The sequence below is a fragment of the Dipodomys merriami genome, unplaced genomic scaffold, assembly GCF_024711535.1.
Source record: "Dipodomys merriami isolate MVZ:Mamm:240054 unplaced genomic scaffold, mDipMer1.0.p SCAF_156, whole genome shotgun sequence".
Taxonomy (NCBI): Eukaryota; Metazoa; Chordata; class Mammalia; order Rodentia; family Heteromyidae; genus Dipodomys; species Dipodomys merriami.
In genome coordinates, this window is record NW_027202893.1 from 2205506 (window position 1) to 2273705 (window position 68200).

Genomic DNA, 68200 nt, shown 5'->3' on the forward strand with positions numbered 1-68200 from the left:
TTGGTAGTCCTACAGTTTGCATTTATGGCCTCAGGTTTGCACTTGAGAGACACTCTCAACCCTTTTTTTGCACTAGTTTTGTTTTGTTTTATTTTTTGTTTTGTCCATTGTGGGGCTTCAACTCTTTGCCAGGGCGCTGTCCCTCAGCTCTTCAGCTCAAGGCGAGTGCTCTACCACTTCAGTTACAGTGCCACTTCCGGTTTTCTGGTGGTTAATTGGAGATAAGAGTCTCATAGTCTTTTCTGCCTGGGCTGGCTTTGAACTGTGATCCTCAGATCTCAGCCTCCTGAGTAGCTAGGATTACAGGCGTGAGCCACCTGCTCAGCTTCACTACTGTTTTAGATATAAGATCTCAAAGCATTTGCCCTGGACAGTCAGAGATTAAGATCTTCCTAACTCTGCCTCCCAAGCAGCTGAGTTAACAGCTGTGCACTACTGTAAGATTCTTGATAGCAAATACTTTTGCTTCTTTCAAGAACTTCCCCTTTATGTTTGCTTCTCTGTAACTGCTACACCACTTTGTAGGGTTGATCCTCTAGTAATTCAGTGCACTCCTGACCCCTGCTGGTCACAGGTGGTTCAGCAGTCTGGCTCCAGTAACTTTCTTCAAGTGGGACAATCTGTACCATTACCTGCCAGGCAAAAGAAGATGCCTGCAGTTATGTTGCCTCTCTGAAAAACTCTTCAGGCTTCACAAATTTCCCCACTGGATCTGAATGCAGCCATTTGGACTTTGCTTCTTTCTCAGTATCTCAGAAATAGGATTTCAAGGGGAGGGAAGGGATGGTAGGGGAAAAATAAAGGAGGAGGTTAACAATGTTCATAGGAAATGTACTCATTACCTTAGTCATGTGACTGTAACTCCTCTGTACAGTATCTTTACAATAAGAAATATATACTGAAAAAAATTGGATTTCAAGGAGTTAAGGCAGCAAGGAAAAAAAAAAAGGTCAGCAGAAATTGAAGGAGGTGGGGATGTACAGCTCCTCCACCCCACCTCAAAGAGTCAAGTCCACTCCTCACAGAATTCTATTCCTTTTGACCTTTGTCAATCAAAAGGTTGTTCTTGGGCCATAGGCCTTCTTGGTGAGTGATGAACCGGAGGTTGGGTAGAACAGGTGGGCGGGGCTTGAGGGGTGGAGTTAGGCCAAAGTGCTTCTGAGGAGCTTCTCCATTCTGTCAGCTCTCCGGGAACATCCAAGGCAAGCAAGACTGGCACCCAGGACATACCAGGTGAGGGATTGGCAATGATTGACAGAAGGGTAAGCCTCCGGGTGACAGAGGCAGAAAGGTCCCCAGCTTTTTAAGCCTGAGATTTCTTTCCATATTGTGAAATGCTCACCTGTAGAAATCTTGGGTCTGCTCAAGCAAAAGTAGCCTCTGCAATAAAGATATGACTTGGGATAGAGGAGGGGGTAGGGCTGCAGGGACAGGGGTGGACATGAGCGTGTGACAGAGGCCTTGAGATACAAAAGAAGTCTTAAGAGACATGAAAGCGGATGAGTCAGGTCCAGGGAGAGAACACCACCATTGGAAAGTCCCAGACAAGAGAAAGGAGGCCATAACAAGGAGACTGAGAAGGGCCACAGGGCCAGTTTGAGAGGGCAGCAGGGCCAATGGAGAGCTGGGTAACAGGAAGGCCAGGGAGGAAGGAAGGCTTCACGGAGCAATGGCCTCTTCCGGCTGTGAAGCATGGCCCAGGTAAGCGGGAAACACATCAAAAATGTGGGTCCCCAGTAGAATGGTTCAACTGGGGAAGGATCCCCTCTGCCCCCCGTTCCCCACCTCCTCTGTTTCTTCAGACTCCTATTTTTCATTTAGGGGAGAGGGTGAGGCTGTTCCTCCCTGCGGTCACAGCCACATCCTGCAGAGCAGGGGAGGGGGAAGTAAGAAGCAAAACAAGCAGAACCACGGGGAGCGAACCCTGGACACACGCGGCAGATAGGCAGAGGGTCCCAGGCCAGCCAAGCAGACCTTAGACCTTAGTACGGTCTGTTTTCTGCACTTCTTCCCTGCTTCAACCCACTGGCTGCATTCCAGAAGGTTCTTTGAATTATTTGGTTGGAACCCTATTTTATCATTTACTAGTGATTTCAGCCAACTTGCTTGCTTTCTCTTAGCTTCAGTTTTCTCATTGCAAAACAAGGAATACACCTACCTTGTGGGAAGGCTGAGGTGGTTCACATAGAGCGCTTGGCATATAGGCTCTCAGGAAAGTTTCATTATTCTTACTAGGAGTACTGGGAGTACTCTATCCTCACTTCTTTCAAGACCATGAAGCATACCAGCTGACATGGGCTTTTGGAGTCAGAAAAGGTTGTGTTTGGTATTCATTAGGTAAATAATTTCACATAAGCCTCAGTTTGCTCAGCTGGAAACCAAAGAGAGTAATAGCTATAGCTCCTAGAGAATATAGTTCTCCAAAATGGCATCTGGAGGCTGAGAATATGGCTTAGGGGTAGAGTGCTCACCTAGCATGCATGAAGCCCTGGGTTTGATTCCTCAGTACCACATACACAGAAAATGCCAGAAATGGCACTGTGGCTCAAGTGGTAGAGTGCTAGCTAGCCTTGAGCAAAAGAGGCTTAGGGACAGTGCCCAGGCCCTGAGTTCAAGCCCCCTAGGACTGGCAAAAAAAAAAAGCATCTGTGAAGCCTGGGCTGGTGGCTCATGCAGTAATCCAAGCTATTCAGGAGGCTGGGAGCTGAGGATAGAGATTCAAAGCCAGTCCCAGCAGATAAGTCTGAGAGACTTTTATCTCTAATTAACCAGCAAAATGCCAGAAGTGGAGGTGCGGCTTAAGTGGTAGAATGTCGGCCTTGAGAAAAAGTCAAGTGAGAATGCAAGGGTCTGAATTCTGACCCCAGTCCTGGCATGCATTGGGCAGCTGTGAGAACTACCAGCCAAGGAAACATACCCTGTCCATTCTAGTGGCAATAAGGTACCTGGCCTAAGATTTAACTGGCTTGAACTTAGGGTCTGGGCCTGTCCCTGAGCTCTTTCACTCAAGGCTAGCCACTCTACTGCTCTGAGCCACAGCACCACTTCCGATTTTCTGGTGGTTAATTGGAAATAAGGGTCTCACAGGGACTTTCCTGCCCGGGCTGGCTTTGAAGGGCAATCCTCAGATCTCAGCCTCCTGAGTAGCTAGGATTACAGGCCTGAACTACTGGCACCCGGCTTCATTTCTCTTCCTAAGGAAGCCTGTGGCCTCTCTTCTAGTGACTGACCACACACCATCGGCCCAAGCACTATGGAGTCCTTCAGTTCAAGGAATCTGGCACTGCAAGCGGAGAAGAAACTACTGAGTAAGATGGCAGGCCGGTCTGTGGTGCATCTCTTCATCGACGAGACGAGTAGCGAGGTCCTGGACGAGCTGTACCGGGTGTCTAAGGAATACACGCACAGCCGGCCGCAGGCTCAGCGGGTCATCAAGGACCTGATCAAGGTAGCTGTCAAAGTGGCCGTGCTCCACCGCAACGACTGCTTCGCTCCCAGTGAGCTGGCCCTGGCTGAGCGCTTTCGCCAGAAGCTTCGGCAGGGTGCCATGACGGCGCTTAGCTTTGGGGAGGTGGACTTCACCTTCGAGGCTGCGGTGCTGGCCGGCCTGCTCACCGAATGCCGAGACGTGCTGCTGGAGCTGGTGGCGAACCACCTGACGGCCAAGTCCCACGGCCGCATCCGCCACGTGTTTGATCACTTCTCTGACCCGGGCCTGCTCACCGCCTTGTACGGGCCTGACTTCACCCAGCACCTGGGCAAGATCTGCGATGGGCTCCGGAAGCTGCTGGACGAGGGCAAGCTCTGAGCGCCGGCCCCAGCGCCGGATCTTGGCTAAAGGGCTGCGCTGGGATGACCACAGGCCGCGGGCTTTCTGACCCTGCTCCACCGGCCTCGCTTTGGGTCCTCAGGCTTCACCCTCACCCCGCCCCCCCTGGCTGCTGGGGCAGGAGCCACGCCGAGCGGGGCCAGGCTTCTCCTCCAGCCCCAGCACAGGAAATGGAGCTGCCTGAAAAAGGCGAAGTGAAACTTGGATCTCTCTCCGTCTCCCAGGAAGGATGCCTAAAACAGGAAATCCGTGTCCTTACAGCCCGAGAAAATGGGGGATAGCCCATATCAGTATCCCCTGTGGGGATACTGAAGACTGAAGGGGGGTGCTGGTGGCCCTTCGAGACAAGGTAGACTTCTAGTTCTAGGCAGAGTTTGGATAGCTACTGGAGGCTCTGTTTCAGAATGAAGGGAGAAGAGGCCAGGCAAGAGAGATTCTCACCAGGGAAATAAAGCTACTAAAACATGCATAGAGCTCAATGTTTAATCTCTCCAGCTTCTTGTACCTTAGGATCATTGCAACGGAAAGGAGGTATACAAACACCACCCATCAAACCTCTCACCATTTCCACACAGGACACTGAGGCATATTTCCAGTATTCTGAGGTTCTCTTGACTACTATTTCTGTTTAAGACACACACACACACACACACACACACACACACACACACACACACACACACACACACACACACACAACAAGCTGTACTGCAGATCAGTGCTACACATTGCAAATAAATATGCAGTGAGAAGCAAGGCCTAGACACGCTCTGATGGGAAGGGGGTGTTGTTACCAAGAGACTCCTACAACTATCCTCCTCTTCAAGCCCCAAGGCATTTATTTCCCATCCCTCAGCAACCCACAGGCTAGCAGGGGGAACTGGGGGAACAGAGCTCAGGTCCTTATGCGACTGCTTTTTCTCAGAGCAGGAATTGTGAAAAAGTGATTGGTGATTGGTTAGGATGGTCAAGACAGCCCAAATCTTTTACCTTGACACTGAGAAAAAGACGCAGTAGAGTTCACCATTCTGTGCAGCGAGGCTAGATCACTGATTCCTCCACCCTGGGTGACAACTAAGGATAAGGAGGCAGGGAGGTGAGGAGCTGGCAATCTCAGACTCAATGTTCCTGGGGTCCCCTCAGCCTGGAGCTCTAGAAGTCCCCAGTATTAGCTGAGTGGGAAGGAATTAGATACAGCAAATAAATAGTACTTCAAGATAGCACCAAATAAGTTAGGTAACTTAGTTGGAGATGGGGAGAAAGTTGAAGTTTCCTTGCTCTAAAGCCAGGAAATGGTAAGGAGGGGACAGGGATGGGGGTGGGGGGGGGGAGAGGGTGGTAAAAGAGCCTTCTGAATCTAAAAGACAACTCTAGATTCAGCTCCGGAAATGGGAAGGAGTCTAGTCCCCATCTCGTATTCCTACCAAAACAATAACAACAACAATAATAATTGCCCCAGATGGTGGAATTCTTGATGGACAAGAAAGCTGGGGAAGATGGCTGGAGTAGAGGGAGGCAGGCAGCGAGGCCGGGTTCCTGAGCCTCACCTCAGGCTCTTCTCCCCTCAAATTGTTTCTGTAATACCCTGCTTCTCTCAGTCTGCTCTGGGGACATCAGAGCTTGAAAATTTCATCTTCCTGCTCTCGTAGTGATTGGGTCCGAGAGGTCCGGGTCAGCGGCACCGGACCTAGGACTGCTCGCTGCTGCATCCGAGGGGAGTTCTGGTGGGCAGCTGCATGCTCCCCAGGCACCCTGTAAGGAAAGGGGGGAAAGGGTGACAGATCAAGGCAAGAATCTGAGAATGGGCCAAGGGAAGAGGTTCACAGAAGCCATCTTCCTCTCTTGATGCATGAACTGATTGCTCTAAGATGGAGTATCAATAGCTACATGCTGGTGGCTCACTCTTCCAATAATCTTAGCTGCTCTCCCAGCAGAGATCCAGAGGATTGCAGTTCAGCAATCCTGAGAAATCCTGGGGAAAAAAAAATCCATAGCGGCCTGGGAAGGTGGCTCAGTGGAAGAGCGCTTGCCTTGCATGCCTGAGGCCCTGGGTTCCATTCCTCAGCACCACATAAGCAAAAAAAAAGAAAAAAGCCAGAAGTGGCGCTGTGGCTCAAGTGGTAGAGCACTAGCCTTGAGCTGAAGAGCTGAGGGACAGCGCCCAGGCCCAGAGTTCAAGCCCCACGACCGACCAAAAAAAAAAAAAAGAGGTTGGGAAGGTGGCTCAGTGGTAAAGTGCTTGCCTTGCATGCACAAGGCCCTGGGTTCGATAACTCAGCACCACATAAGCAGAACACACCAGAAGTGGCATTGTGGCTCAAGTATAGGGTCCTCACCTTGAGCTGAAGAGCTTAGGGACAGCTCCCAGGCCCAGAGTTCAGGCCCTATGACCGACAAAAAAAAAAAAAAGAAAGAAAAATCCACAAAGTTACATTGCCAAAATAACCAGCAAAAAAGCTGGGCTCAGGGCATGGTTCAAGTGTTTGAGTGCCTATAGATGATCACAGCATGAAGAAGGGTGAACTGTTTTACTCCAGTAAGAACTGGAACCTAGTTTCCTACCACCTCAACCCATTCAAGCAGCCACTGTCTTGGAGCCATCTAGAGAAAATGTACCCCGCTTGCTTCTGCTGGCACTCTGTTCCTTACTTGTATTTAAGGTTTGGGTGAGATGGAGGAGACTATGGAGGAACTGTTAAGGAACCACTCAAGACTCACCCACTCTCCCCTTTTCTCAGCTTCTGGGCAGCAGCCTTCTTTGAAAGGCTGATCTGTAAATCAAGCTTCTTAAGGAAATCAGAGGCAGAGAGGTCATGGACAGGTGGGGGTGATTCGTGGCCAGGTGTAGAGGGCACTTCACCATTGGCACGTCCAGAACTTGTCTCTCGTTTCTTCCTCTCAGGTGAGTGTGAACGAGCTTCAGCCTTCCTTGAATGTACCTCTTCCTCTCCATCTTTCTCTTCCTCAGAATCCAAGCTGTTGAACAGGTCTCTGGGCTCTGTCAGTATGGGAATGTAGATGGTTTTCTTTAGGAAGATGGAGTCATTCGTATAAAGGCGGTTTGCACGTTTAATCTGTTCCATCTTAAAAAAAAAGTCACCAAAATTAATGACAGTAACAATGATCAATCTTATCTACCATCTTAAGCTTTTCAAAGTCCTTGTACAAGCCAAGTACCTGTGGCTCACGCCTGTAGTCTTAGCTTCTCAGGAGGGTGAGATCTGAGGAAAATTAAAGCCAGCCCAGGCAGTTAGGCCCATGAGATTCTTAGTTCCAATTAACTACCAAAAAGCCATAAATGGAACTGTGGATCAAGTGGTAGAGCACCAGCCTTGATTGAAAAGCTAAGACACAATGCCCAGTTTTGGGTTCAAGCCCCAGGACCAGCATAAAACAAATGACTAGGACTAGGCTAGAAGTAAGGCTCAAGTGACAAAGTAATTTCTAGCAAGCATGAGTCTGAGTTCAAATCTCAGTACAATAACAGCAAAAAAAGGATAACTCTATCTTACAAATAAAAAGCTATATTGCCTAGTCTTATGGCCCTTTTATGTTTTTCAAATTACTGAGACAAAAGCTTTTACTTAAAGCCTGAAATTTAAGGTCTTTAAAATGAAAGCTGAGGGGCTGGGAAGGTGGCTCAGTGGTAGAGCGCTTGCCTTGCATGCATGAGACCCTGGTTTTGATTCCCCAGCACCATATAAGAAAAAGAAAAAAAAGCCGGAAATGGCGTTGTGGCTCAAGAGGTAGAGCACTAGCCTTGAGCAAAAGAAGCTCAGGGACAGTGTCCAGGCCCTGAGTTCAAGCCCCAGGACTGGCAAAAAAAAAAATAGTATTACAATAATGAAAAGCAGGGGCCGGGAAAGTGGCTTAGTGGTAGAGCACTTGCCTTGCAAGCATGAGGCCCTGGGTTCGATTCCTCAGCACCACATAAGCAGAAAAGGCTGGAAGTGGTGCTGTGACTCTAGTGGTAGAGTGCTAGCCTTGAGCTGAAGAGCTGAGGGACAGCGCCCAGGCCCAGAGTTCAGGCACCAAGACCGGCAAAAAAAAAAAAAAGAAAAAAAAAAGAAAGCTGAGAAGCCAGGTTTAGTGGCTCACGCCTATAATCCTAGCTACTTAAGAGGTGATGTTTGGGAGGAATGTGGTTTAGGACAGCACAGGCAAAAAAGCTCCAGAGACACCCCCCCCCCCATCTCAATTAATAGAAGTTGGATATTTTGCTATGTATCTGTCATCCTACCTATGTGGAAAATGTAAGTAGAAGAACTGGGGTCTAGGCTGGCCAGCATAAATGAGAAACTCTATTTAGAAAGAACTAAAAGTGGGGCTGGGAAGGTGGCTCCGTGGTAGAGCGCTTGCCTTGCATACATGAGGCCCTGAGTTCGATTCCTCAGCACCACAGAAGCAAAACAAGCCAGAAGTGGCGCTGTGGCTCACGTGGTAGAGCTCTAGCCTTGAGCTGAAGAGCTGAGGGACAGTGCCCAGGCCCAGAGTTCAGGCTCCACAACCGACCAAAAAAAAAAAGAACTAAAGCAAAAAGGGCTGGGGATATTGATCACATGGTAGCTTATCTGTCTAGCAAGTGTAAGCCCCTGAGTTCAAACCTCCGTACTTCAAAAAAAATTATAATTAAAGCTGATAAAATTTTAGGAAAGTCAATTTATTGATTTATTTTTGTCAGTTGTGGGGCTTGAACTCTGGCCCTGGACACTGCCCCTGAGCTCTTCAGCTTAAGACAAGGTCTACCACTTGAGCCATAGAGCCACTTCCAGTTTTCTGTTGGTTAATTGGAGATAAGAATCTCATAGAGGGGCTGGGAAGGTGGCTCAGTGGTAGAGCGCTTGCCTTGCATGCCTGAGGCCCTGGGTTCAATTCCTCAGCACCACATAAGCAAAAAGAAAAAAAAAGCCGGAAGTGACGCTGTGGCTCAAGAGGTAGAGCACTAGCCTTGAGCTGAAGAGCTGAGGGACAGTGCCCAGGCCCAGAGTTCAGGCCTCATGACCGGACCCAAAAAAAAAAAAAAAAAAAAGAATCTCATAGACTTTCTTGCCCACCTGGCTTTGAACTGTGATCCTCAGATCTCAGCCTTCTGAGTAGCTAGGATTACAGGTGTGAGCCACCGACCACCCAGTGAATTTTTTTTTTTTTTTTTTTTTTTTTTTTTTGCCACTCCTGGAACTTGAACTCTGGGCATGGGCACTGTCCCTGAGCTTCTTTTGTTCAAGGCTAGTACTCTACCACTTGAGCCACCGCACCAGTTCCATCTTTTTCTGTGTATGTGGTACTGAGTAATCAAACACAGGGCTTATGCATGTGAGGCACTAAGCCACATTCCCAGCCTGTGAAATTATTATTATTATTTTTTTGTCAGTCATGGGGCCTGAACTCTGGGCCTGGGCGCTGTCCCTCAGCTCTTTAGCTCAAGGCTAACGCTCTACCACTTGAGCTACAGCGCCACTTCCGGGTTGTTTTGCTTATGTGGTGCTGAGGAATTGAACCCAGGGCCTCATGCATGAGAGGCAAGCACTCTACCACTGAGCCACCTTCCCAGTCCCGTGAAATTATTTTAATGGAGAAAAACCTCCTATTTTTCAAATCAAAATCAACAAAAACTAGGGAAAACACTTTAATTCTGACAACACAAAGCCACAAGATTGGCCTATTCAACCTGCTGCAATATCACACTTACAAGCTTCAGAGAACACAACGCATTCATGAGAAAATGAGAATGAAGAAAGAAAATAGCACCTTATTCACCTTATTATTACAGTAAAAATAGTTTCAACCCTGTAGACCTCTGAAGAGTCTCACTATGTAAAATAAGAAACTAAGGCTCAGGGAGATAAAGCTACTTGCTTCAGATTATTTAGCAAGTTAATAGTAAAAGTGAAATTAGAATCTCAGATCTTTTTACTTCTATAAATGCTATTTAGTTACTTATTTTGGTGCTGGGGAGAGAACTAAGGCCTCTTGACTGATGCCTGAAGAGTGTTCTATCAACTGAGCTACATCTTCAGTGCTTAGGAGTGCTTTTCATTATTTTTATTTATTTTTTGGGGGGTCCAGTCGTGGGGCCTGAACTCTGAGCCTGGGCACTGTCCCTCAGCTCTTCAGCTCAAGGCTAGCACTCTACCACTTGAGCCATAAGTGCCACTTCCGGCTTTTTTCTTTTTGCTTATGTGGTGCTGAGGAATTGAACCCAGGGCCTCATGCATGCAAAGCAAGCGCTCTACCACTAAGCCAACTTCCCAGCCCCTGCTTTTCATTATTGTAATACTATTTTTTTTTTGCCAGTCCTGGGGCTTGAACTCAGGGCCTGGGCACTGTCCCTGAGCTTCTTTTGTTCAAGGCTACCACTCTACTACTTGAGCCACTGTGCTTTTCCTGTTTATGTGGTTCTGAAGAATTGAACCCAGGGCTTCATGCATGCTAGGCAAACACTCTACCACTAAGCCATATTCCCAGTCCTGTAATACTAATAATTTTTCCACCAAATATTTACTTTGTATCTATATATTCATCACTGAACACACATGGCTAGCATCACCATTCATTTCCCTGGCTTTGCAAAGTAGAATTATCAATGTCTGTAGAACCTGTTTAGAAATATCAATGTCATACTTAAGTTGTATTTAACTTTTATCACCCATGTGAAATTAATCAACTACCGTGGGTTAGGTGGTGTAAGGAATGTCACCAGAAGCTATTGAACAATAGAGGCATAGGCGAATTGGCAAAGAGAGAGCAATAGAGGGGGTTATTCTGATTACAATATATGATATATGCATGTATAAAATACCATGGTGAAATCCCTTGGTAAAATTAATATACACACACAAAAAAATGAATGACAGCAAAATAAAACAGGCTCTGTTGGAGGACAGGTATCAGCAGGAGGATGAATGGAGGGGGTAAATGTGGATGAATATGGTTGAAGCACTTTCTATGCATATATAGAAGGAGAAAAATGAAACTGGTAAAAATTGTTTTAAGAAGTTGGAGAGAGGGGGCCTGGAAGGGTGGCCCAATGGTACAGTGCTTGCCTTGCACGCATGAGGCCCTGGGTTCGATTTCTCAGCACCACATAAACAGAAAAAGCTGGAACAGGAACTGTGGCTTAAGTGGTAGAGCACTCACCTTGAGCTGAAGAGTGGAGGGACAGCTCCTAGGCCCAGAGTTCAAGCCCCAGAACCGACAAAAAAAAAAAAAAAGTTGGAGGGAGCCGGGAGCCGGGAGCCCTTGGCTCACGCCTATAATTCTAGCTACTCAGGAGGTCCAGATCTGAGGATTGAGGTTCAAGCCAGCCTAGGCAGGAAAGGCAGAGAAACTCTTATCTCCAAAAATCCACCAGAAAACCAGAAGTGGCGCTGTGGCTCAAGTGGTAGAGCACTAGCCTTGAGCTAAAGAGCTGAGGGACAGCGCCCAGGCCCAGAGTTCAGGCCCCAGGACCAACCAAAAAAAAAAAAAAAAAAAAGAACTTAGAGGGAGAATAAGGGACAGTAAGAGGGAGTGAAGTTGATGAGGCAGATTATATTCATGTATAGAAATGACACAATGAAACCTATCTTCTTTTTTTTTCTTTTTTGCCCTGGGGCCTGAACTCTGGGCCTGGGTGCTGTCCCTCAGCTCTTCAGCTCAAGGCTAGCCCTCTACCACTTTGAGCCACAGTGCCACTTTCAGCTTTTTCTGCTTATGTGGTGCTGAGGAATCGAACCCAGGGCCTCATGCATGCAAGGCAAGCACTCTACCACTGAGCCACTTTCAGTGGTAGAGTAGTTCACATGTGCAATGCACTGGGTTTGACCCCCCAGGTACTATGGGTATGGCTTAAGTGGTAGAGCACTTGCAGAGCAATTATAAGTCTCTGAGTTCAAACACCAGTACTGACAAAATTTTTTTTTAAAGGTAGCATTATTTTATATCCTAAAGCCTCATTTTCTTTTCTTTTTTCTTTTTTTGGTGGTGGTTTGAACTCAGACCCTTAAACTTAGTAGGCCAGAATTCTACCACTTGAACCATAATCTAGTTCTTTTGTTTTTAGTTTATTTTTCAGGTAAGGTTCATGTTAACAGCTGCTAGTCTTAAACCAAGATTTTCCAAGAAATAATACTCCTTGAAATGAGTAGCTTCTTCATCGTGTATGTGTGTGTGTGTGTGTTGGTCCTAGGACTTGACTCAGGGCCTAGACCCTGTCTCTGAGTTTCTTTTGCTCAAGGCAAGTATTTTACCACTTAAGCCACAGCTGTACTTTATACTTTTTGGTGGTTAATTGGAGATAAGAGTCTCATAGAGGGGCTGGGAAGTTGGCTCAGTGGTAGAGCACTTGCCTTGCATGCCTGAGGCCTTGAGTTCGATTCCTCAGCACCACAAAAGAAAAAAGAAAAAAGCCGGAAGTGGCGCTGTGGCTCAAGTGGTAGAGCGCTAGCCTTGAGCTGAAGAGCTGAGGGACAGCGCCCAGGCCCAGAGTTCAGGCCCCACAACAGGACCCAAAAAAAAAAAAAAAAAAAAGAGTCTCATAGACTTTCTTGCCTGGGCTGGCTTCGAACCATGATCCTCAGATTTCAGCCTCCTGAGTAGCTAGGATTATAGGCATGAGCCATCATTGCCCAAGTTTATTTTTTTTTTCCCCTTTCTGTTACCTTGGTTTTGAACTCAGGGCCTCAGGCTTGTTTGGCTTGTTTGCTTGCTTGGCTAGTACCAAGCTCATTAGAGCCATGTCTCCAGCCTAGTTTTTTTGCTGCTTATTTTGGAGATGGAATCTCTCAGATATTTCTGCCTAGCCTAGCTTCAAACCTAGTACTCTGGATCTCAATCTGCTGAGTAGCTAGGATCACAGGCATAAGCCATGAGCACCCAGCTTTGTTCATTTTCTAACAGGAGTAGTTATATCTACCTGATAGGCTTTTGTTTTATTTTTTTGTTAGTTGTGGGGCTTGAACTTGGACTGAATGCTATCCCTCAGTTCTTCAGCTCAAGGCTAGTGTTCTACCACTTGAACCACAGCACTACTTCCAGCTTTTTTCTGTTTATGTGGTGCTGAAGAATCGAAGTCAGGGCCTCATGCATGTGAGGCAAGCGCTCTACCACTGAGCGACTTTCCCAGGCCCTTAAGTAACTTTTATTTGTTAATACACTTCCCTTATTTTATAAATGGTAGAGAAACAGGCCTCAATTAAGGGGAAATGACCAAGCTAGAATGGAGAATAGAACCAGAATCTAAAGCTCTTATTCACTAGATTGCAGGTTACTTGTAATGCTAGCTATTCAAGAGGCTTAATCAAGGGCCAAAACAAGCCAGGTGCTGGTGGTTCATGCCTGTAATCCTAAAATACTCAGGAGGCTGAGACTGAGGATCTCGGTTCAAAGCCAGCCTGGCCAGGAAAGTCAGAGAGATTCTTATCTCCAATTAACCACCAAAAACCAGAACTGGTATTGTGGCTCAAGTTGTAGAGTGCTGGTGTTGAGCTAAAGAACTCAAGGACAGCACCCAGTCCAGAGTTCAAGCCCCAGAACCAACCAAAAAAAAAAAAAAAAAAAAAGTTTTCCCAAACAGTTGAGTGCTGGTCGTTCATACCTATAATCCTACTACTCGGGAGGTTAAGATTTGAGGATCTTGGTGCATAGTCCAGGAAAGTCCATTAGAGAATTATCTCTAATAAACTACCAAAATGCCAGAAGTGGAGCTATGGCTCAAGTAATAGCCAAAAATCTCAGAGATAGTGCTTAGGCCCTGAGTTCAAGCCCCATGACCACCACCACCAACAACAAAAACAACAACAAAAAATAGAGTGGGAGGTTTGACTCAAATGGTTGGTTGAGTGCCCTACTTTATCAAGTAGGAGGCCCTGAGTTAAATGCCAGTACTGTCAAGAAAAAACATTAAAAAGAAAGGAAGGAACAAAGGAAGAAGAAACGAAGGAACGAAGGAGAAAGAAAAAAAAGAGAGAAAGAAAGAAAGAAGGATAGAAAGGGGGGCTGGGAAGGTGGCTCAGTGGTAGAGTGCTTGCCTTGCATGATGAGGCCCTGGGTTCGATTCCTCAGCACCACATAAGCAGAAAAAACTGGCAAAAAAAAAAAAAAAAAGAAAGAAAGAAAGAAAAGAAAGAAAGGAAAAAAAGAGCCGGATACCGGCTCACACCTGTAATCCTGTCTACTCAGGAGACTGAGATCTGAGGATCGCAGTTCAAACCCAGTCTTTCTGGCCAGGAAAGACCCTAAGACTCTTTTTTTTTTTTTTTTTGGGGGGGGGGGTCCAGTCGTAGGGCCTGAACTCTGGGCCTGGGTACTGTCCCTCAGCTCCTCAGCTCAAGGCTAGCACTCTACCGCTTGAGCCACAGCACCACTTCCGGCTTTTTTCTTTTTGCTTATGTGGTACTGAGAAATCGAACTCAGGGCCTCATGCATGCAAGGCAAGCGCTCTACCACTGAGCCACTTTCCCAGTCCATACCTTAAGGCTCTTATCTCCAATAAACCACCAGAAAACTGGAAGTAGTGCTGTGGCTCAAGTGATAGAGCGATTGCCTTGAGCTTTAGAGCTGAAGGATAGTGCCCAGGCCCAGAGTTCAAGCCCCAAGACTGACAAAAAGAAAGAGAGAGAGAGAGAGAGAGAGAGAGAGAGAGAGAGAGAGAGAGAGAGAGAGAGAGAGAGAGAGAGAGAGAGAGAAACTCTGGCTGGATGTGGAGCTTAGTGGTAGTATGAAAATTGCCTAGCATTGCAGAAACCTTATGTTTGATCCTTAGGATCACAGAAAAGAAAAGAAAAGAAAAGAAAGAAGGAAGGAAAGGAAGGAAGAAAAGAAAGAGAGAAAGAGAGAGAGAGAGAAAGAGAAAGAAAGAAAGAAAGAAAGAAAGAAAGGAAGGAAGGAAGGAAGGAAGGAAGGAAGGAAGGAAGGAAGGAAGGAAGGAAGGAAGAGAAGGAAGGATGGATAGCCGGGCGCCGGTGGCTCACGCCTGTAATCCTAGCTAATCAGGAGGCTGAGATTTGAGGATCGCGGTTAAAAGCCAACCTGGGCAGGAAAGACAGTGAGACTCCTATCTCCAATAAACCACCAGAAAACCAGAAGTGGCACTGTAGCTCAAGTGGTAGAGCGCTTGCCTTGAGCTGAAGAGCTGAGGGACAGCACCCAGGCCCAGAGTTCAAGCCCCATGACCCACAAAAAAAAAAAAAAAAAAGGAAGGAAGGAAGAAGGAAAGAAAAAAATAAATCTCAAGAAATTAATAATTGCTGAGTAGCCTAGTTCTTTCTTTTTTCCCTATTCTCTTCAGTACTAAGAATAATTGGCCATTTCTCTTATTTCTCTTTTTCCTCCCCCACCCCTCTCTCAGGTTGGTCGTGGGGCTGGAACTCTGGGCCTAGGCACAGTCCCTGAACTCTTTAGCTCAAAGTGAGCGCTCTACCACTTGAGCCACAGCACCACTTCCGGTTTTCTGGTGGTTTATTGGAGATAAGAGTCTCACAGATTTGCCTGCCCTGGTTGGCTTTCAACCCTGATCCTCGGATCTCAGCCTCCTGAGTAGCTGGGGTTACAGGGATCAGCCACCAGCACCGGGCCACCTCTCTTTTTAAAGACAGGGTAGCCCAGTTTGGCCTTGAACTTGACATATTCTTGCCTCAATCTCTGAAATGATGGAATTATAGCTATGTACTACCATGACTGGCTTAAAAAAAACATTTTAAAGCATGTATGTGCTGCGGACTATGCCAGAGTTTAGAGATAAAAAGTTGAAGGGGGCTGGGAATGGTGCTTAGTGGTGGAGTGCTTGCCCAGCATCACGAAGCCCCACATAGCTCAGGTGGTAGAGTGCTAGCCCTGAGCAAAAAGAAACTCAGGGACAGCACCCAGGCCCTGAGCTCAAGCCCCAAAAGTTAGGGGCAATAAAAACTTCTTTTTTTTTGCTGATACTGGGGTTGAACTTAGAGCCCTGAGCTTTCTCAGATTGTTTATATGGCTGGTGCTCTACCACTTGTATTGTACCTCTAGTCCTGCTGTTTGCTGGTTATTTTGGAGATGGGGTTTCACAAAGTTATCTCAGAGCTGGCTTCAAACCTCAACTCTCAGATCTCAGCCTCCAGATTACAGATGTGAGCTATCAGTGCCTGACAAATAGTTCCTATTTTTAAAAAGTATATAGACCGGGCTGGGAAGGTGGCTCAGTGGTAGAGCACTTGCCTTGCATGCATGAGGCCCTGGGTTCGATTCCTCAGCACCACATAAGCAAAAAGAAAAAAGCCGGAAGTGGCACTGTGGCTCAAGTGGTAGAGCATTAGCCTTGAGCTGAAGAGCTGAGGGACAGTGCCCAGGCCCAGAGTTCAGGCCCCACGACCGGACCCCCCCCCAAAAAAAAAAATATATATATAGACCATTGCAAAGAAAAAGATATAAACAATGGATTCCAGAGACTTATAGGAAAGAGCTTAGGAGAAAAAGTCTTTCAAGGCTAATAGTAAAGAAACCCTTAAGGCTCGAATTAATGCCACTCCTGTCTCCTTGCAAGTAAAAATATTGTTTTCTGGTTTTTTTGTTTTGTTTTGGTGCTGGTCCTGGGGCTTTAACTCTGGTCGTGAGCACTGTCCAGGAGCTTTTGTGCTCAAGGTCAGCACTCTACTACTTCAGCCACAGCTCCACTTCCGTTTTTCTGGTGGTTAATTGGAGATAAGAGTCTCACAGACTTTCTTGCCTGGGCTGGCTTTGAATAGAGATCCTAAGATTTCAGCCTCCTGAGTAGCTAGTATTTACAGGTGTGAGCCACCACCACCATACTTCTACCCTTTCTTTTATGAAAATATTTGTCAGGCTGGGAATGTGGTTTAGCGGTAGAGTGCTTGCCTAGCATGCATGAAGCCCTGGGTTTGACGGCTCAGTACCACATAAACAGAAAAAGTTGGGAGTGACACTGTGGCTCAAGTGATAGAGTGCTAGCCTTGAGCAAAAGAAGCTCAGGGACAGCACCCACGCTCTGAGTTCAAGCCCCAGAACTGGCAAAAAACAGAAAAATAAAAAACTAAAAACAAACAAAAAACTTGTCATATCATCACTCCTTCTTAGTACCCACAAACACCACATCCACATTCTGTCACCTATAACTATTATTTATATCCTCATTCATTTCTCACTACACTATTTATCTATTTATCTATTTATTTATTTATTTTGTCAGTCGAGGGACTTGAACTCTGGCCTGAGCCCTGTCCCTCAACTCCTCAGGTCAAGGCAAGTACTCTACCACTTGAGCCACAGCGCCACTTCTGGTTTTCTGAGTGGTTTGTTGGAGATAAGAGTCTCTTGGAGTTTCCCGCCCAGCCTGGCTTTGAACCATGATCCTCAGCTCTCAGTCTCCTGAGTAGCTAGGATTACAGACATGAGCCACGGATGCTGGGCTTCTCACTAAACTTTAAATAACATAAAAACAGTAAACAATGGCTAGGAATTTGGCTTAGTGGTAGAGTGCTTGCCTAGCATGCATAAAGCCCTGGGTTCAATTCCTCAGTACCACATAAGCAGAAAAAGCCAGAAGTAGAGCTGTGGTTCAAGTAGTAGAGTGCTAGCTAGCCTTGAACAAAAGAAGCTTGGGGACAATGCCTAGACCCTGAGTTCAAGGTCCAGGATTAGCAAAAACAAAACTCAAAACAGCAAAGATACATTTATGTTTCTATCTCTAAAAAGGGCTACCATAGTGTTTTAAATATAGCAAGCATAGAAATGTTGCGTAAATTCAACATCTATTTATGTAAGATGGAACAGAAAATGGGGGGAATCTCATCAATTTTAATGCAATATATTTTTTACCCCTAGCTCCTCTAAATAGAACCTGAAATACTTGGTATAGAAAATGTTGGTTTGGGACTGGGAAGGTGGCTCAGTGGTAGAGTGCTTGCCTTGCATGCATGAGGCCCTAGGTTCGATTTCTCAGCACCACATAAGCAGAAAGAGCTGGAAGTGGTGCTGTAGCTCAAGTGGTAGAGTGCTAGCCTTGAGCTGATGAGCTGAGGGACAGCGCCCAGGCCTTCCCCCAACCAACAAAAAAAAAGAAAGAAAGAAAGAAAAGAAAGAAAATGCCTGTTGGGCATTTTGTTGGAAAGAAAGCAGAATACCAAGGAGGCACTTTAGAATCTAGAACTAAAAACCCCCAGCTCTTCATTACTTGCTGTAAATGTTTAATCACTCTCAATTAAAATTATTCTATGTAGTTAATAGTTGGAGCCGTACAGTAAGACCTGTTTAAATTCCAGTTCTGGAACTCAGTTATCTGACCCCAGTCAAATTGTTTTACCAAAGTCTCAAGTTTCTTCATCCACATGAAAAACAATAGTCGTGTATTTGATAGGGGATGTGAGGCTCACATACGTTAATGACTGTAAAGCGCCTAGCCCAGGGTCTGGCATAATAAATAAAAGATGCTCCTCTCCATTGGGACAGTAGGTCCAGATCTATCCCCACCAGACAGGGCAACATGAAGATGGGAAAACAAATGTATAAAGACAGGAACCGACCACAGCACGATTAGGGGAAATATCAGGGGAGGTTGCCTGGGCCACCCAATTCTCCACAGGACTAAATCTCTCCTAAATGATTATCACACCCCCATCCTGGAAGACTCACCGTCACCCCGTATTTGAGTGCTAGGCCAGCCAGGGTATCTCCGGGCTCCAACTGATGCTCCAGGCGTCTCTCCCTCACTGGTGAGCAGGCTGATTGTACCAGGCTTCCATAAGAACGAGCCCGACTCCCTTGCAGCAGCCCTGACGCCCCAAGCGGGGGCTGTCTAGAGGGAGAGGCCATCGATCTCCTCACCCTGCCGGGGCAGGGTTGTAACCGTGGGAGGCCTGGCTAAGTGATGGACTGTGACGACCCGAAGGACCTCAGGGAATGGATATTCCTTTCCCCTCCTCTCTTCTTTCCTAAGTCTCTCGGCTTCCTCCGACACCACGCCTCCCGATTTTGCCTTTCTCCACACCCCCCTCACCCACACATCTGTCCACGGTGTATTGACTCCTCCGATTTCTCACCCCCCGACAACTCCTCGCCACCCTGACCTCTGACCTTTTAATTCTAGATATCCTCCTTTTCACAATCTCCTCAGATTATCCCAAAGCCCGCAGCTGGGTCTCGGGTGGTCCCTACATGCCGAACTCTGCCCCGTCCTGGGGCTTCGCCTGCTAGGGTTAGGAATAAATCAGGCCCATCTCAGGTAGGCTGTAGCTGCAGACGATGCGCGTGAGGTCTGCGTGAGTTTGTAGTACACTTTCCACTCTGAGATCCTCAAAGGCTCGCTCCGGACCAGACAGGTCACAGTCTTAAACTTGGCCACCACCCCTGGGGTCCCGTTCTCCAGACGCAGTGAATTCACCAAGAGGCAAAAGGCCGGGGGCCAGCCGAGCCGCAAGCTCTTTGAAAATGAGACTTCATTTCCCAGAAGGCTCCGCGGTCTCCGCGAGGTCGCGGAGCATCATAGGAAACGTAGTCCCTTCAGGGCCCTGGAGGAGGGCTTTCGCGAACGCGCAGTGCATGCTGGAAAAAAACCTCATCCTTCGGAAGTACGGAATCAACCGGAAGGAGGCCGGAAGGAGAGACGTAGAGGCTAGTCCACTCTACGGTGGCCTAGAGGAGTGGCGAAGTCACACCAGAGAATTGAGCATTTCTGTAACTCGGTGTCGTGATGTCTTTCAAGAGGGAAGGGGACGACTGGAGTCAGCTCAATGTGCTCAAAGTACGTCAGAGTGTGGAGGATCTGCGACGGCTTCAGCCCTCCTCCGAAGGCTGAGTAGGAGCTTCGTGTTGATGCTCTGGACACCTGGACAGGGGATGTCTGGGGACTGAAGTGGGGGTGGCTCCTTCTTAGCTCGGGTTACTGTTCTCTCCGTGGCCCTCACTCCATCTGATTTCTGGATCCTATTATTTCCCTTCCATTTGTTCCTCCCGTCTTTCTGATCCCGTCCGGACTTCTTTCTCTGTCCCCTGCAGAAACGAAGAGTTGGGGATTTGCTGGCTAGTTACATCCCCGAGGACGAGGCGCTGATGCTACGGGATGGACGGTGAGAGGGAGCAGTGATCAAGCCCGAGTGTTCTGCGGCTAAAGGCTCAACCTTTATTATTAAAGAGACCTAGAGGATTTCGTATTCTTTGTCGTGAAGTGAGGACCGGAAGAAATGGGGATGGGGAGTTGGTTTGGGGGAAGAGACTGTGAAGTCAGGGCTCGAATCTATCCGGCCGTCTCCACGAACTACCTACCCTCTTGGACTGACTCTTTTTATGCCTCCTCCCATTCTCAGCTTTGCTTGTGCCATCTGCCCTCACCGGCCTGTGCTGGACACCGTGTCAATGTTGACTGCCCACCGCTCAGGCAAGAAGCATCTATCCAGTAAGTCTGGGAGACGATAAGGGATATAGAATGTATTAACTCTTGACATGCTAGCACATCGTTTGATGCTATGCTTTTTGTCTCTCCTTGTTCTTAGGTTTACAGCTTTTCTATGGCAAAAAACACCCAAGAAAGGAAACGGAACAAAATCCAAGACAGCAGAATGAATTGATAAGGGAAGAAGCCAAAGCTGAGGTAATCAAAAGAGGGAGGAGGGTGCCTTCTAGATTGGACTCTGCTGCACACAACGGGCTGGAAGGGCTTTTGCTTCTGAAGACTCTGACTTTGTCTCTTATCTTCATACCAGGCTCCTCTGCTAACCCAGACTCGACTTATTACCCAGAGTGCCCTGCACAGAGCTCCCCACTATAACAGTTGCTGCCGCCGGAAGCACAAGTCTGTGGAAAGCAAGAGGTAGGAAGAAACAGAGGAGATTATGACTCTTATTTTTAAAATTATATTTAAGTAGTTATATAAAAGAGTTGCCGAGAAGTGGCGCTGTGGCTCAAGTGGTAGAGCACTAGCTTTGAATTGAACACAGACACACACACACACACACACACACACACACACGAGTTGCCATTTAACAAAGCAGTTTTTTGTTTTTTGTTTTTTGTTTTTTTTTTTGGTCCGGTTATGGGGCCTGAACTCTGGGCCTGGGCGCTGTCCCTCAGCTCTTGAGCTCAAGGCTAGCGCTCTACCACTTGAGCCACAGCGCCACTTCCGGCTTTTTTCTTTTTGCTTATGTGGTGCTGAGGAATCGAACCCAGGGCCTCATGCATGCAAGGCAAGCGTTCTACCACTGAGCCACCTTCCCAGCCCCACAAAGCAGTTTATGAATACAGTGTATCTTGATCAATGTCTCCCCTTTCACCATTCTCACCCATCCTTTCCAACCTACTCTGTCCCTCATTTTTTTTTTTTTTTCACCGGTGGTGGGCCTTGAACTTAGCGCCTGGGCACTGTTCCTGAGCTTTTGTGCTCAAGGCTAGTGTTCTACCACTTTGAGCCACAGCTCCATTTCTGGTTTTCTGGTGGTTAGAGATAGGACTCTCATGGACTTTCCTGCTGGGGCTAGCTTTAAACTATGATCCTCAGCCTCCCGAGTAGCTAGGATTACAGCAGGTTTCACTTTTTTTTTTTTTTTTTGGCCAATCCTGGGGCTTAAACTCTGGGTCTAGGCGCTGTCCATGAGCTTCTTTTACTCAAGGTGAGCACTACTTCCAGCTTTTTTTTTTTTTTTTTTAGTAGTTTATTGGAGATTAAGAGTCCAATGGAGTTTCCTGTCTGGGCTGGGTTCAAACCATGATCCTCAGATCTCAGCTTCCTGAATAGCTAGGATTATAGGCCTGAGCCACCAGTACCAGGCCCGCTTTTTTTGTTGGGGGAGGGTTGGGAGGGGAAGGTGGTAGTCTTGGGCTTGAATTCAGGGCCTGGGTGCTGTCATTGAGCCTCTATGTGCTCAAGGCTAATGCTCTACTACTTGATCCACTTCTGGCTTTTCTGAGTAGTTTATTGGACATAAGAGTCTCATGGAGTTTCCTATCCGGGCTGGCTTTGAACTGCCATCTTCAGATCCTCAGACCTTAGCCTCGCTAGGATTACAGGTGTGAGCCCTCAACACCTGGCCCTGCTTCACTTTAAAAAAATAAAACATTTGGGGCTGGGAAGGTGGCTTAGTGGTAGAGTGCCTAACATGTATGAAGCCCTGGATTTGACCTCTGTACCATATAAATAGGAAAAGCTGGAAGTGGCACTGTGGCTGAAGTAATAGAGTGCTAGCCTTCAGCAAAAGAAGCTCAAGGATAGTGCTCAGGCCCCAAGTTCCATCCCCAGGACTGACAAAAAAAAAATTATTGGGGCTGGGAAGGTGGCTTAGTGGTAGAGCGCTTGCTTTGCATGCTCAAGGCCCTGGGTTCGATTCCTCAGTACCACATAAGCAAAAAGAAAAAAGCCGGAAGTGGCGCTGTGGCTCAAGTGGTAGAGCGCAAGCTTTGAGCTGAAGAGCTGAGGGTCAGCGCCCAGGCCCAGAGTTCAGGCCCCACAACTGAACCCCCCCCAAAAAAATTGTTATTGTAAAGGTGATGTGCAGAGGAGTTACAGTTACATAAGTCAGGTAATATAAGTACATTTCTTTTTTGGCAATGATACTCTTTTCTCACTTAATTTTTTTTTGATTGGTAATGGGGCCTGGACGCTGTTCCTCAGCTCTTCAGCTCAAGGCTAGCGCTCTACTACTTGAGACACAGCATCACTTACAACTTTTTTAGCTTATGTGGTGCTGAGGAATCGAACCCTGGGCCTCATGCATGCAAGGCAAGCGCTCTACTACTGAGCCACCTTCCCAGCTCCTCATGAGGCCCCACTTTTCTTAATTTTGTAGGATATACGTTGAATTATTTCAAAAATTCTTTTTTTCTCTTTTGTTGGTCATGGGGCTTGAACTCTGGGCTTGGGCACTGCCTCTGAGCTCTTCAGCTTGAGCCACAGTGCCACTTCCAGTTTTCTGGTCATTTATTGGACATGAGTCTCACAGACTTTCCTGCCCAGGGTATCTTCGAACCACGATCCTCAGATCTCAGCCTCCTAAGTAGCTAGGATTACAGTTATAAGCCACCAGCACCTGGCCTTATTTTAAAATTTTTTTAAATTGTTTTTACAAAGATGATGTATAGAGGGATTACCATATGTCAGGTAAAGAGTACGTTTCATTCTGGATAGTGTCACCCTTTTGAGTTACTCTTATTTTTGTTTTGGTCCTGGGGCTTGAAAGCCTGGGTGCTGTCCTTGAGTTGCTTTTGCTCAAGGCTAGCACTCTACTACTTGAACCACTCTACCACTTCCAGTTTTTTTGGTAGTTTAATGGAGATAAGAGTTGCAGAGCCAGGCGCCAGTGGCTTACACCTGTAATCCTAGCTTCTCAGGAGGCTGAGAACTAAGGATCTTGGTTCAAAGCCAGCCTAGGCAAGAAAGTCCAGTGAGACTTTTATCTCAAAAAAAAAAAAAAGAGTTGCAGACTTGTCTATCCCAGTTTTCAACTGAAGTCCTCAGAGCTCAGTCTCCTAAGTAGCTAGGATTACAGGAGCCTGACTTGACATTGAATTCTTGACTGTTTTCTACCCCATTTCTCTCTCTCTTCTTCTTTTCTTTTCTTTTCTTTTTTGTTGGTCATGGGGCTTGAACTCTGGGCCTGGACACTCTCCCTCAGCTCTTCAGCTCAAGGCTAGTGCTCTACCACTTGAGCCACTGTGCCATTTCCAGTTTTCTGAGTGGTTTATTGGAGATAAGAGTCTCAGGGACTTTCCTGCTGGGCCTGGCTTTGAGCCGCAATCCTCAGCTCTCAGCCTCCTGAGTAGGTAGAATTATATGTGTGAACCACCAGCACCCAGGTCCTGGTTTTCTAAGGAATTATGCTATTTGAGTTCTCTGGTCAATCTACCAAATTCAGTTAGTACATTTTTATATACTTACATGCCACCAACTGCATTTACTTATATTTTTGTAAGATGACCCTAAAATTATTGCCCTCTACATTGTCTTCTGAGTCACACTGGTGTCATGGAGATGTTAATTGGCATTTAAGGAAAAATGATTTTGTGATTTTAAGTAAATTTCAGGAAATGGAGCACTCTGATCTTATTTGCTTATTGTACCAGTCCTGGGGCTTTAACTCAGGCCTGGATGCTGTCCCTTATCTTTTTTGCTCAAGGCTGGTGCTCCATAGTTTGAGCCACAGTTCCACTTTTGGCTTTTTGGTTGTTAATTGTAGATAAGAACCTTTTGGACTTTCCTGCCGGTCCTGTCCTGGAAGTGAACCATAATCTTCAGATCTCAGCCTCCTGAGTAGTTAAGATTACAGGTGGGGGAGGGGGTTGGGAGATGGGAAGGGATGGGAAGGGGAAACAAAGGAGGAAGCAACAATGCTTGATAAGAAATGTACTCATTACTGTGCCCATGTAATTGTAACCCCTCTGTACGGTATTTTCACAATAAAAAAGAAAAAGAAAAAAAAAAAGATTACAGGTGTGAGCCGTAACATTGGTATATTTATTTATTTATTTATTTATTATTATTGCCAGTCCTAGGGCTTGAACTCAGGGCCTGGGCACTGTCCCGAGCTTCTTTTGCTCAAGGCTAGCACTCTACCACTTGAGCCACAATGCCACTTCCTGCTTTTTCTGTTTATGTGGTACCAAGGGCTTCATGCATGCTAGGCAAGCACTCTGCCACTAAGCCACATTCTCAGCCCTACATTGGTATATTTAAAGGGCTATATTCATGGGACTGGGAAGGTGGCTTCTTGGCTTCTTGGTAGAGTGCTTGCCTCGAATGCATGAAGCCCTGGGTTCAATTCCTCAGTACCACATAAACAGAAAAAGCTGGAATTGGTGCTATTCTGTGTGTCAAGTGGTAGAACACTAACCTTGAACTGAAGAGCTGACGGACAGTGCCCAGGCCCAGAGTTCAAGCCCCATGACCTTAAAAAAAAGGGGGGGGGAGGCTATACAGAGTCTTAAGACAAAAACTATTTATTTATTTATTTATTTTTGTTGGTCCTGGGGTTTGAACTCTGGACCTGGGCATTGTATCTCAACTTGTCAGCTCAAGGCTACCACTCTCCCACTTGAGACACATTGCCACTTCCAGTTTTCTGGTGGTTAATTGGAGATAAGAGTCTCAGGGACTTTCCTGCTGGGCCTGGCTTTTGAGCTGGAATCCTCAGATCTTAGCCTCCTGAGTAGCTAGGATTACTAGCATGAGCCCCTGGCATCTGGTGACAAAAACAATTTTAAAAGTTGAAGGTAGCTTCTCTAAAAGCATAATTTGAAAATCTTTTTTATGCAGGACTCCTATTATGATCTTAAGAAGCTGAGTGTAGGGGCTGGGAATGTGGCTTAGTAGTAGAGTGCTTGCCTAGCAGATATGAAGACCTGGGTTCAATTCCTCAGTACCACATAAACAGAAAAAGCCAGAAGTGGTGCTGTGGCTCAAGTGATAGAGTGCTAGCCCTTGAGCAAAAGAAGGTCAGGGACAATGCCCAGGTCTTGAGTTCAAGCCCCAAAACTGGCAAAAAAAAAAAAAAGAAAAGAAACTGAGTTTAGGAAATACTGTTTTAAGGAGTTTGGAGTCATAGAAGAGTTGGACCTTTCCTTTACTGCTTTTACAGGCTTTGATTCTTCTCTACCTAGACCAGAAGCCCCTGGTCCCTCTGTTTCCTGTTCCCCTTTGCCAGCCCCAGAAGTGGAGCTCCAAAGCGAGAAGATCAATAGGGAACCTGAGACTGAGGCTGGCCCACAAGCCAAAGAGTCAGAAACTGTCTCAGCTCCTACCTCTGTCAGCCCCACAAGAAGACGCATCATGGACCATTACCTCAGACTTCGAAGGTAAATATGCCAGATGTTCTCTTTTCTGTCCTCTTTTTTTTTTTTTTTTTTTTTTTTTGTCATTTGTGGGGCTTGAACTCTGTCCGTGAGCTTCTTTGCTCAAGGCTAGCACTCCACCACTTGAGCCACAGCACCATTTCCAACTTTGTCTGTTTATGTAGTACTGAGGACTTGAACCCAGATCTTCATGCATGCTAGGCAAACACTCTACCACTAAGCTACATTCTCAACCCATGTATTTTTTTTTTGCCTAGGCCAATGTGCACCATGATCCTACCAATGCCTTCTAAATATCTATGGAAAGGCATGTTGTGGTTGAGATGGTCTCTCAGTAACTTTTTGCCTAGGCTATCCTCAAACTATGATCTTCCCAACTTCTACCTCCTGCATAGCTGGGGTCACAGGCTCAGCTCCTGGCTTTATTGCCACTAACTTTTTCTGGTTGTGGTGGAGTTGTCTGGTTGTGCTAGGCTGGCACGTCACCTTCAAGCCACACTTCCAGTCCCTTTTTTCACTGGTTATTTTTAGGATAGGGTATTGCTTCCTATCTAGTTATACAGCTAGTCTGCATCTTACCAAGTTTAGGCTTACTGACATTATAGGGATCACAAGGGTATGCCATTTCTCTTCCCTCCAAGGAGGGAGAATATTGCTGACTATTCTGTCCAGATTGCCTAGAACTCCCATCTTCTGAGCTCAGCCTCCCAACTAGCTAGGATTATATATGGGAACCACTTGGCTCATCATTTTTTTTTTTTCATCATTTTTTTTCTGGTGGAGGATATACTGGGATTTGAACTCTTTTTTTTGGGGGGGGGGTCGTCGTGGGGCCTGAACTCTGGGCCTGGGCGCTGTCCCTCAGCTCTTCAGCTCAAGGCTAACGCTCTACCACTTGAGCCATAGCACCACTTCCGTCTTTTTTCTGCTTATGTGGTGCTGAGGAATCGAACCCAGGGCCTCATGCATGCCAAGGCAAGCACTCTACCACTGAGCCACCTTCCCAGCCCTGGGATTTGAACTCTTGAACTTACTTGGCAGTCACTCTTACCACTGAGCCACACCTCCAGCCCTGACTTTTGTTCCTTATTCATTTTACTTTTTGTCAGTCATGGGGCTTGAACTCAGGGCCTGGATGCTATCCCTGAGCTCTTTTGGTCAAAACTTAACACTCTAGGGGCTGGGAAGGTGGCTCAGTGGTAGAGCGCTTGCCTTGCATGCCTGAGGCCCTGGGTTTGATTCCTCAGCACCACATAAGCAAAAAGAAAAAAGCCGGAAGTGGCGCTGTGGCTCAAGTGGTAGAGCGCTAGCCTTGAGCTGAAGAGCTGAGGGACAGCACCCAGGCCCAGAGTTCAGGCCCCACAACCGGACCCCAAAAAAAAAAAAAAAAACAAAAACCCTTAACACTCTACCACCTTGAGCCATAGCTCTACTTCTAGTTTTCTGGTGGTGAACTGGAGATAAGAATCTCATGGATTTTCCTGCCCAGGCTGGCTTTGAACCATGATCCTTAGATTTCAGCCTCCTGAGTAGCTAGGATTACAGGTGTGAACCACCAGCGCCCAGCTGGTACCCAGCCTTAGTCTGGGCATGTAACCTTCTTATGGTAGGAAGGCTTCCCCAGAAACTAAGCAGACAGGCACACAGTTCCATATCAAGCTCTTTATTGAGAAAGGGGGTCTTGTGAACTTTTTCTTTTGGGACTGGCCTGGAACTGTAATCCCAACAATCTCTGCCTCCTGGGATTACAAACACTAATAGCTAGTAGTAGCTAGGATTACATGCCTGAGCCACTAGTGTCCAGCTGCCACTAACTTCTTAATAAACCTCTTTCCAGACTAATTCCATTATCTTTGCTGTTTCTAGCTCTGGATGGATTCCAGATGGACAAGGTCGATGGAGAAAAGATGAAAATGTTGAGTTTGATTCTGATGAGGAAGAACCCCCTGATCTGCCCTTGGACTAACACCCTCTTTCCCCATTCATTTCACAAATAAACTCCGCTGAGCGCTGGGAGCTTAACTTTGCTACTGTTTGGTTCCATGTCCAACATCAGGACTTCAGAGCTACTTATTTGTACCTAGTCACTCCTTCCCTGCAATATACACAGCTTCCCATACTTCTGGCCCCTCCTCCACCGCCTACCAAAATCTTGCCAAGCGTCAGCTGCATGCAGCCCGGTGCCCTATTAATAAGTCTGTCAGAAAGAGGTCTTTGCCCTTCACATTGTCTGCTTCCTTCCCCACCTCCACTCCAAATTGTTCCCTCCTCAGATCACAGGAGAGATGTGGGTAGACACTGGGGCTTTCTGATTACATCTGGAAAAAGAATTGAGGCCAAGTACCAGGTAAAAGTTGAAAAGATTAAAGGGCACTGGCAGATTTATGGGGAACACCAAGAGAGGGAGCTCCCCCACCTCCTCTAAGTAACCTGAACCTCCCTGCCTGCTGATCCCCAGAGTATAAATAATCCCTTGATGAACTGGCAGTAACTCTTAGGGGTTAACGCCAAGATTCCCACCCAAAAGCCCAAGGAAAGAGGCAGACAAAGTGGACAAAAGGGACTTTATTTACAGGAAAGCAGGAGAGGAGAGAATTTGTATCTCTAGGGCTCCTAGCTCTAGTTGGTGAAGGGAAGAGCAATGTTATCTCTTCTTTTGCTGGCGACCTGTAAAGGACAAAGAGTAATCATAAGTCTTTGTTTCCTTTCTTGCTTTTGGCAAAGGCGCTCTCCTCCTTTCCAGTTCCTTAGCCAGACTTACAGTGTGGTAATGTTTTAGGCCACCTGACAGCCCATCCCACATTAGCAGGACAAAATAGGAAACCACACAGAAAATAAAAATGCCTGCAAGGCAAGCGCTCTACCACTGAGCCACCTTCAAAAATAAATAAATAAATAAAATAAAAATAAAAATGCCATGCCTCCCACTAGGTATTAATGAATAGGTCTCCATTCCTTCCTACCTCTCTGTTGGTATGTATCCAGGTTAGAAGGGTTTTCTGTCTACTTTGTGATCCTTCATGGGATTTGAACTTGTGGTATGAATATCTGTGGTAGCAACCCAAGCTGTTTCTCACTGTTGTCAGGAGGATCTACCAGTTCCTGGACTGCTTGTCCTTTGTCCCCTCACACAGGCTCTGTGAATACTTACGTAGTTCATTGTTCCGGGTCACGGCCTGGGCCGCCCGAGCTCGCGGTCCCTGTTGTGTAAAGTGGTAGCCAAAGCGGACAATAGAGGGACACTGCTCCAGCACGGTGGCCATTTCCATCTCCACTGCATCACCGGGCCACTGGCGCTGGAGGATACGGAAGGGAAGGCTATCAGCCCTGAGGTCTGGGTTGCTCACCATCCCACACTACTATAGGCCCCTTTGGGAAGTCAGGAGGCTTGTTTGTTCAGAAACAAGAGAGGTGCTGACTTAGCTCCCCTCATGGAGGTAATAAGAGAATTCAAACACATGATTAACTGAGCTAGTTCTGCTGGGTGTGCTGATGGCTCATGGCAGTAATTACAGCTACTTAGGAGGCTGAGATCTAAGGATCACAGTTCGAAGCCAGTCCAGGGAGGAAAATCTGAGACTCTTGGCTCCAATTAACCACCAGAAAACTGGAAGTGGCACTGTGGTTCAAAGTGTTATGGTGTGCTAGCCTTGAGCAGAAAAGCTCCAGGACAGCACCCAGACCCTAAGTTCAAGTCCCACAGCCGACAAAAAAAAAAAAAAAGCTAGTTCCTTCATGGCTGGCTCAGGAAGTATTCCCTGAATGCTAAGACCAGGGGAAAGACCAGGTGCCAGTGGCTCATGCCTGTAATCCTAGCTACTCAGGAGGCTGCAATCTGAGGATCAGGGTTCAAAGCCAGCCTGGGCAGGAAAGTCCATGAGACTCTTATCTCCAATAAACTACTAGAAAACCAGAAATGGAGCTCAAGCGGTACTGCACTTGCCTTGAGCTGAAGAGAGCAGGGACAGTGCCCAAGCCCAGAGTTCAAGCCCCACAACAGACCAAAAAAAAAAACCAGGGGAAAGGAACGCTGACCTGGTTGTCTACACGGAGCTCAGTGAGTGTGGCGTTTTCTCGAACTGCCTTCAGCACAGCCATGAGCCCTGTACTGCTAATGAAGTTGGACTCGATGTTCAGGCTCTGGAGGCTACGGTTCTCACGCAACATGTCAGCCACCGCCTGGGTAGTAGGGACTTGTGTTAGGATTAGGGTAGTTTCACAGATGACTGAGGAGAGAAAGAACAGGAGCAAGAGGGAAACAGCTCTTTGAGAAGGGTCCTTGAAGAGCTGTAAGTGGGGCTAGAGGAGACAGAAAGGGATGGGGACCGTAGGGGAAAGCAGGGAGATGAAGTGAGTGGTGGAGTTGGGGACCTTAATAGAGGGTTGTGGTCCTTTGGGAAGATCATCTTAAACTTTCAGAGTTGTGGACCATTAGGACCAAGGGAAAGGATCTCTGTGAGGGCTGTCCTAAGAAAGCATGCTGGGAGCAGCAGCCCTGCAGGGAGTACACATCCACTAGCCTTACATTGGCAATGGGGTCACCACTCCTCGTGGCCACCAGACTGAAGCTCCGGACGTAGGTATTGGTCTTCATCGCCTCACACAACTCACTCAGCATGGGGATTGGGATGTCCTATCAGAGGAGTATAGGAAATGATGACTAAAGAGTCTTCTATGTCAACAGCATTCCCAGTGTTATTATTTGGAAGATGGGCGTCAAATACCTGTATATTATTGAGGTTCACCTCCTCCAGCTCCTTGTCATTGCTTCGAACCCTCTTTAGCATTTCCTCAATGTTTGTAGGATTTGGGGGTTCATCTGGCACTGGCTTATATTTATCAGGCTGTACCACACCTAATGGGTGAATGCAGGAAAGGAACCCCAACATGTCCCCCACAACCTCCCCAGTTGTTCCTCTTATCACCCCTGCACCATGTCCTCACCCAGATTTCGCTTTTCTATCCCTTGCTACCTTCTCGCTAACCCTGGGACTGCCCGCCCAGAGCCCTGGGGTGCGGACTTCCCCACCACACTCACTGCTAATGCCTTCAGTGTTGCAAATTTCTCCACTGCAGATGGCATCATAGTATTGCTTGTTGCTCATCAGTGTGTACATGCCCAGAATTGCTGGAAAGGGTAAACAGAGAGGCATGGAAAATGAGGGGTATGGGGCTTGGTCCAACCCTGCCTCTGATGTAGCATTTTTTTTTTTTTTTACAACCTGGCTAGCTTCCTCTCTTCCAGAGAGGTTTCTTATCCTCCCTCAGTCCTAGGGGTCTGTTCCAAAAACTGCCTAAGAGGGGCTGAGAAGGTGGCTCAGTGGTAGAGTGCTTGCCTTGCATGCATGAGGCCCTGGGTTCAATTCCTCAGCACCACATAAGCAGAAAAAAAAAGCCGGAAGTGGTAGCGTGCTAGCCTTGAGCTGAAGAGCTGAGGGACAGCGCCCAGGCCCAGAGTTCAGGCCCCATGACCAGACCCCCCAAAAAAAAAACTGCCTAAGACCGTGGTTTCTAAAATATTGAAATGGGAAGTTTCTTAAGAGTTACTAAAGGATGAAGGTAGTCTGCATAAATTCCCTGGTTTTTTTTTTTTTTTTTTTTTTTTTTGAGGTCTGGTCGTGGGGCCTGAACTCTGGGTCTGGACGCTATCCCTCAGCTCTTTAGCTCAAGGCTAGTGCTCTACCACTTGAGCCACAGCGCCACTTCCAGCTTTTTTCTTTTTGCTTATGTGGTGCTGAGGAATCGAACCCAGGGCCACAGGCATGCAAGGCTAGCGCTCTACCACTGAGCCACCTTCCCAGCCCTAAATTCCCTGGTTTTAACCACAGTATCTTCACTTGAATTTGCCTTCACAATCCCTATAAAATTGCTCTTGAGATACTAACTTATTATATTTAAGATGAATGGATATATAAGCAAACATTTCAAAAGGTAAAAAGTGCCAGGTACCATTGGCTTATGCCTAGCTATTCAGGAAGCTTTTGATCTGAGGATTGTGCTTTGAAGCCAGTCCCAGCAGACAAACCTATGAGACTTTTTTTTTTTGGGGGGGGGGGTCCGGTCGTGGGGCCTGAACTCTGGGCCTGGGCGCTGTCCCTCAGCTCTTCAACTCAAGGCTAGCGCTCTACCACTTGAGCCACAGTGCCACTTCCCGCTTTTTTCTTTTTGCTTATGTGGTGCTGAAGAATCAAACCCAGGGCCTCATGCATGCAAGGCAAGTGCTCTACCACTATGCCACCTTCCCTGCCCTTTTTAATTTTTTAAATTTATTTTATTTTTGTAGGTCCTGTGGCTTGAACTCTGGGCCTGGGCTCTGTCCCTCAGCTCTTCAGCTCAAGGCAAGCGTTCTACCACTTGAGCCATAGCACCATTTCCGGTGGTTTATTGGAGATAAAAGTCTCACGGACTTTCCTTCCCCGGGCTAGCTTTGAACTGTGATCCTCAGATCTCAGCCACCTGAGTAGCTAGGATTACAGGCGTGAGCCACTGGTGCCTGACTATGAGACTCTTATTTCCTGTTAACAAACAGAAAAGCAGAAGTAGAAGTAGGCTCAAGTGGTATAGCTCCAGCTTGGAGTTTGGGCTCCTGTCTGAGGCTCTCTCAGATCTCTAGGCCTTCCCCATTAATTCTCCTTTAAGGTGAGGCTCTCCCTCTCATCCTCATTTTTCCACAGCTGCCCACCTGCAATGTCACACATTTCAGCATCTGTGGCATGGGCCAGTGCCTCTTCCAGCTCAGGCTCCAGGGTGATCTGTTCCTGTGCTGGGATTTCCCTCTTGGGTTGAATGTAGGGTTTCCCTGATGGGGAGATGAAGGATGCTTCAGGTAGGGATCATTTCTCCCAATATCCTTGCCTCCAGCTTCCTTTCTTTCTCTAGGAGGCATAACATTGGATTACTAGGGGGACATAGGAAAGCCTGAATCCTCCACAAACTTAGGACTCTTGGGTCCCAGGGTCTTTGAAAAAAACTGAAGACCTGAGATGTATTGGTGCATGCCTATAATCCCAGCACTTGGGAGGTAGGAGCTGAGGTAGGAGAATCAAGAATCAAGCCCAGGACAGCCTGGGCTATGTAATGAGACCTTATCTCAAAACAAAATAAAATAAAACACACATATACACCCACCTATCCTCAAAACAAACAAAGAGTACAAGCTGGCATACAGATGTCAGGGCACCTCAGTCCCTAGGCAGGTAGGAGCTAGAAGGTAAGAGGGAAGCTGGAGGGGAAACATGAGAAAGTCATTTGATTTCTGAACGGCATGGACATCAAGTCCCCATACCCTTCTTCTCGCCTGTGAAGGGCACCAAGTCATCACGCTCTTTGACCTCTAGTGCCTGTTGCTCCAGGTACTGCAAAAGGGCCTCTCGGTCCAGCGGCCCTGTTGGGCTCTTCTTTGTCTGGTCACGTTGTCTTAGTCCAGCTGGCAGGAGCATGTTCTTAGGGATGAGTTTTGGGGAGTAAGTCAGGTACTCTCTCTGGGTAGGAACTCTAGGGTTCCCTAAAACATCTCCAGATATTCACCCCTGTAGTTATCACGGGTCTCAGCCACCCTTCCCGAATGCCTGGTCCCCTGGGCCAGCATCCCTACCTCAGGGTCCATCTCCTGGAGCTCGCAGTCCAGCTTCTCTAGCTCTTCGGGGCTCAACGTCCTTAGGATCTCATCTTCATCTATATCTCTGTATTTCTCCAATTCCTTCTGATATGAGGACATGATGGCCCCCACCCACTCCCCACTGTGTGGCACTCAGAGCCTGGGGGGAACATGGGAAATGTATTTGAACATGGAAGGATGGACATGGACACAGTAGGGACCCAAAGTAACCAGCCAGGGGAGGATCACAGAGTTAGATACCTTTGCAGGCTAGCAATCTAGTTGGAGATGGGGAAATGGGAAAGTTAAGATGTTTTAAGTTAGAATTGGTCTCCTTCTTGCTTTTCTAACCTCTGGCTATTCTGGCCAGAGATCCCAGGATCTAAGCTGTATGGCAAAAAAATCCTGGCAGAACATCCCTTTCCCTACAACCTCACCCATCAGTGCCTCTCGGCCTAGCACAGCTGCTGGAAGTTCTGCCAGCAGAGCTGGCTTCATGCCCAGTTCCTACTGAATATGGGAAGGGGGTGACAGAAAGCTACAGGGAAATTCTTCCTCTCTTCTCCCATTATTCAGCCTTTTTTTCCTGAACTGGTTAAAGGAAGGAAGAAACATTGGCTGGGTGAGTAGAAGTCTCTTATGCATTTCTACTTTTATCGTGGAGGATCAAGATTTCACTTTGTTAAAATTCTAAATCCTAGAGGAAAGCTAGGGCTCAGGAGCTGAGGGACTTCCAGGTTGGGGGAAGGGTCGTACAGCCTCAGAAGGGACCGAGTCCCCATAATCTGTCACCAGAAAGGTGACACCAGACCAATAGATAGGAAATAACCTTCTGAATGGAGTCATTTTACTAAAAACAGCATGAAGATTAAACATACAATCTTTCACAACATGAAAAATATACACTACACCACATGCATAATTTGAAGGATCCAAAGTGTATGAGACACAAGGACAACATAAACTATAGACTTAAGAGACAGGACAGTAGCAGCAACATTCTCTGAGTGACAGGGGCAGACACACTGTGTCACTCTAGGAGGAGCCCCTCTTCTTCCATCTCCCACCATAAACCCCCTCCTTCCCCACCTACCAGTTCTGATGGCCACTTCTCACCTCACCTTCCCGTCTATCCGTTGTTCTGTTCTCTGGGGCACTGTCCTGACAGCAGGAGGAGCCAGTGCCGGGGCAGAGGGTGGGGGAACAGTGAGCTCAGCATTTTATTATTTTAGCTCTGGCCAGGTGGGGGGTAGTGGGAGATCACATATACACAGCCCCCATACCCTGCCCAGCCCTGAGAGCCTCTAGTGGCCATCATCAGCTACGGCACCTCCTTTTCAGACAAGACCTTGTCCTAGAGTGGAATTTTGAGGTGTATCAGAAGTTCTACTAAGCAGGGCACTGGTGGCTCATGCCTGTAATCCTAGCTACTCAGGAGGCTGAGATCTGGGGATCAAAGCCAGCATGGACAGGAAAAGTCGGTGGGACTCTTATCTCCAATAAACCACTCAGAAAACTGATAGTGGTGCTGTGGGTCAAGTGGTAGAGCATTAGCCTTGAGCTGAAGAGCTGAGGGACAGCGCCCAGACCCAGAGTTCAAGCCCCATGACTGACCCAAAAAAAAAAAAAATCCGTACTATTTGGTACTTGCCATATTCAAAGCAGTGAATAAGGTGACAAAAATGTTAAGTGTAAGGATTTAAAAAATGTTTAGTTTAGGGGGCTGGGAAGGTGGCTCAGTGGTAGAGTGCTTGCCTTGCATGCCTGAGGCCCTGGGTTTGATTCCTCAGCACCACATAAGCAAAAAGAAAAAAAGCCGGAAGTGGCGCTGTGGCTCAGGTGGTAGAGCACTAGCCTTGAGCTGAAGAGCACAGGGATAACACTTAAACCCAGAGTTCAGGCCCCACGACCAGACCCAAAAAAAAAAATTTTAGTTTAGGAGCTAGGAATGTGACTTAGTAGTAGAGTGCTTATGCCTAGTATGCATGAAACCCTGGGTTCAATTCCTCAGTACCACATAAATAGAAAAAAAAAAAAAGCTAGTTTTAAGGTATTTTATAGCATAATTGGAGGAATAAATGAATACAATTTAAAAAGGACAAGCCTGGCACATGCATCCTTAACCCCAGCGTTGGGACACTGAGGCGAGAAGATTGCTTGAGCCCAGGAGTTGGAGACTAACCCTAGGCAATCCAGCAAGACCTAATGTCAGAAAATAAAAAATAAAAAAAGGATAATTCGTAATAAATACTATCCAAGAAATATAAACACATAAACTGGTGACAATTTAGAAGTAGAGCTACTTGCTTAGCAAGCACGTGGTGCCAGGTTCAATCCCCAGCACACATCGCACATACCACACACTTATATACTTCTTGTTCCCAACTCTAGATTAGACATCAGACAAAAATAAATCTTTCTGTTTTATTAGATTAAAAAACAACAAAACCAGAAAGAACTAGAGGAAAGGTGGGAAAAGAAATACAGAAGAGGACTGAGCAAGTTATCAGAGATGACAAAGGGAAAAAACAAAGAAAGGGAAAGGAAGGAGAAAAGTCAAGAGCCCCAGGTTAGGGCTGGAAGAGGTTTCTAGGGACTAGACATCTGTTCATTTGATGACGATTTTCTGACGTAAGGCTCGGGGCCCAGAGCCAGAGAGGGGCTCAGGAGGAGGGGGGCCAGGGCCCAGGGCCGAGGCAGTGGGAGGTAGTCCATGGGCAGTGATATACTTCTTGTAAGCTTCACGGATGATCTTGAAGGCTCGAGCAGTGGCATAGGGTATATCTGTTACAGGGTCCCGGTATAGGGCTGGACGGTGGGTCACTGGGCAAACCTCCCGAACTGGGACCTTTGGGGGTCGCCCTTGGGGGAACCATTCTTCAAATGTTGCATCATCACTGAATGTGATGAAGGTACGTGAGCAGCGAGCAGGAGGGATGACAGGTCCACTCCCAGCATGAGGAGTCAATGCAGAAGCTGAAGGAGCTGGATCAAGTCTGAGGGCAAAAGACAAACACAAAGAGCTAAAGAGAAGGCAATGGATAGAGAAAGAAATCAGAGCTGAAGAAAGAGAAAGGATGTAGACTAGTGAGGATATCCTTAGATAACCTACTAAATGGTATAAATGAGGGGAAGAAATGAGGTTAATAAATAAAGTAGGAAGCCAGGCGCCAGTGGCTCATGCCTGTAATCCTAGCTACTCAGGAGGCTGAGATCTGAGGATCACGGTTCAAAGCCATCCCAGGCAGGAAAATCCATGAGACTCTTATCTCCAATAACCACTAAAAAACCGGAAGTGGTGGTGTGGCTCATGCAGTACAGCACTTGCCTTAAGCTGAAGAGCTGAGGGACAGCGCCCAAGCCCAGAGTTCAAGCCCCATGACCGACCAAAAAAATAAAAAAATAAAAAAGAAAGAAAGAAAGTAGGAGGGCTGGGAAGGTGGCTCAGTGGTAGAGCACTTGCCTTGCATGCATGAGGCCCTGGGTTCGATTCCTCAGCACCACATAAACAGAAAAAGCTGGAAGTGGGTGCTATGGCTCAAGTGGTAGAGCGCTAGCCTTGAATTGAAGAGCTGAGGGACAGCGCCCAGGCCCAGAGTGCAAGCCCCACGACGGACAAGACAAAAAAATAAAATAAAATAAAGTAGGAAGTAGTGCTGTGGCTCAAGGGGTACAGTACTAGCCTTGAGCACAAAGAGGCAGCAAGTAAGCCCTGAATTCAAGTCCCATAACCAAAAAAAAAAAAAAAAAAAAAAGTAAAACCAGTAGCTGGATGCCAGTTGCTCATGTTCATCATTTTGACTACTCAGAAGACTGAGATCTGAAGAACAGGGTTCAAAGCCAGCCCAGACAGACAAATCCTAGAGACAAGATCTTATGTCCAATTATCCAGTAATTCAGTAAAAAGCCAGAATAGGAGATGTGGCTCAACCAGTAGAGAGCAATAGTCATGAACAAAACAGTTAATGGACAGCTCAAGTTCTGGAGTTCAAGCATGAGCATTGGTGAAGTACATGTGCATGCATGCAAACACACACACACACACACACACACACACACACACACACAAGCATGAGCATTGGTGAAGTACATGTGCATGCATGCAAACACACACACACACACGAAAATAGGAGAGAAGTAAAGAGAAAAATAAGGTACTGAAAAGAGGACAGAATCTGAGAAGTATGAGAGAGCTGTGAGGAAAGCCAGTGAAATTTAATCAAGACGACACAGTTGATGACTGACTCACCCCTCTACATCCACATTCTCTTCTTTGGGGCCTGGCTCCCCAACCAGTGGCACTGTCACGGAATGATAGGTGATTATGGGCCCGGGACACTTCCGTTTCTTATGAACCTGTTTCTTCTTGTCAGCCTCCAGCCTCTCATATGTCTCTTTAGGGACAATAAGAAGATAATTAGTTTCTCTTTTTCTCACACTCTGGTCCAAATTTTCTTCCTGGCTTCCCATCTACTACAAGGCAATGGTGGAAGTTCTAAGGTACTCTAGTACTCCCTGCTTCCTGAGCGCTCTGCTTACCCCTCCTGACATCATCTCCATTCTCCTTTCTCAAATACATTTGGGGCCTTACTCATGCAGAATTGGAATAAGAACTGTGATAAGGAGTCTGTTTATTTTCCCAGAAAACAAAATCTGCTCTACAACTGCCCTGGGTCAACCTGCTTCTAGCCAAAACAGCCCATTACATCATTAAGAGTCCTTTCCTATTTTCAGCTGAAATGCAATTCCCAGTGAGCAGTTTTATCTTTTAAAGCCATAAAGGGCACCAGTCTAATCTGGCTTATTACTGTCCTTCAAGTAGTTGAAATGGGTACCACGTTTCCATCAAGACCTCTCCAGGCTCAGCACCCATTCCACAGAACCATTCCTCATACCACATGATTTTGTCACCCACTCAATTATGCTGCCCCTTTGTCTTTTCTACTACCCTTCTGTTAAAACTGTGTTTACCACAGTTTATGGCAAGCCAGACCACTCAAGTGTTTGATGTGTATACTGTTGTTGTTGTTGTTGTTGTTGTTGCCAGTCATGGGGCCTGAGCTCTGGCTTCAGCTCAAGGCTAGCACTCTACCACTTGAGCCACAGCGCCACTTCTGGCTTTTTCTGCTTATGTGGTGCTGAGGAATCGAACCCAGGGCCTCATGCATGCAAGGCAAGCACTCTACTACTGAGCCACCTTCCCAGCCCCACTGTTTTTTTTTTGTCCATCATAGGGCTTGAACTCAGGGCCTGAGCACGGTCCCTGAGCAACTTTGTTCAAGGCTAGGGCTCTACCACTTTGAGCCACAGCTCCATTTCCAGTTTTTGAGTGGTTAACTGGAGATAAGAGTCTCGTGGGGGGCTGGGAAGGTGGCTCAGTGGTAGAGCACTTGCCTTGCATACTCAAGGCCCTGGGTTCGATTCCTCAGCACCACATAAGAAAAAAGCCGGAAGGGGCGCTGTGGCGCAAGTGGTAGAGTGCTAGCCTTGAGCTGAAGAGCTGAGGGACAGCGCGCAGGCCCAGAGTTCAGGCCCCACGACCGGACCCAAAAAAAAAAAAAAAAAAAAGAGTCTCGTGGGGACTTCTCTGCCTGGGCTGGCTTCAAACCATGATCCTCAGATCTCAGCCTCCTGAGTAGCTAGGATTACAGGCATGAGCCATCAGTGCCCTGCAAGACATTCCTTTTCAAGTCACCTTAATCCCTGTGGCTACTCTATACATTACCTGCCTGAACCATGTCACACTATATTGCATATCTATCTATCTATCTATCTATCTATCTATCTATCTATCTATCTATCTATCTATCTATCTCAAGGCAGAGACTGTGGCTCATTATTAGGATCGTGCATCATCATATACATTCTGGGCACTCAATAAGTATTTGTTACTAAATCAAATTATTCCTGGCCCCTTTCCTCAAAATGAAGTCTAAATTTTTGTGTCTGGCTTTTTTTTTCTGCCAGTCCCTGTGTTTGAACTCAGTGACTTACACTCTTTTTGGATTGCTTACTCATGCCTAGTGCTCTACCACTTGAGCCATGCCTCCAGCTTGACCTTTTGTTGCTTATTTTGAGATGGAACCTTGAAGACTTTCCTGGATCTCATCCTCCTGATCTAGGATTACAGGCATGAGCCACTGGTGCTGGCTACTATGTCTTCCTTGTACATAGATAATACAAACATAATCCTCTAAAGTCTAACTGTTGTCCTCTGGAAACCCTTTTAGTGACTGAAACTCTTTGGAACTTGGATTCTGACTAATACTACTACTATCTTTCCTTTGAGCCAACCTTCTAACCTTCTTCTTGCCTGTACCCTGTGGAACTCCTTGCTCTATAATTAGTCACCTCACCTATCTGTATCTTCAAGCTCCTTACACAGCATTCTGTATGCAGCTTGCCTTACTAGGAACCTGGTCATCCAAGGCTACAGCTTTCCCTGTGGCCCTCTGGAGGCTGCTCATTCTCTCACATTCCACAAAGGTCATAGCTGTGACGTGCTTTTATATAATAAATTGCAGGATTATATACCCAATAGCACATATATTGAAAGGTGTTTTTGTTCTGGGAATGGGGCTTGAAGTCAGAGCCTTGGGTGCTGCCCTGAGCTTTTGTGCACCAAGACTAGCACTCTACCACTTGAGCCACAGCTCTACTTCCAGCTCTTTGGTGGTTAATTGGAAGTAAGTGTTAGGGACGTTCCTGCCTGGGCTGGTTTCAACCATTATTCTCAGATCTCAGCCTCCTAGGTAGCTAGGATTACAGGCGTGAACCACCAGCGCCTGGTCTTTCTTTCTTTCTTTATTTTGAGGCAAGATCTCACTCTGTGGCTCAGACTGGTCCTGAACTTGTGATATTACAGGTGTGTACTTCCATGTCTTCTTACTTTCTCTCTTTTTTTTTTTTTTAAACTAGGGCTGAGAACCGAACCCAGGGCCTTGGGCACGCCAGGCGGGCGCCCTTCCGCTGGGCTAAACCCCCAGCCCCTCTCTCTTTTTTTTTAATGTAGGTACTGGGACTTGAGCTCAAGGCCTTGTACTGTTGCTTGGCTTTTTTTCTGCTGGCATTTTACCACTTAAGCTATGTCTCCATTTTGCCATTTTGGTGGCCAACTGGAGATAAGACTTTTCTACTTGGACTAGCTTCAAACTGACCTTAGACCTCAGACTTCTAAGGTTTACAGGTGTGAGCCCCTGGCCCCTGGCCTCACTCTTCTAATTATCATGTGATAAGAAAGCAAGATGCAGAGTTTCACCCATTTGGCTTTAAGTAAATAGCACTAGGGTTTTAAATCAGTTCTGTATTGTTTTTTTGTTTTTGTTTTTGTCAGTCATGGGGCTTGAACTCAGGGCCTAGGCAGTCCGTGAGCTCTTTTTTGCTCAACGCTAGTACTCTACCACTTTGAGCCACAGTACCACTTCTGGTTTTTTGGTGGCTCACTGGAGATAAGAGTCTCTGCCAGTTGCCGGGTGCTGGTGGCTCACGCCTGTAATCCTAGCTACTCAGGAGGCTGAGATCTGAGGATCGCGGTTCAAAGCCAGCCCGGGCAGGAGAGACCGTGAGACTCCTATCTCCAATAAACCACCAGAAAACCGGAAGTGGCGCTGTAGCTCAAGTGGTAGAGCACTCGCCTTGAGCTGAAGAGCTGAGGGACAGAGCCCAGGCCCAGAGTTCAAGCCCCACGACCGACAAAAAAAAAAAAAAAAAAAGAGTCTCTGCCAGGGTTGGCTCTGATCCCTGATCCGGAGAGCTCAGCCTCATGAGTAGCTATGATTACAGGAATGAGCTATTGGCGCCCAGCTTTATTATTATTTTTTTTTTCTTTTTTTTTTTTTTTGTCGGTCATGGGGCTTGAACTCTGGGCTTGGGTGCTGTCCCTCAGCTCTTCAGCTCAAGGCGAGCACTCTACCACTTGAGCCACAGCGCCACTTCTGGTTTTCTGGTGGTTTATTGGAGATAGGAGTCTCACGGTCTCTCCTGCCCGGGCTGGCTTTGAACCGTGATCCTCAGATCTCAGCCTCCTGAGTAGCTAGGATTACAGGCGTGAGCCACCAGCGCCCGGCTAGCTTTATTATTTTATACCAAAACCCCCAATATAACTATTCTTCAGAGTTCTCACACAATGGACCCTTGCTTATCACCTACTGTCTTCATTTCCTTCTTTTGATTATTTTGTCCCCATCTCCATTTCTCCAATCCTCCAGGTTTCACAGTTTCCTCATGCTCTTCATTATCTCTACCCATTTTTTCCCTAAGCCGCAGACTGACCCAGTGAACGTAAATTGAGCTCTTCTGTGATCTTAGCCTCCCTGAGTAGCTCTTCCTGGGTCAGTGGTCGCTCAAAATGAGGCCCCTTTCGTCGTCGGGACTGGCCTTGCCTCTCCTGTACCCGAAGGAACGTTTGTCGTGTATGCTCAGCTGTGGACTGACGCATGGATTTCCGACCTGAAACAAAACCAAATAGGAAGAAATTGTATTTATTTATTTATTTATTTTGGTTGTTGTTGGTCCTGGAGCTTGAGCTCAGGGCCAGGCACTGTCCTTGAGCCTCTTTGTGCTCAAGGCAAGCGCTCTACCACTTGAGCCACAGCACCTCTTCCTGTTTTCAGGTGGTTTATTAGAGATAAGAGTCTCACAGACTTTCCTGCCAGGGCTGGCTTTGAACCCTGATCCTTAGATCTCAGCCTCCTGAGTAGCTAGGATTATAGGCATGAGCCACCAGCGCTTGGTTTCAGCTTTTTTGATAGTTTTTTGTTGGTGGTGGTCGTGGGGCTTGAACTCTGGGCTTGGGCACTGTCCCTCAGCTCTTCAGCTCAAGGCGAGCACTCTACCGCTTGAGCCACAGCACCACTTCCAAGGTTTCAGCTTTTTTGAGTAGTTTATTGGATATAAGAATTTCACAGGGACTTTTCTGCCCAGTGTGGCCTCAAGCCAGGATCCTAAATTCTCAGCCTCCTGAGGACCTAGGATTACAGGCATGAGCCACTGGCATCCAGCAGTGAAGAAAACTTTGAATTCACACCCACTCATCTATTCTTTGTTTACCCTGGGTTTTTTTTTTTTTGGGGGGGGGCGGGTTTGGTCGTCATGGGGCCTGAACTCTGGGCCTGGGCGCTGTCCCTCAGCTCTTCAGCTCAAGGCTAGTGCTCTAGCATTTTGAGCCACAGCACCACTTCCATTTTTTTTCTGCTTATGTGGTGCTACGGAATCAAACCCAGGGCCTCAGGCATCCAAGGCAAGCACTCTACCACTGAGCCACCTTCCCAGGCCCCAGGTTGTTTTTTTTAAAAAACAACAGGTTCTTAGGATTCCTCAAACTCAGCTTCCTGGGATTAAAGGCATGTACCTATTAAAATGTGTGTGTGTGAGTGTGTGTGCGCGCACATGTGCACGTGTGCACACACAAGCTGCTACTGGAACTAGAACTCAGGCCCTCTTGCTGTTTTTGACTGCTCTCACTTAGAATTTTTCCCTTATGGCTGGTGCTCTACTAGTTGAGCCACATCTCTAATCCAGCATTTTTTGCTACTTAGTTGGAAATAGGGTCTTATGAACTTTTCTGTCCAGGCTTATTTTGAACTGCAGTCCTCAGACCTCAGCCTCCTGAGTAGCTAGAATTACAAGTATGAGTCACTAGTACCTGGTTAAATTATTTATAATTTCAAATTTATAAAAATCACTGCAAGAGTAGTACCAACAACATCCATAGAGACTTTGACTGTATTCATATTTTGTTCTACTTCATTCTGTATGTTTTTTTCTGAATGGTGCCAGTTAAATTGCACACTTCAGTGCATACTTCTTAAGGGTTTTCCTTTCATGACACAGTGTAGTTATCAACTTTAGTAAATTTAACATTTATAAAGTAATTCATTATCACATTCCAAGATTTTCATGTGAACCCAAACTTCTCTACTCACTGTCAGAGCCATCATCCTGTAGTTCTAGTGGCAGCAGAGCCTTCTCTTCTCGGGCCTTCTGGGAGCTACCAGCTGGGGTGCTGACCTTTCGAGGCCTCAGGCTTTTTAGAGGCTCCTGGGAATAGATTAGAACCAGATTAAGTTTAGGCAGAGATGAAGGTATTAGAGAAAAACTAACTGTAGGAAATGGGACTGTTATGAGGACTACTGGAACCTGATAAAGAGACGGGCGCGGAGTTAGGAAGCCCCATGAATCCAGGATTACTCCTGTACCTTATAGGCTTTGGTGACTATTCGGCGCTTCCTTCTGGGCTCTTCTGCTTCTCCATCACTGGATGGTTCATCTCCTTCATCGATGTCAAAGTCAGAGTCCACTTCATCCTCTGTGTCTGACTGATCCCCTTGATACTCATCATCTCCAGATTCCTGAGGACACAGGGAGATGAGAACTGATTGGCCATGGAGTTCTTTTTGTTGTTGTTGGTCATGGGGCTTGAACCAGGTACCCAGTAGCTATCAAGTTCTTAATGTCCCTTCAGGAGGAACAGAATTCCTTAACTTTCCTGAAGTGCTGCCCCATTTTCCTTTTCAGCTTAGCCCTCTGCTTTTCTCAGGCAAAGATTTTTTGGTTGGTAGCCTTTGGTTTCAGCATCACTCTCTTCCAGCCTTCACTGTGTTTTATCTATAGCACTCTGTATTGTTTACTGGGGAACAAAAGGATATGGTCTGGTCTTACTTCAAGGGGTTCACAGGATATCATCATAAAAAGAAGTTTTAAGTTGGACACCAGTGGCTCATCCCTTATTCCTAGCTACTCAGGAGGTAGATTCCAGGAGGTAGAGGTCCTATAGATTCTCTACAGGACATTATTCTAGAGCCAGCCTGGGCAGAAAAGTTCACTAGACTCTATCTCCAAAATAACCAGCAAAAAAGTAAGGCTGAAGCCAGGGGCCGGTGGCTCACCTGTAATCCTAGCTACTCCGGAGGCTGAGATCTGAAGATCACATTCAAAGCAGCCCATGAAGGAAAGTCCATGAGACTCTTATCTCCAATTAACCACCAGAAAACCAGAAGTAGAGCTGTGGTTCAAGTGGTAGAGCACTCACCTTAAGCTGAAGAGCTCAGGAACAGTTCCCTGGTCCAGAGTTCAAGCCCCCCCCCCCAAAAAAAAAAAAAAGTAAGGCTGAGCTGGGCACCAGTGGCTTACACCTGTAATCCTAGCTACTCAGGAGGGCTGGAAACATGACTTAAATGGACAAACGCCCAAATCCTCAACCTTGAAGGTTTGAATGCCCAAATGTTCAAACCTAAGTGCCACAGAAGTCTGAATAAAAAGCAATATATGCAGGAGATCAAAGGAGGCTGGTATAAACTTTGGACTTTGCTTCTTTACATCAGATGTTGGGAAACTTCCTTTTCTAGGTGGTGGGGTAGTACTGGGGCTTGAACTCAGGGCACTGCCTTTTAGCTTTCTCACTCAAAGCTAGCACTCTATCACTTAAGCCTTCCCTCCACTTGTTTTTGTTGTTTTGATGATTAATTAGAGATAAAGAGTCCCTACCAAGATTCTTAGTCTGCCTAAGCTGGCTTTGAACTAGGAACCTTAGATTTCAGTCTCCTGAGGAGCTAGGATTACAGATGTAAGCCAGTAGTGCCCAATGGGAAATTTCCTTTGAGCAGGGCTAGACTAAAACAGATAGTGGGCCTAAGACATGGGCTGTAGTTTGAGACCTGATTTAGACTCTAGTGGATGATTAGGGCTATAGCCATGGTTCAAAACATTGGGAATATTTAAACAGCTAAGAGAAAATTACAGGTGGATAGAAAAACAGGAATTATGTTTATGACAAAAGGATTTAAAGCCAAGTAAAGCAACTTTATCTCTGCCAAGAAGTACTTTCTTAGATGTGATTTTCCTGTAGGCCTAGAAAATTTTCTTCCTTTTTAATTTTTGAAAAAGGGTCTCAGCCAGGCGCTGGTGGCTCATGCCTGTAATCCTGGCTACTCAGGAGGCTGAGATCTGAGGATCGAAGTTCAAAGCCAGCCCAGGCAGGAAACTCCATGAAAAAAACCAGAAGTGGTGCTGTGGCTCAAGTGGCAGAGCGTTAGTCTTGAGCTAAAGAGCTGAGGGACAGTGCCCAGGCCCAAAGTTCAGAGGCCCCATGATGAACCCCCCCCAAAAAAAAATATATATATATGAGTCCTTGAGTTCAATACGTAATATTACTACCACAGAAAGAGAGGAAGGAAGGAAAGAAGGGAAGGAAGGAAGGAAGGAAAGAAGGAAGAAAAAAAAGCCAGCCATCAGTAGCTGTCATCTGTAATCCTAGCTACTCAGGAGGCTAAGATGTGAGGATCACAGTTCAAACCCAGCTTAGGCAAGAAAATCTATGAGACTCTTATCTCCAATTAACCACCAGAAAACTGGAAGTAGAGCTGTGGCTCAAAATGCTAGAGTGTTAGTCTTGAATGAAAGAGCTCAGAGATAGCACCCAGGCCCTTAGTTCAAGTCCCAGGATCGGCAAAAAAAAGGCAGGAAACAAGCAGGCAGGCAAGCCTGCAGGCCAGGTGCTGATGGCTCATACCTGTAATCCCAGCTAGACTTCAGGAGGCTGACATCTGAGAGTCAGAAGTCTGGGCAGGAAAGTATGTGAGATTCTTTTTTTTTTTTCTTGCTGGTCCTGGAGTTTGAAATCTGGGCCAGGATGCTGTCTGTCCCTGAGCTTTGGCTCAAGGCTAGCACTCTATCACTTGAGCCACAATGCCACGTCTGGCTTTTTCTGAGTAATTTATTGGAAATATGAGCCTCACGGACTTTGCTGCATGGGTTAGCTTCAAATTGCAATCCTCAGATGTCAGCCTCCTGAGTAGCTAGGATTACAGGCATGAGCCATCTGAGCCCAGCTCTTAAAACTCTTATCTCCAGTCAACTACTAAAAAAGCTGGAAGCAGGGCTGTGCCTCAAGTGGTAGAGTGCTAGCCTTAAGCAAAAGCAGCTCAGGGATAGTGTCCAGGCCCTGAGTTTAAGCCCCTGTACTGGCACATGTGCACAAACAGAAAAAATTAAAAAATGAAGGAAGGAAACGTCCCTTCCCCTTACTATTCCAGCAATTAATACTTTGTTGAGGTAAAATTCCTGAGAGAACTCTTCAGTGTGCTGCTACAAAAAAGTATTTGAGTAATGGGAGCTATTGGAGATATGTATGAAGGATTTTTCAGAAAGCTAAGGAAGTTAGTTGGGCTGAAGTAGAGAATCTGAAGTACCATGCAGACCTGAAGCAATAAAGGTAAAGGCTAGAATGGCAGACATATTGAAAAGGGTAAGGGAATCACTTGAGGGAAATGGAGTCACCTGGGCTGGGTAGCACTTTCAACATGTGGCTCTACCTTTAATAATGATATAGACTACTGGACTAATCTTAGTATACAGGCTGCCCAAACAAGTACAGATGGCTGACACTCCAACCCAGCTAGAATTCAAATCCACACTGATGACCATCATTTTCTCCCAACTGATGTTTGTACAAGACAGACAGAGAACACACTAATCTCCTCAAGTCTAATCTGGTATTAAGCCACATCAGAGGATCATAGATCAACTTTCCATTAGCTTAATGTCCAATTGAAATACTTTCACAAAATTATGAATTTAATTGACATGACTAGGTAAGAGAATGTTTTCATGGGCTGGGAAGGTGGCTCAGTGGTAGAGCGCTTGCCTTACACGCCTGAGGCCCTGGGTTCAATTCCTCAGTACCACATAAGCAAAAAGAAAAAAGCTGGAAGTGGCGCTGTAGCTCAAGTGGTAAAGCGCTAGCCTTGAGCTGAAGAGCTGAGGGACAGCGCCCAGGCCAGAGTTCAGGCCCCAGGACCAGACCCCCCCCCAAAAAAAAAAAAAGAAAGAGAGAGAAAGTTTTCATATCATCTACCATACACTTGCTTACTTTAGGTATATTTTATATAAAGATATGATATATTTTCCCTATGATTTAATGCCAAAGAAGGTGGGCACCAGTGACTCATGCCTGCAATTCTAGCTATTCAGGAGGCCGACATTTGAGGATCTAGGTTTGAAGTCAGCCTGGGAAGGAAAATCACTGAGACTCTTACCTCTAATAAACAACTCAGAAAAAGCTGGAAGTAGAACTGTGGCCCAGTGGTAGAGAACTAGCCTTGAGCAAAAAGATCAGGGACAGTGCCCAGGCCCTGAGCTCAAGCCCCAGGTCTTGCACGCACTCGTGTGCACATGCACACACACACATACACACACACTGTTTGATTGCTAGGAGACTCACAGCTAAATTTAATATCAATTGTTATTACCACTTTCCCACAGGCTTCTGGTGCAAGTGCTTCTGATCTATCTCTATTTTTACTGTTCTTACTTTTTGTTTATATTGTAAGCCTCCTTAAATCCTTTTTGGAAGCACAAACAGTACATATTAAATAACAACTCATAAAACGACAGGAATAGGAAAATGAGCATTGAAGGATGAGAAAGTTCTATTTTAAACTAGTTGATTAGGGCGATGTTAAGTAATGATTGTGGGTTCTATTTTCTTAATTTTGTTTAAATCCTACTGGTTATGTAATTTTTTTTCTCTTTGGTAATGATGCTGGGGACAGCACAGATGTTCAGGTATGCTAGACAAGTGCTCTATTACTGATCTACACCCCTAAACACTGACCAATTCATAGCCAGTTCAGGTATGCCCATGAGCTTCTTATCTCCAATTAACCAGTAAAATCCACAAGTGGAGGTATGGCTCAAGTGCTTGCCTTGAGCAGAAGAAACCAAGCAAGAACATGAGGGCATGAGGCACTGAGTTCAAGTGCTGTACAAGAAAGAAGGAAAGAAAAGAAAAACAAATAGAAAGGAAGAAAGAGGAAGAGAAGAGAGAAGAGAGAAAAGAAGAAAAGAAAGGAAAAAGAAAGCTCACAAGGCCCTAGAGAATTGGCCACATCAGGATATCAGTGCCCTTTATACACTCTTTCCACCATTTCTAGGAACTGACCTTTCACTTCCTGCTAATCCTTTTCTTTTTTTGGTCATGGGGCTTGAACTCTGGACCTGGGTGCTGTCCCTCAGCAATTCAGTTCAAGTGTAACACTCTACCACTAGAGCCACAGCACCACTTCCAGCTTTTTCTGTTTATGTGGTGCTGAGGAATCGAACCCAGGACCTCATGCATGTGAGGCAAGCACTCTACTACTAAGCCCCACTTCCTGCTATTCTTCATCCAGCAGAGACCTACTTTTCACAGTCCTCAGCTTACACAGTATCTGCCTAGGTTCTCATATGTTCCCATAGTACTGTGCTTACCTCTTGCTTTAGACCTTATACTACAACAGCTTAATTGACTGTGAACCCCGACAGTTGCCCCACTGGGCATCTCAGGCATACTAAGCATGTGCTGTATCACTGAGCTGTATCCCTAATCCCAAAACAGTGTTTGTAATACTGTCTACAACAACTTATCACCCAAAGCATGCTCTCAGATATCAGAGATATTAAAAGTGAATGGAGGGGCTGGGAATGTGGCTTAGTAGTAGAGTGCTTGCATTCATGAAGCCCTGGGTTCGATTTCTAACTACCACATAAACAGAAAAAAGCTGGAAGTGGTGTTGTAGCTCAAGTGGTAGAACACTAGTCTTGAGCAAAAGAAGTTCAGGGACAGTGCCCATAACCACCAAAAAACCAGAAGTGGAGCTATGACTCAATCGAGTGGTTGAGCGCTAGCCTTGAGCTCAAGCTCCAGTACTAGTTTAAAAGAAACAAACGAATGAATGAATGAATGAATGAATGAATGAATGGGTAGAGTTGGGTATGGTGGTATCTGTGTGTAATCTCAGCATTTGGGAGGCTGATGTGAGAGGATGGAGAGTTTGAGGTCTGGTCAGCCTGGGCTACATAGAGATCCTGTCTCAAAACAAAATAAGATAGATTGAATCAATATAATTTTAGTTAAGTGTCATCCTAATCCAAATACTGGCCTAGGCTTTGGACCTATAATGCTGTACAGACTACGCTGATAGGGAGTTTACAATCCAAAAGGAAAGTAAGTGCAGAGAGGCAAACCAAATCTAATAGCCGAAAACGTATTCTTTGAAGAAAATAAACAAAGAACTAACGATTACCTAAGAAAATATTCACGCTGAAGCCGGGCGCTGGTGGCTCTCGCCTGTAATCCTAGCTACTCAGGAAGCTGAGATCTGAGGATCACGGATCAAAGCCAGCCCGGGGGCAGGAAAGACTGAGACTCCTATCTCCAATAAACCACCAGAAAACCGGAAGTGGCGCTGTAGCTAAAGTGGTAGAGCGCTCGCCTTGAGCTGAAGAGCTGAGGGACAGCGCCCAGGCCCAGAGTTCAAGCCCCACGACCGACCAAAAAAAAAAAAAGAGAATATTCACGCTGAGATTTGAACGCTGATAAAAGGAAGTGAGCTGTGGGAGCTCCTCCACTTCTTGGAGGGGGTCCTTCCCACGCTGGGGGCGAATAACCCGGCCGAGGACCCAGAGACTGACTCCGTGCGCAGAACCAAGTGCGGCGGCAGAGACTACAGGCGCCCCAAGTGGGTCTCTACCGCACGGAGGGGCCTTCTGGGGGTCTCTCCACCCCTGACATCCCCCCACCCAGCCCGGCCAGGGCTCCCCCTCCTAGGACCCCACTGCAGCCTTCCCCCGCGTCGCCCCCGGCCCTGGTGTCAGCTCCCTGCGCCTCTCCTCCCCGCCCCCCTTCTTCTTTGTCTGCAGGCTGTTCCCTGAACAACTCCGCTTCCTCCTTTCCCTCTCCCTGGTCCCGGCTCTTGCCTCGGTGAAACCCCCATAAGTCGTCTGATAGAATTCATCTTCCTCCTCCGCCTCCAGGAGCCCGGAGAGCCGGTTCCCAGCCGTCTTCCGGGGGGCGCGGCCCCCGGCCAAACTCATGTTCGCCTACCGAGGCTGCGCCGCCACTCCGCCGCCCCTCACCCAGCTCGATTCTTGGGGCTCGGCGCTCGACACTATTACCTGCGCAGGGCGGGAGGTGGGGGAACGCCCAGAGGAAGCCCGGCATCTACAGGCAAAAGCAGCAGAGCGTCGAGAAGCTCCTAGTCCCGCCCCTTAACTTTATTTTTTCGGCCCCGCCCACTCTTGTGAAGAGGCTGAGATGACTTTCCCACCTAGCTGGTTGATGAATCTGTTCTGACACCACGACTCGTATCACCCTAACTAGAATTTAAGAGTCAAAATAAAATAATAAAATAAAACAGGCCTGAGAAGGTGGCTCAGTGGTAGATTGCTTGTTTTGCATGCATGAGGCCCTGGTTGGATTCCTCAGCACCACATAAGCAGAAAAAGTAGTAAGGGGTGCTGGGGCTCAAGTAGTAGAGCGCTAGCCTTGAGCTGAAGATCTGAGGGACTCTGACCAGGCCCAAGAGTTCAGGACTCACGACCGACAAAAAATACATACATACATACATACATACATACATACATACATACATACATACATACATACGTACATAAAACAAAAGAAAAAATATACATATATCTACAAACACTCAGTTTCCTTCTGTGCCAATCTGTTTTTCACTGTGCTAATGGGAACTTTTCTAAAAATCCAGCCCTTTGTCACTTCTGTCTTCAAAACTGTTTAGTGAGGCTGGGAAGGTGGCTCAGTGGTAGAGCGCTTGCCTTGCATGCCTGAGGCCCTGGGTTCGATTCCCCAGCACTACATAAGCAAAAAGAAAAAAGCCGGAAGTGGCGCTGTGGCTCAAGTGGTAGAGGGCTAGCCTTGAGCTGAAGAGCTGAGGGACAGTGCCCAGGTCCAGAGTTCAGGCCCCAGACCCCCCCCCCAAAAAAAAGTGTTTAGTGACTCCCAATCATGTACAAGATAAGCAGAAAGCATAAAATTGTGGTTTGTACACAGCTTTAGAGCCAACCAGACCCGAGTTTGAATGACAGTTTGGTTTTCTAAGTGTAAGACTTAGGTGAAATAGTTTTATTTCTCTAAACTCACTATTTTTGTAACATGAAACTAATATTATTTACCTTTTTCGGGTTGTTGAAGACTAAGATATAATAATTTTTTGTCAGTTGTGGAGCTTGAACTCAGGCCCTTGGTGCTGTCCCTGAGCTCTTTTACTCAAGGCTCGTGAGCTACCACTTGAACTACAGTGCCACTTAGGGTTTTCTAGTGGTTACTTGGAAATAAGAGTCTCACGGACTTTCTGCCCTGGCTGGCTTTGAGGTGTGATCCTCAAATCTCAGCCTCTTGAGTAGCTAGTATTACAGGCATGAGCCACCAGTGCTTAGCTAAGATATTATTCTTGTAAACTGCTTAAAAGTGTTTAGTAAGGGCTGGGAAGGAGGCTCAGTGGTAGAGGGCTTGCCTTGCATGCCTGAGGCTCTGGGTTCGATTCCTCAGCACCACATAAGCAGAAAAAGCTGGAAGTGATATGGCACTGTGGCTCAAATGTACAATGCTAGCCTTGACAGAAGAGCAAGGGACAGTGCCCAGGTCCAGAGTTCAGGCCCCATGACCAACAAAAACTAAATAAAGTATCAATCAAAATGGTATCTGCTGATATCCTAACTACATAACACTGTATTGTTCTACCTTACATTTTCAAATTTCAACTCTAAACTCAATTAGAAATCTAAGTTGCTGTAATTTTTCACTAGTGTGAAAGATTTCAAGGGATACAGATCACCCTTACAAATGGCTTCAGCTGGAAATGTGGCTTAGTGGTAGAGTGCTTGCCTAGATGCATAAAGCCCATTTTATAAACACATATGCTTCAATCCTGTGTGTTCTGGGCTTTCTTTCCCTCAGCATCCAATAGGGAAAGTCAGGAAAGTTACCCCAAAATTATTTGTGTTCCTTGCAACAATCATACAAATAAAGGGTAACTATTTCAAAATTTTCTCATATAAAGCAGAAGAAGCTACAGGTTGATGATCATCTAAGGTTTCAAGTGCTTTTCCTTCAGGGAGTCACATGGGATTTTATCACAAAGCTCTTATTTCAGGGGAACAGTGTATATCTTAGTATCTTAACTTCCTTTCCAACCCCTCTATACTAATTTCAAATAAAGACTTGAAAACAAACTTTTCTAGTAAAAAGCAGACTGACTTGGATTTCTAGCTGTTGATGTCTTTATAAGACATTAAATTAAATGCAGCAGTGGTACCCAGTAGACAATAAGTCAAAAATAAACTATACGGGGCTGAGAAGGTAGCTCAGTGGTAGAGCGCTTGCCTTGCATGCATGAGGCCCTGGGCTGATTCCTCAGCACCACATAAGCAAAAATAATAAAGCTGGAAGTGACGCTATGGTCAAGTGGTAGAGCACTAGCCTTGAGCTGAAGAGCTGAGTGGCTGAAGAGCTGAGGGACAGCTCCCAGGCCCAGAGTTCAGGCCCCACACCTGGACCTCCCCCAAAATAAATAAATAAATAAATAAACTATACAACTTGTGGGTGGGGACAGGAGGGAAAAACTGGGAGAGAGCAAGGAGGAAGGGGTAACATTGTCCAAAAAGAAAGTACCCTTTAGGGTCTGAGAAGATGGCTCAGTGGTAGAGTGCTTGCCTTGCATGCATGAGGCCCTGGGTTCAATTCCTCAGCACCACATAAGCAGAAAAAGCCAGAAGTAGCGTTGTGGCTCAAGTGGTAGAAGGCTACCTTGAGCTGAAGAGCTGAGGGACAGCGCCCAGGCCCAGAGTTCAGGCCCACGACTGGACCAAAAAAAAAAAAAAAGTGTTTAGTAAGTGCATAGTAAATGTTTCATAGATGATAACTACTATTAATGTGACATTCAAGATCTTTCATAATTTAGCCCCTCCCAGTCTTTCTAATTTATCTCTTGACACATCATTTTATTTCAGGGTCTTGCCCCCTATCATCCAATTCTGTCATGCCACCAGTTTTTTCCTTCTTAGAAGTCTTTTCTTTTCTATCTGGCAAAGCTCTACTTTTACAGGACAGTGAAGTCTTCCTGAAATCATGTGTCCTAGATTTCTCTAGAATAGTATGGTACTGTCAAGACTGCTAACTTCTTGCTTGCTTTTTTTTTTTGGAGGGGATGGGGTCATGAGGCTTGAACTCAGGGCCCAGACACTGTCCCTGAGATGTTGTTTTTTGTTTTTTATTTTTTTTTCCACTCAAGACTAGTGCTCTATCACTCTGAGCCACAATGTCACTTCTGGTTTCTGGTGGTTAATTGAAGATGAGTCTCATGGACTTTCCTGCTTAAGTTGCCTTCAAACTGAGATCCTTAGACCTCAGCCTACCAAGTAGCTAGGACTGCAGGCTTGAGTCACCAGTGCTAGGCTAGGCTAAGACTATGTTAACTTCTATTCCCATTTTTAATTCTGGATCTATAGTTAACAAACTATAGAGTTATATACACTCTGTGATGTTACATATCACATTTTTTTTTTTTTTGCCAGTCCTGGGCCTTGAACTCAGGGCCTGGGCTCTATACCTGAGCTTTTGTACTCAAGGATAGTGCTCTACCGCTTTGAACTATACCACCATTTCTGGCTCTTTTGTAGTTAATTGTTTTTGGTGGTTTTTTTTGTTGTTGTTGGTCATGGGGCCTGACCCCTAGGCCTAGGTACTGTCCCTCAGCTTTTCACCTCAAGGTGAGCGCTCTACCACTTGAGCCACAGCTCCACTTCCAGCTTTTTTTGCTTATGTGGTGCTGAGGAATTGAACTGAACGCAGGGCCTCAAGCATGCAAGGCAATCACTTTACCACTGAGCCACCTTCCTAGCCCTTTTGTAGTTAATTAGAGATAAGAATCTCATGGATTTTCCTGCCCAGGGTGGCTTTGAAGCACTATCATCAGATTTCAGGCTCTTGAGTAGCTAGGATTACAGGTGTGAGCCACCAGTGACTAGTTACATTTCATTCTCATGTAAGACATTGTAATATGTCTGTCTCATCCTTATTAATCTACTAGTTTTTTGTTTTTGTTTTTATGTAGAACAAGCTACCCTTCAACTTGTTATGTATCTGGTTTTACAGGCATGTAAAACAGGAATGGCTGAGTGTATTATTATGATTGTTGTTATTTTTATTATTTTGTAGTGCTGGGGATTGAACTCAAGGCCTCACAAATAGGGCAAAGGCTCTTACATCCTCAGCCAGGGCAGGGATTCTATTTTCATCTTTGTGTACTAAAAACTTTCAGTGCCTAGTGTATAGCTGGAACTAAATCATGTTAATTAAATGAATTAATGAATGAAGTACTCATGCTCTTGTTCTTTTGAGACATAGCCTCCTCCAGGGGCTGGGAAGGTGGCTCAGTGGTAGAGCACTTGCCTTGCATGCATGAGGCCCTGGTTCGATTCCTCAGCACCACATAAGCAAAAAGAAAAAAGCCAGAAGTGGCGCTGTGGCTCAAAGTGGTAAAGCGCTAGCCTTAAGCTGAAGAACTGAGGGACAGCGCCCAGGCCCAGATTTCAGGCCCCACGACAGGACCCCCCCCAAAAAAAAGAGACATAGCCTCCATAGTCTGGCTAGCCTCAAATGTATAATCTTCCTGCCTCTGCCTCTGGAGTACTGTTACAGACATGTGCTCTCACTCCTGGGTCCCTCACATTATTCTTGCCTCTGCATGGATTTTGTGGTTTCTAGCTCCTTATTCTGCCTTTAAGGGCTGTTCTAAAACTTTTTCTCCCTCTCCACCCCGCCACCCCCACCAAACTGGGGCTTGGATTCAGGACCTGGTGATCTTGCTTGGCTTTTTTTACTCATCGCTGGCACTCTGCCACTTGAGCAACATCTTCAGTCCAGCTTCTTCATTCCTGCTTATTTGGAGAAAGAATCCTGTGCACTTTTCTGCCCAGGCTTTCAAACCTGACTCCTCAAATCCTAGCCTCCTGAGTAGCTAGGATTACAGGTGTGAGCCATTAGGACCTGAATTCTAAAACTTTTTTTTTTTTTTTTGGTCTGTTGTGGGGCTTGAACTCTGGGCTTGGGCGCTGTCCTTCAGCTCTTCAGTTCAAGGTGAGCGCTCTACCACTTGAGCCACAGCACCACTTCCTTCTAAAACTTATTGAAGGCTGCTTAAAAAAAAAATACTGGGGGCTGGGCGCTTGTGGCTCACGCCTGTAATCCTAGCTACTCAGGAGGCTGAGATCTGAGGATCGTGGTTCAAAGCCAGCCCGGGGAAGGAAAGACCGTGAGTCTCCTATCTCCAATAAAACCGCTAGAAAATCGGAAGTGGCGCTGTAGGTCAAGTGGTAGAGCACTCTCCTTGAGCTGAGGGACAACATACAGGCCCACAGTTCAAGCCCCATGACCAACCAAAAATAAAAATAAATAAATACTGGGGCTCAAACTTGGGGCATTGTACTATCAGAGGCAAATGCTGTATAATTTCAGTATATTCCCAGTTTGGAACAGTGCTCTAAGTGTTCTCAAGTCTAAATGTATGACCCTGTTTTCATGCAACTATATTACCTTCCTTCTCAAAGTATGTATTGGTGAACTCCCTTTCCTATTTCCTCAGGGCACCAAGCCAAGACATCCTGCTCTGCCCCTGCTTCCACACCCTGCCACATCACCCCAGTGCTGCTATGCCAGGAATGTTACTGGGGAAGAGTATCTATATGACTCATGAGACACCCTAGGGATTAAGTGGGTGTGAAGGCAGAGACAAGATTCAGGAGCAAAAGATGGAGACACCTTCTTAAACATCTCTAACTCCTTTTTTGTTTACTTATTTTTTCAGACAAGTTTTTGCTATTTTATCTGTTGCCTAGGCTGGACTGTACTACATGATTCTCCTGCCTTAGCCTCCTGAGTAGCTGGGACTACAGGCATATATTACTATGTCCCACTCCTAACTGGACTATTTTAATTTTACCTTCATTCATTCACATGTTGAGGAGACAAGTGCCAAGTACTAGTCTAGATGCTTGATGTGAAAATAGTTGAAATGTCATCTTTGCTTTGGAGTTCAGTCTTCTGAGGGAGACAAGCATATAAACAAATTGAAGATGAGGTGGTAAGTGTAATAGTAATCTTTTCTCTCTCTTTTTTTTTTTTAGTACAACAGATAGAAATAGTGATCTCCCAAAAAGCTACAAAACCAACATTTCTTCTTTTAAGAGAGCTGCCATCAAATTCACACATCAGTCCCCAGGTAGAAGATTCCCCTGTTTGACTGCCTTAAGTTATTCAGGGATTTATTAGTCTAGTCCCAGTTTTGAAATTAGAAACACTTTTGCCTTTAACCATGCCAATATTTTTTGGTTGGTCATGGGACTTGAATTCAGGGCCTGGGTGCTGTTGGTGAGATTTTCTGCTCAAGGCTAGCACTCTACCACTTGAGCCATAGCATCACTTCTGGCTTTATCTGTTTATGTGGTACTGAGGAATTGAACCTAGGGCTTCATGCATGCTAGGCAAGCACTCTACCAGCAAGCCACCTTCCCAGTCCAACCAGGCCAATTTTTAAAGTAACTTGGGAAATTATTTCTGGAAATAAGTATTCAACACATTTATTTACCGAATGGAATACCTGTCCAGCTTCTGTGCTGTTCGGTCTGAATGGCAACATAGATATAGACCACCAAAAAATCCTTCAATACCACATAGTTACTACTGTCGCAAAATTAGGGTACAGGTTGAAATTTGTCTCCTCAGCACCCCCAAAAAGCACTCAATAGTGCCAAAATAGTACCAAATAGTCCAGCAGGTGGCAGCAAAGAAACAATTATTTTAGGTCTTGAAGGAAAGGCAGAACGCTAAGGTGGGAAATGTTATGGATATTTAGGACCTATTTTCCTTTGAGGACTCAGAAAAAAATTCTCAATAAAAGGTAACCAGAACACTTTGGGGGCTGCAAAACGGAAGTAAAAATTCTCTTCATTTATTCATTCCACAAGTTACTATTTAGCACTTACTCTGTGTAAAGTCGAGAGGAATTGGAGATAAAAGAACGAAGCAGACATAGTCCTTACTCTCCAGAATCTTAGTTTAGAGACAGGTCTTCAGATCCCACCAAGGTTCATAAACCTTCAGGATATGTTGTTAAAATTCACCAGAGGTAGTAGAATGGGAGACGAGACTTCTGTGTATTATTTCCATGAACTTTTTTATTATCATTTTTTCCCATGAACTTTGGAACTTAGATAATTGACAGTCGTGATAAGGACTTCGGATGAAGGGAAGGTCTGATCTTCCATGATCCCTGTTGTCAGCTCTTTCAAGGATATGCCTATTTCATTTTTGTTGATTCATGTATCAAATATGTACTGCTCTGTCCCTGTACTGTGCCTAGCATTTGTGTTTGACACAAACATAGATCTATATCTAATGTCATTCGGAGGTAAAATATGCATCCACGTCAGACTAAACAGTAAACAAGGTAATAGAAACAGGAAAAGGGCTGGGAAGAGTGCTGGGTGACATGTCATATTTTGTGGTTTTCGATCGCTTAACGTCTCTGCCTTGACAACAGTTCTTCGGTTTGGCGTTCTTTCTTGGCAGGTCAAGGTGTGAAGGAACCGGCTCTGTCAAAGAGCCGCAACGAAAATGACCTACCGAGCCACCGTAGGAGAGGGCCGCGGAGCGCTTGTCTTCCACCTGGGGATTCGTTAGCAGGGGGGGGGGGGCGATCCGTATCACGTGACCATCGGCAGCCTGCGGATTGGCTCCGTTTTTCCTCCCCCGGCGAAGCGAAAGGAACCCCCTGAGGAAGTCGGGCGCATGCGCAATGCTGGAATTTCCTTAGCCACTCTGAGCGGAGCGGCGGGGTTGGGCAATAAACTGGAGCTGACTGGGAAGGTGGGGGAGGGGGCTCTTCTCTTGGACTTCTGGGTGCTTCGTTCTTCCTTTTGGTGAGGTTTAACTCCGACGCCGGGTCCTGGAAGCCCGGGGGACCCCTAACACTGTTCTGGAAGGAGAAAACAGCTTGTGTGGAGAGCGGTTCAAGTTGCGGAGGGAGTGCGCGCCGGGAGCTCCCCCCCCCACACATCCCGGCGAATGGTGCGGCCCTGAGCGGGTCTCGGAGCCAGCCCGACGTGTCTGGGAGAGGCCCCGGAGGGGGCGGGAGGGTGGCCCGCGGGACGCGGGTTCTGTGGGGAGACGTGGGGAACATTTGATTCCGAGAAGAGGAAGAGCCCGAGTGAACGGGAGCGAGCCGGCTGAGAGGGAGGGAGGGGGCTGCCAAGATGGCGACAGCCTCCTCTGGGCCGTCGTCGGCCGGGTTTCCAGCCTTTGATCCTGGGGTGTCTTCCTCGACCTCAGGTAAGTTTGCCTGGGGCTTGGGGGAAGGGGTGGTGGTGGTGCTGGCAGCGGGCTGGCGAGGGAACTGTGCGGTGGGAGAAAGAGCTGGACCTGAGGGGGGCACCTGTGGGAATGATCGGGGAACGAGCTCGAAGAAGGCTAGACTTTCTTCAAGCTGCAGGGATTTCTGAGCGGGCCTGGGTGAGACGGTGATCAGGGGGAAACGATCAGAAACGTTGCCTTGAGGAGGGATGGAGAACGAAAGTTGGGGGCGGGTGGGAGGCAAACCAGGGAGGAGAGCCACTCAGTGGAGGCTCTACTGAAAGAAGGGGGCTACTTGGTGTGAGAGGCAGGTAAAGGAGGAGTTGATGATGGTGGCGTGAAGTGGGTCGAAGTGTTGAAGAAATCGTGGGACCTGAAGGAATTGAGGAGTTCGGGGGGTGCTTTTGAGGGTTGGGAGTGGGAGTTGTTGGAGCGGTTTTTCCGTTCGGAGACTCCCCCCCAACTGCGTCATTCTTTCTCGCTGGACCCCCCTCCTCCCACGCGCGGCGCGGGGGAGCGGGAGCGCGCGCACATGCTTACACACCCAACAGCTCCTTTGATGACCCCCCCCCCGGGGGTCTCTAGCCTGCTCAGCTTTGGAAAGCCAGGCAAGTTTGAGAAGCGAGCCGAAGGAACGTGGGGGAGTGTAGGCCAAAAGACTCTTAAAATGCAGTGAGAAATGGAGCCTTGACTGGCAGGTAGAGCAGTGATGTTTGGAGTTAGGTATCAGGAAAAAAGAATGATTGGGGTGGGGAAGGTTCTGACTGCTGTGGCTGAGTCTTACATAATAAGAAATAAACTGGAAGGAACGTTTAAAGAAATTGGAACTTGGAGAATAGGAAGCTCAGGATAGCTCAGAATTGGAAACTAATGAAGATTAGGGGAGGGTTGAAGCAAGGCCCACAAGAAAAGCAACAGATTGTGTGTAGGAGGGAAAATGCGTGTTGGTGTGTGTGAGTCAGAAACTGTTCTAGAGCTTCTGTCAGAAATATCTGGGGATCCACAGTGCCTGTTGGCTTTACACTGTGAAAAGGAGCTGTTGGATGCTTTGAGAGTTTGACATTTCCTTAGGTCTGGGATTGCAATCTTGCCGTTTTGAATTGGCTTAATAAGAGAGTTCTGCCTTGAACTCTCCAGATTAGATGAGAGAATACATAGTCATGGATACCTTCTTCATAAGCCGCAGTTTTATTTATGTACATCTATTTTTAGTTTGTTGGAAAGGTGATTTTTGCCTTTCCTATAAAAAGCATTAGAGGAGGAGGAGGTGGCATATGTTTATAATCCCAGCAATCAGGATTCCTGAAGGGCAGGAGCTTCATGGGTTAAAGGCTAGTCAGAGTTACCTAGGAAGTCCCTGACACAAAAAATAAAAAAGCAGTAGTGGGCCAGAACAAATCATGTTTCATTCTAAGCCTAAACAAGGAAAAGTACAAGTGACAGTTTTGTTTTTAATACAGTAGCTTCTTAAAACCTTCTCCCCATTTTCCTCAACCTAGAAAGAATGTGTGTGTGTATGTGTGTATGTGTATGTATATGTATGTATGTGTATGTGTTCCTTAAGTAAGTTTCTCAACTCTCAAGTCAGATAGTCCCTGTGTTAGAAATCAGGCTAATTGTTCTGGGTATGGTGATACAAATCTGTAATCCCAGAACTCCGAAGGAAGAGGCAAGAGGATCATGATCATGAGTTGCAGGCCATTTTAAGCTACATAGTAAGACCTGTCTCTAAAACAAACAAAAACCCAAGCTAGCCAACCCACAAAAACAAGGGTTAAGAATGTAGCTCAGTATTAGAGCTCTGCATATCATGTACAAGGCCCTAGATTCAATCCGTAGCACCAACCAGCACCACCACCACCAAAACAAAGCAGTATGTTTATAACCTGGAGTTGGATTAAACCTCTGTTTCATGGAAGTAAGTACCTTTCTCATTTATTGACATGTCTTTTGTCTTTTTCTATCTTTGCTTCTTGTCCAGATAATCCTCATATCTATTTTAGATGTTTATTTTGGATGTTACTATTTGATATTTTTGCAGGTTTTAATTTTCTGGCAGATCTCGGGTGTAGCAATCAATATAGATTGTATAAGTGTTTTTCTGCTTTCACTAGATAGAATATCAAATATTAGGCCTCAGTGCACTTCACAGTGTCTTTTTTTTTTTGTCGGTCGTGGGGCTTGAACTCTGGGCCTGGGCGCTGTCCCTCAGCTCTTCAGCTCAAGGCGAGCGCTCTACCACTTGAGCTACAGCACCACTTCCGGTTTTCTGGTGGTTTATTGGAGATAGGAGTCTCATGGTCTTTCTTGCCCGGGCTGGCTTTGAACTGCGATCCTCAGATCTCAGCCTCCTGAGTAGCTAGGATTACAGGCGTGAGCCACCAGCGCCCGGCACTTCACAGTGTCTTTATGTGTGAAATCTTATGTGTCTTGCCGGGTGCTGGTGGCTCATGCCTGTAATCCAGGCTGAGATCTGAGGATCGTGGTTCAGCCCGGAAAGTTCGTGAAACTTACCTCCAGTAAACCACCAGAAAACTGGAAGTGGCATTGTGGCTCAGTGGTAGACTGCTAGCCTTGAGCAGAAAAGCTGAGGGACAGTGCCCAGGCCCAGAATTCAAGCCCCATGACTGACCAAAAGAAAAAAAAAAGAAAGAAAGAAAGTCTTAAAAGTAAATAAAAACTTTTCTTTCCCATCTCTTTTTTTGGCGCATACATACTGAATTAGTCGTGTTAAGAAATATTCTGGTTATAAATACACCTGAAAGCCGGGCGCTGGTGGCTCACGCCTGTAATCCTAGCTACTCAGGAGGCTGAGATCTGAGGATCGCGGTTCAAAGCCAGCCCGGGCAGGAGAGACCGTGAGACTCCTATCTCCAATAAACCACCAGAAAACCGGAAGCGGCGCTGTAGCTCAAGTGGTAGAGCGCTCGCCTTGAGCTGAAGAGCTGAGGGACAGCGCCCAGGCCCAGAGTTCAAGCCCCACGACCGAGAAAAAAAAATAAATAAATACACCTGAAAGCATTTTGGCGTTATTTATTTTTTTTGGCCAGTTGTGGGACTTGAACTCAGGGCCTGGGCACTATCCCTGAGCTTCTTTTTGCTCATGGCTAGTGCTCTACATTTGAGTCACAGTGCCATTTCCGGTTTTTCTGTTTATGTGGTACTGAGGAATGAAACCCAGGGCTTCATGGATGCTAAGCAAGCACTCTACCCCTAATCCACATTCCATTTATTTATTTATTTATTTTTATTGTCGTGGGGCTTGAACTCTGGGCCTGGGCGCTGTACCTTAGCTCTTCAGTTCAAGGCTAGCACTCTTAATACTTGAGCCACAGAGCCACTTCCAGTTTTCTGGTGGTTAATCGGAGATAAGAGTTTCTTGGACTTTCTTGCCTGGGCTTGGCTTTGAATAGTGATCCTCAGATCTCAGCCTCCTGAGTAGGAAGGATTACAGGTGTGAGCAACCAGCACCCCGCTGTTTTGGCATTTTGTGTGTATATGTTCCCTTAAATTCAGGCTTGGTGAATTTAATAGAATTTTTCCTTTCAATGATTTTGTTGTTGTTGTTGTTTGTTTGTTTTTGGGTCCGGTTGTCAGGGGCCTGAACTCTGGGCCTGGGTGCTGTCCCTCAGCTCTTCAGCTCAAGGCTAGCGCTCTACCACTTGAGTCACAGTGCCACTTCCGGCTTTTTTCTTTTTGCTTACGTGGTGCTGAGGAATCGAACTCAGGGCCTCATGCATTGCAAGGCAAGTGCTCTACCCCTGAGCCACCTTCCCAGCCCCATCAATGATATGTTTTTGAAGAGGATAAAATGTTTGAGATTCAGGAAAAGACAAGAAATTGTTTTGTGATCAGAGAAGAATACTTCTCTGGGTGGTAACTGAAGGATTACAAAATTGGGAAGTGTAAATTATGGTTTATGATCTCCTAATTTGCTAAAGGCTAAAAAAAAATCAAGGTATGTTTGTGTTTCAGCCATCCTAAAACCAATTTATTAGATATTTACCTGAACTCCACCTAAGTTTTTTTTTTTGGTCGGTCGTGGGGTTTGAACTCGGCTTGGGCGCTGTCCTTGTGCTCTTCAGCTCAAGGCGAGCGCTCAATCCCTTGAGCTACAGTAACACTTCCAGTTTTCTAGCGGTTTATTGGAGATGAGTCTCACGAACTTTCCTGCCTGGGCTGGCTTTGAACCATAATGCTCAGATCTCAGCCTCCTGAGTAGCTAGGATTATAGGCATGGAAATTCTCATTTTATACCTATTTTCAACACTGCCAGAGAACCTTGTTCTTGTCAGTTTCACGAAAACTTAGGTGGAAGCCGGGCGCCAGTGGCTCATGCCTGTAATCCTAGCTACTCAGGAGGCTGAGATCTGAGGATCGTGGTTCAAAGCCAGCCTGGACAGGAAAGTCTGTGACTGATCTCCAATTAACCACCAGAAAACCAGAAGTGGCACTGTGGCTCAAGTGGTATAGCGCTAGCTTTGAGCTGGAGAGCTCAAGGACAGCGCCCAGGTCTAGAGTTCAAGCCCCATGTCGGACAAAAAAAAAAAAAGAATGTCTTGTTTCAGGGACAGATTGGTAAACATAATTTTAGATAAGCAATTCATAATCTTTAAAGGCTCCTCTCTCTCTCTCTCTCTTTTTTTTTTTTTGGGTCCGCTCAAGGGGCCTGAACTCTGGGCCTGGGCGCTGCCCTCAGCTCTTCAGCTCAAGGCTAGCACTCTACATGCTCTACCACTTGAGCCACAGCGCCACTTCCAGCTTCTTTCTTTTTTCTTATGTGGTGCTGAGGAATTGAACCCAGGGCCTCATGCATGCAAGGCAAGTGCTCTACCACTGAGCCACCTTCCCAGCCCCTAAAGGCTCATCTCTTCTGGTGTTCAGGTTAGGGAAAAGAGGGTATTGAGAGTAGTTCTTCCCTGCTAATAGTAAACTCCTTATTTAGATTGTTTTACCAGCTAGAGCTGGTCTTTTATACTGGTGACAAATGAAATAAAGAGCAGAACAAAAATCATCAGCTCTAAGTGATGTTAACATCTTTTCCCATTGGAATAGTTTCCATGTTTGGATCTGAGGGAGATAATTTTTTTTTTATTTTTAATAGATTTTTATTGTGAAAATACTGTACAGAGGGGTTACAATTACGTGGGTAAGATAATGAGCACATTTCTTATCAAGCATTGTAGCCTCCTGCTTTGTTTCCCCTTCGTATCCTTTAGCCCCCCCCACCAAAGTTGTAAAGTTCATTTTTCGACATAACGAACGACTTGTACATCTCATTGTTGCAATGGGTCCTCCTGTATCCCTGTTTTTACAATTTGTTTTTTTGAGGGAGATAATTTTAAATGAATATCTTTTTTTTTTTTTTTTTTTTTTTGGTCAGTTCTGGGGCTTGAACTCTGGCTTGGGCACTATCCCTCTACTTTTCTTCATGGCAAGCGCTCTACTGCTTGAGCCATAGCACCACTTCCGGTTTTTCTAGTGGTTTATTGGAGATAAAAGTCTCACAGACTTTCCTGCCTGGGCTGGCTTTGAACCATGATCCTCAGCTCTCAGCCTCCTGAGTAGCTAGGATTACAGGTGTGAGCCACTGGGCGCCCGGCTAAATGAATGTCATCTTAACAGAAGCTGTCATCTTGTGCTTATCCTTATCCTTTGGTTATTAGTAGAATGTGATGCATTTTGCTGTCTGGTCTCAACTATTGGTGTGTAAAGAGAATTTATTCCTTTTTTTTTTTTTTTGTCATGGGGCTTGAGCTCTGGGCCTGGGCGCTGTCTCTCAGCTCTTCAGCTCAAGGCTAACGCTCTACCACTTGAGCCACAGCACCACTTCCAGTTTTCTGAGTGGTTTATTGGAGATAAAGAGTCTCATGGACTTTTCCTGCCTGGCTGGCTTTGAACTGTGATCCTCATCTCTCAGCCTTCTGAGTAGCTAGGATTACGGGCATGAGCCACAGGCGCCTGGCTCCCTTCCTTTCTTAAAGCTCCATCTTTATTATTTGGACAATAGCAACGCTTATTAAAAATCAGCCCTGATAAGATATTGTTGATAATGTGACCATCTGTCCAGTCAGTGTTCAGAGAGCCAATTACCCTTATCTTTACCTTCTTAAATTTTTTTTTGTTATTATGGTAAAGGGTACTTTTTTTTTTTGCCGGTTGTAGGGCCTGAACTCTGGGCCTGGGCGCTGTCCCTCAGCTCTTCAGCTCAAGGTAGCCTTCTACCACTTGAGCCACAGCGCTACTTTTGGCTTTTTCTGTTTATGTGGTGCTGAGGAATTGAACCCAGGGCCTCATGCATGCAAGGCAAGCACTCTACCACTGAGCCATCTTCTCAGCCCCTAAAGGGTACTTTCTTTTTGGACAATGTTACCCCTTCCTCCTTGCTCTCTCCCAGTTTTTCCCTCCTGTCCCCACCCACAAGTTGTATAGTTTATTTATTTATTTATTTATTTTGGAGGAGGTCCAGGTGTGGGGCCTGAACTCTGGGCCTGGGAGCTGTCCCTCAGCTCTTCAGCTGCTCAGCTCTTCAGCTCAAGGCTAGTGCTCTACCACTTGACCATAGCGCCACTTCCAGCTTTATTATTTTTGCTTATGTGGTGCTGAGGAATCAGCCCAGGGCCTCATGCATGCAAGCAAGCGCTCTACCACTGAGCTACCTTCTCAGCCCCGTATAGTTTATTTTTGACTTATTGTCTACTGGGTACCACTGCTGCATTTAATTTAATGTCTTATAAGACATCAACAGCTAGAAATTCAAGTCAGTCTGCTTTTTACTAGAAAAGTTTGTTTTCAAGTCTTTATTTGAAGTTAGTAGAGGGGTTGGAAAGGAAGTTAAGATACTAAGATGTACACTGTTCCCCTGAAATAAGAGCTCTGTGATAAAATCCCATGTGACTCCCTGAAGGAAAAGCACTTAAAACCTTAGATGATCATCAACCTGTAGCTTCTTCTGCCTTATATGAGAAAATTTTGAAATAGTTACCCTTTATTTGTATGATTGTTGCAAGGAACACAAATAATTTTGGGGTAACTTTCCTGACTTTTCCCTATTGGATGCTGAGGGAAAGAAAGCCCAGAACACACAGGATTGAAGCATATGTGTTTATAAAATGGGCTTTATGCATCTAGGCAAGCACTCTACCACTAAACCACATTTCCAGCTGAAGCCACAAGTTGTATAGTTTATTTATTTATTTATTTATTTTGGGGGAGGTCCAGGTGTGGGGCCTGAACTCTGGGCCTGGGAGCTGTCCCTCAGCTCTTCAGCCGCTCAGCTCTTCAGCTCAAGGCTAGTGCTCTACCACTTGACCATAGCGCCACTTCCAGCTTTATTATTTTTGCTTATATGGTGCTGAGGAATCGAACCCAGGGCCTCATGCATGCAAGGCAAGCATTCTACCACTGAGCTACCTTACCAGGCCTGTTCAGAGATACTTGTTATAGGATGTGTTAACATTTCTAACACATTTTTGAGTATTTTCATTTAAAGAACATCCTGTGCCTTCTACCTCTAGGGGTATAATTGAATGGTTTTTCGGTTATTTCCAAGTTAACTAGGGCCAGAGAAATTGATTCAAATAGCTGAGCACATGGCTAGCTTATTATTTATTTATTTTTTTGTCGGTCATGGGTATTGAACTTTGGGCCTGGGAACTGTCTCTGAACCTATTTGTGCTTAAGGGTAGTCCTCTACTATTTGAACCACATTGCTACTTCTGATTTTCTGGTGGTTAATTGGAAATAAGAGTTTTGCTGCCGGGCTTCGGTGGTTCACGCCTATAATCCTAGCTACTCCGGAGGCTAAGATCTGCGGATCATGGCTCAAAGCCAGCCCGAGAAAGTCTGGGAGACTCTTTTTTTGTTTGTTTGTTTGTTTTTGGGTCCGGTTGTGGGGCCTGAACTCTGGGCCTGGACACTGTCCCTCAGCTCTTCAGCTCGAGGCTAGCCCTCTACCATTTGAGTCACAGCACCACTTCCAGCTTTTTTCTTTTTGCTTATGTGGTGCTGAGGAATGGAACCTAGGCCTCATGCATGCAAGGCAAGCGCTCTACCACTGAGCCACCTTCTTATCTCCAATAAACCACTAGAAAACCGGAAGTGGTGCTGTGGCTCAAGTGGTAGAAAACTGGCCTTGAGCTGAAGAGCTGAGAGACAGCGCCCAGGCCCAGAGCTCAAGCCCCATGACTGACCAAAAAAAAAAAAAGTCTCACAGACTTTACTGCCCGAGCTAACTTTGAACCATTATCCTCAGATTTCATCCTCCTGATTAGCCAGGATTACAGGTGTGAGCCACCAGTGCCCAGCTCTTTTTTTTTTTTTTTTTTTTAATAAATAGTAGTAGAGTTTTAACTCAGTGCCTGTGCTTGCCAGGCAGGTGTACTACCACTTTAACCACACTCCAGCTTTTACTATTTTTGAGTAGGATCTTGAGTTCATGTAACAATCAGCTGGCCTGGACCCCAGTCATTATATTTATACCTACTTTGCAGCTGAGGTAATATGTATGCCTTTATGCTCTTTTTATTAGTTGAGATAGGGTCTTGTGAACATTTGTCCTGGCTGGCTACAAACTTCAGTTCCTTCCATTTCTGCCTTCCCAGTAGCTAGGATCACAGGTATGAGCCACTGTACCTGACTTTATTTCCTTTATTTTTTTTGAGACAAATTATCACTATATAGACCAGGTTGGCCTGGAGCTCATAAACCTGCCTCTGCTCCCTGAGTGCTGGGATTATAGGTTTGGGCTACCACACCCAGCTTGTTTTTGTTTTTGTTTTATTTTGTTGCAGGTGGTTTTGCTTTAAAAAAAAATCTCTGGCTTGTAGTCTTATCAAAAAAGTTTCCTCAGAGTTAGCAATTTGCTATTAAGAAGGAGGATGATCTTTTTGTGCTATGTAGGAATTATGGATATATTATGTAGTAGTGTTGGTACATGATTAAATTGAGCCTCTCAGATTGCTTCTCTCTGACCTGTTCAGGCAAAACTCCAGTTGTCTGAGAGGAATGCATATCCGGCTAGCCTCTGGCGTCTCCAAATTATATGTGTATTTCAAACATTGAAATCAGTGACACACTGCCTCTTAGTTTCTCATCTGGTGAATGATGTCATCTCATCTCCCACGGAAATGCTTCTGCTCTGAAAGTTCAGGGAGAGGCTCTGCTATTAAGACCAACTTTTGTTCCACATGCTCTGGGGGGTGATGGTGGGGATGGCAGGACCCAACTCATTTCAGAGCTATTCACTGAAGATACCATTGTTTAATTGATCTGGCTCATTTCCCTGGATTATGTTGGTGATTTTCTTTTCTTGATAGTTTTCTAATACCTCTCAATAGTGAACTTTACTCTCCAATGAGTTAGAAATAACAAGCAGACTTATAGAGAATCTCAGTGGTGTTTTGCCAAGTGACTAGAAACCAGCCCTTCCACTACCCTTTTCTCTACAAACAAGATAAGGTGGGGCCGGGGACCAAAGAGGAATGCTTCCCTAAAACTGGTACAGAGTTGCCCAGAAAAATTTTCTGTGACACAGTATGATGATTCATCTTTGTCTTTCAGCAAGGATTGACTGGTTCAGTGGTTCTGAAATTGTTTTAGTAGCATTAATTTCCTACTTTATTTTCATAATTTATTTTTCATTTGTGCAGGTCCAGCAGCTTGAAATCAGGCCTAGGTGCTGTTTCCTGCGCTTTCATGTTAAAGGCTTGAGCCACAGCTGCTCTTGTAACTTTTTTTAGTGGTTAATTGGAAGTAAGAGTCTCATGGACTTTCCTGCCTGTATTGGCTTCAAACAGCCCCTAGCGCCTGACAATTTTCTTTTTCTTTTTTTTTTTTTGGGTCC

At 46.1% G+C, this 68200-nt stretch overlaps 6 protein-coding genes across 11 annotated transcripts in view; 3 read left to right on the forward strand and 3 right to left on the reverse strand.

The window, feature by feature from the left end:
- Window positions 1-1147: 1147 nt before the first annotated feature.
- Window positions 1148-4310, forward strand: LOC138827499 (tumor necrosis factor alpha-induced protein 8-like protein 2). Of its 3 annotated transcripts, none has more exons than XM_070023066.1 (2): window positions 1148-1233; window positions 3223-4310. In XM_070023066.1, the coding sequence occupies exon 2, from the start codon at window positions 3254-3256 to the stop codon at window positions 3806-3808; it is 555 nt and encodes a 184-aa protein (XP_069879167.1). In that variant the 5' UTR covers window positions 1148-1233; window positions 3223-3253; the 3' UTR covers window positions 3809-4310. The 3 variants fall into 3 exon arrangements, with proteins under 3 accessions (XP_069879167.1, XP_069879168.1, XP_069879169.1); XM_070023067.1 differs by having other exon boundaries at window positions 1154-1233; window positions 3200-4310; XM_070023068.1 differs by lacking the exon at window positions 1148-1233 and adding an exon at window positions 1421-1701.
- On the reverse strand, window positions 4299-19224 carry LOC138827498 (lysM and putative peptidoglycan-binding domain-containing protein 1-like). The gene is made up of 3 exons (XM_070023065.1): window positions 18431-19224; window positions 6548-6912; window positions 4299-5581 (listed from the first exon to the last, which is right to left on the reverse strand). The coding sequence occupies exons 1-3, from the start codon at window positions 18608-18610 to the stop codon at window positions 5443-5445; spliced, it is 684 nt and encodes a 227-aa protein (XP_069879166.1). The 5' UTR covers window positions 18611-19224; the 3' UTR covers window positions 4299-5442.
- Window positions 19225-19378: 154 nt separating this feature from the next.
- LOC138827501 (sodium channel modifier 1-like) lies at window positions 19379-27586 on the forward strand. The gene is made up of 7 exons (XM_070023070.1): window positions 19379-19538; window positions 19793-19863; window positions 20101-20189; window positions 20287-20384; window positions 20497-20603; window positions 25379-25573; window positions 27437-27586. The coding sequence occupies exons 1-7, from the start codon at window positions 19488-19490 to the stop codon at window positions 27534-27536; spliced, it is 711 nt and encodes a 236-aa protein (XP_069879171.1). The 5' UTR covers window positions 19379-19487; the 3' UTR covers window positions 27537-27586.
- A 419-nt stretch (window positions 27587-28005) lies between these two features.
- On the reverse strand, window positions 28006-34425 carry LOC138827500 (tropomodulin-4). The gene is made up of 10 exons (XM_070023069.1): window positions 34261-34425; window positions 33165-33327; window positions 32856-33012; window positions 32253-32369; window positions 30609-30698; window positions 30295-30425; window positions 30096-30203; window positions 29606-29749; window positions 28722-28866; window positions 28006-28237 (listed from the first exon to the last, which is right to left on the reverse strand). Exons 2-10 carry the CDS (start codon window positions 33285-33287, stop codon window positions 28215-28217), a joined length of 1038 nt encoding a protein of 345 aa, XP_069879170.1. The 5' UTR covers window positions 33288-33327; window positions 34261-34425; the 3' UTR covers window positions 28006-28214.
- Window positions 34426-35577: 1152 nt separating this feature from the next.
- On the reverse strand, window positions 35578-50096 carry LOC138827502 (vacuolar protein sorting-associated protein 72 homolog). Its single transcript, XM_070023071.1, has 6 exons — window positions 49902-50096; window positions 43364-43516; window positions 43091-43205; window positions 41439-41615; window positions 37417-37561; window positions 35578-36163 (listed from the first exon to the last, which is right to left on the reverse strand). The coding sequence occupies exons 1-6, from the start codon at window positions 50016-50018 to the stop codon at window positions 35776-35778; spliced, it is 1095 nt and encodes a 364-aa protein (XP_069879172.1). The 5' UTR covers window positions 50019-50096; the 3' UTR covers window positions 35578-35775.
- Window positions 50097-57845: 7749 nt separating this feature from the next.
- Window positions 57846-68200, forward strand: part of LOC138827503 (phosphatidylinositol 4-phosphate 5-kinase type-1 alpha) — a 52929-nt gene continuing 42574 nt past the window's right edge. For 2 of the 4 annotated variants that reach the window (XM_070023073.1, XM_070023074.1), the window contains exon 1: window positions 57846-58335. In XM_070023073.1, the coding sequence (XP_069879174.1) occupies window positions 58260-58335 (76 nt within the window). In that variant the 5' untranslated portion in view covers window positions 57846-58259. The remainder of the gene's footprint in view (window positions 58336-68200) is intronic. The other 2 variants (XM_070023075.1, XM_070023076.1) reach the window with 1 other exon arrangement.

Coding starts and splice junctions, on each gene's coding strand:
- LOC138827498 (XM_070023065.1), bottom strand. CDS start 18,610: ATGGCCTCTCCCTCTAGACAGCCCCCGCTTGGGGCGTCAGGGCTGCTG. Junction 6,913..18,430: donor CACTCAAATACGGGGTGACG/GTGAGTCTTCCA, acceptor TTTTTTTTTAAG/ATGGAACAGATTAAACGTGC. Junction 5,582..6,547: donor CTGAGAAAAGGGGAGAGTGG/GTGAGTCTTGAG, acceptor CTTTCCTTACAG/GGTGCCTGGGGAGCATGCAG.
- LOC138827499 (XM_070023066.1), top strand. CDS start 3,254: ATGGAGTCCTTCAGTTCAAGGAATCTGGCACTGCAAGCGGAGAAGAAA.
- LOC138827500 (XM_070023069.1), bottom strand. CDS start 33,287: ATGTCCTCATATCAGAAGGAATTGGAGAAATACAGAGATATAGATGAA. Junction 33,013..33,164: donor TCCAGGAGATGGACCCTGAG/GTAGGGATGCTG, acceptor CTCATCCCTAAG/AACATGCTCCTGCCAGCTGG. Junction 30,699..32,252: donor TGAAATGTGTGACATTGCAG/GTGGGCAGCTGT, acceptor TACCCTTTCCAG/CAATTCTGGGCATGTACACA.
- LOC138827502 (XM_070023071.1), bottom strand. CDS start 50,018: ATGAGTTTGGCCGGGGGCCGCGCCCCCCGGAAGACGGCTGGGAACCGG. Junction 43,206..43,363: donor TAGTCACCAAAGCCTATAAG/GTACAGGAGTAA, acceptor ATCTATTCCCAG/GAGCCTCTAAAAAGCCTGAG. Junction 41,616..43,090: donor ACAGGATGATGGCTCTGACA/GTGAGTAGAGAA, acceptor GTTTTGTTTCAG/GTCGGAAATCCATGCGTCAG.
- LOC138827501 (XM_070023070.1), top strand. CDS start 19,488: ATGTCTTTCAAGAGGGAAGGGGACGACTGGAGTCAGCTCAATGTGCTC. Junction 19,864..20,100: donor CTGATGCTACGGGATGGACG/GTGAGAGGGAGC, acceptor TCCCATTCTCAG/CTTTGCTTGTGCCATCTGCC. Junction 20,385..20,496: donor GGGAAGAAGCCAAAGCTGAG/GTAATCAAAAGA, acceptor TCTTCATACCAG/GCTCCTCTGCTAACCCAGAC.